The sequence below is a fragment of the Phascolarctos cinereus genome, unplaced genomic scaffold (assembly GCF_003287225.1).
Source record: "Phascolarctos cinereus isolate Bilbo 61053 unplaced genomic scaffold, phaCin_HiC Scaffold_8;HRSCAF=390, whole genome shotgun sequence".
Lineage (NCBI taxonomy): Eukaryota > Metazoa > Chordata > Mammalia > Diprotodontia > Phascolarctidae > Phascolarctos > Phascolarctos cinereus.
The window spans coordinates 7,754,060-7,826,148 of NW_027556291.1; the positions used below are offsets into that span (position 1 = coordinate 7,754,060).

The 72,089-nt window shown below is 44.0% G+C and overlaps 1 long non-coding RNA gene across 1 annotated transcript; it reads left to right on the forward strand.

The window, feature by feature from the left end:
* Positions 1-5,110: 5,110 nt before the first annotated feature.
* On the forward strand, positions 5,111-54,600 carry LOC110192347 (uncharacterized). The gene is made up of 4 exons (XR_013483544.1): positions 5,111-5,802; positions 40,450-40,550; positions 43,061-43,148; positions 53,846-54,600. It is a non-coding gene; the product is annotated as an uncharacterized LOC110192347 (long non-coding RNA).
* The last annotated feature ends 17,489 nt before the right edge of the window (positions 54,601-72,089 follow it).

Consider the following 72,089-nt stretch of genomic DNA (forward strand, 5'->3'; position numbering starts at 1 on the left):
TTCAGTATCATTCAACATCTTTTCATTCAGTTCCTGACCCAGTCACCTCAACCTTTACAGCTACTTCCTAGGAATTAGCATCCTGGCTTGGACTTCTTCACGTTTCTGAGTGTTGAACAAAATGTCTCCTGCCTTCTTCCACGAATCCAAGGAGGAAACTCTTCAAAGTATTAATAGGACAGAGACTGAGACTAGAGGCCAGATGATCCTTTCTCAATAGCGAGAAGGCCTTGAAAGGGTAATGGGGATCGCAATTAGGAGAAAGAACAGAGCCTGGATCCCCTTTGGTTTTTGGCAAAGCAGATATGAAGAGCCTTCTGGGACTGAGTCAGCTGGTATAAGGCAGGGAATAGGTACATCTTAGTGAGATGATAGATAGTGGAATTGATTCCTCTAGAAGCATTCACCCAAGTAGGCATACAGCTAGGACAAGAAGGAGTCTGGTAAATCTTATTTTGAACACCATATTTTGATCATCACTTCGTTGGGTAGCATGCGATAAGGCAGGATTTTGGTTACCTATTCTGAGTTCCAGTTGAACCAGGATGTTTCAGGAGATAGTAAGGTACCTAATGATTTCTTTTGAATTCTATGCTGGTGTTAAGTGGCAAGAAATGGTCCAGGTTTATTTCTCACATTCTGAGTTGGCTATGGTCACTGGGGCAGGGGGTGGGGGAAGAAGGATGGAGGATTTGGGGACAAGAGACCCTAGGACTCAGTGAGAGTAAAACTCTTTTTCAGAGGATTTCCTTGAGAGCTATAATCCTCGAGTTTGAGTTTCCTCTGCCTGCTGGTGAAAGACAGATATTTTGAGGGTAAAGGCCTTTGATCTCCATCTCCAAGTAGCCATTCCTCGTATCGAAAACCCCAGAGGTATATCCCCTTCCTAGTCCATTGTGTAGTATGAGATCCGAGAAGATTGTAGCCTGCCAGACTCTATGGATATATAACAGGGTGAACACGGCATGGGACTCAGAACTGATGGACTGGGACTCTCCAACATCTGTTTGCCAACCTTTACTTACTGTGTTCTTTACTCCTAAGTTTTGTATCCCAAGGCCTTGGAGTCAGGAGAACCTGAGTTCAAATCTGGCCTCAGACACTTGACACTTACTAGCTGTGTGACCCTGGGCAAGTCACTTAACCCAATTGCCTCACCAAAAATCAAAAATAAAAAAGATCTAGACCATCTTTCCTGCTTGAAGTACAGTATCTTGTCTTGGGTTTTGCAGCAGAGCTTAGGAAATGAGCAGCATCCCCTTCACTTGGGGGGGGGGGGGTGCTGTTCTGCTGCCATGTGGGTACAGATTGTGTGGATGGTTTTGGTATATCTCCTTCAGGGGTTAAGAAGAGGCAAACATTAGGCGCAATTCCTCAAGAGGTTTGACAGGGGATCTCAAGCTGGCATTGTACTCAGCACGTCTGAAAAAGTCTTAAGAAGTTGATGTTAGAGGCAAGCATTCACATTACTTTCAGATTGCGGGATATCCAGGGCTGTGGTCACTTTCCATAGATGGATGGAGTAAGTATTTATGAAAGATATAGTATGTGTGCAGCATGGTGTGCTAAGTGGTTGTCAGTGTTATCTCCTTTGATCCTTGCAATAACCCCAGGCAGTCTCAGTTATTATGACCCTTATTTTACATTTGAGGAAATGGAGACAGACAAGGTAATTGAGTGTCAGTGTAAGGGGTTGGTGCACTCATACTGCCTTTCTGACTTCATCTTTTGCCTGCTATTTCCTTGCTAGGTTTTTCAGGACATGGCCGGGGTGGGGGTGGGGGATTGGGAAAAGCTGGAAGGTCCCTTTTGATGGGCTCAGCAGCCAAAGGGAAAGACCTTAATGAAGAGAAAGCTTTCTGGTGTAATTGGAAGAGAAAACTAGGGTTTGAGGGTTGAGAAGTGGGTGTTGGGGCTGAGAAGAGAGACCCTTTCATGCTAGGATGTTAGCTGATCAGGGAGAGGTTCTTAGGGGGAGCTTCATGGAGCGTGTCCCATGTCTCACAGGGAAAGGCTAGAAGAACTGTAATGGGGCCTGTTCCATGAGATTCGAGTCCCATGGATACAGGCATTGGCTTCTCCACTTGTCTCTACCTAATTAAGTTGTCCCTGGGTCTAGGGCATGAAGGAGCCTGGCCTTTACAAAGCCCTTTGGCCACATCTGCTCATACTTATTCCTTTTCCCTCTTTATGGAGGTTCTGTACCTAGAATGGCCCAGTGAAGGGCCTCTTGGGTTGAAGCTAAACGGTGACTCTCACTGATTCTCTGTGTAATCAGGATACTGTCATGGAGCTTGCCATGTAGTATGTCAAGGACTGTGTCTGTGGGAAATTAAAAATAATAAAGACTTGGGTGCTAACAAATAGATTTGCCAAAATTCATCAATTCTAATCTCCGAGTTCCTGATGCTTTTCTGGAAGTCATATTTCCAATTTTGTGGCCGAAGCCTCATGATAGCGGCTCCACCTGAACTGGGATGCATTTGTGTGCACTGGAGTTACAAATAGATTTGCCAAAATACATCAGTTCTGTGCTTTAGGCTTAACCTTTCAGTTCCTGATCCTTCTCTGGAGGTCACAAACCCATTTTGTTGCTGAAGCCTCCTGGTGTTGCCTCTATCTGACCAGAGATGCATTGTGGGAAAAACTAGGCTTGCCAACATCCATCCATTCTGTGCTTTAGTCCTAACCTTCGAGTTCCTAATTCTTCTTTGAAGGTCACATCTCGCATTTTGGGGCCAAAGTCTTGTGATAGTGGCTCCATCTGAACTGGTATTCATTTGTGTGCACTGGAGCTACAGATTGGTTTGCCAACATCCATCCATTCTGTGCTTTAGTCCTAACCTTCGAGTTTTTGATGCTTCTCTGGAGGTCACATTTCCTATTATGGGGGTAAAGCCTCCTAGTAATGACTCCATCTGAACTGGGATGCATTTTTATGCACCATAGTTACAAATACTTTAGCCAACATCCATCCCTTCTGTGCTTTAGTCCTAACCTTCGAGTTTTTGATGCTTCTCTGGAGTACACTCGAGTATTTTGGGTAGAGCTTGTGCTGGTCCCTCCATGTAAACTGCCATGAGATTTTGAGTGCCATGTTGACGGGTTTGCCAGAATCAGCAATTTTGTCACCTTGTCTCTTTTCAGGATTCTGCCTTGCGGTTTTTTATTTAATTATAGGATATGAGGTAATAAAATATTCTTGCCTAGGTGATAAATGGGATATCGTCCCTGGAACCCCAAGTTTTGCCTGTATAGAATAAGGGCAGGAAATAATTCCTCATGCATAGGAAGTTATAGAAATCCTTTTGGTCTGACCTTGAAACCTAAACTTTGTTGCCCTCCTGTTGTAATGGTAGACTGTGATTCCTTTGAATTCAATGCCAACTAGTCTCACCGTTTCTCTGTTTCTAGCCATCCCTTTTGATTCAGGACCTTGTGCTGTTTATCTTTATATTGGTTGGGGTTTGAAATCTCAATGTATTCTGGCTACCCACTCTGTATTCCTGTTGAAATACCAGGATGTGTTTGGGTCTTGACAGAGAGAGTTCACCACAACTACCCTTCTTAACCATTGAATTCCTCCTGACTGTGTGCAGTCACATGCTCTTGGTCACGATACTACTCTCTCATACTTCTTTTTGGTGTCAGGACGCCATTTAAGACAAAGTATTTATGTTAAAGATTCTGGCTTCAAGGTTGAAAGAAACGTGGGCCATGTTCACTGGACACCTTAGTATTGGGGCTTAAGGCAAAGGGTAGGAAGGATGTGGGAGTTGACAGGCCATATGACTACATCCATTCATCTGTCCTTTGAGGTATTCTCTCTTGCCTCCATGACAGGCCTTTGCAGCTCCATTCAGAACTTGAGTTTAGAATATGTGTGTAGAAAATGGAAATCAATCTCTTTTATCCAGGAACTTGTTTGGTAGGTAGAGACAACATGGAATCTCTTGGGTTATGCTAACATTGGGCACCTCTCTATGGGACGTAATGACAAAATAAGTTTCCTGCTCCCTTCTGTGAATCTAGTTAGAACAGCAGGCTTTGGGCGCTTGTCAGGAGAACAAAGGCTATGATTCCTTAGATTATGAGAATAGGGAGGGCCTTCCAGGTAGGGAACTAGTGGTGAAGGCTCCCTTTTGTATCAGGGAGAGGGCTTTCTAGGAAATCTGGAGAGCTTTGTTTAGAGAATGAGCAGAATCTTCTTTGTTTGGGTTTTTCTGCTTGCCAGGCACAGTTCAGGAAGAATGTTCTGGGACAGAATCCATCAGTGACTCATAGGTTACCAGGATGTGACCCTTTAATGGAAAACTGGACTTGGGTGTGTAGTATGTTCTGGATTATGGACTGCAGACCTGTCTTCTCAGGATGAGCCCAAGAGGGAAAGGGAAAGTTTGGCCCTTACACTGTCACTTCTTGGCTAGTATCTGCAGTTTGGGTGCCTTGTATTGTATTGTGTTGCTGGGATCCAGGAGAAACCAATTACAGTGTTTTTTTTCGCTCTGTTTGCAAAGCATGTTTTCAAATTTTTTTCTTCACTTGTCAGACCAGTTGTTATACCATATTGATATACTATTTTAAGACAAAATTAGTACCATGAATATTCATAACTTTGAATTCTGGTGCAAAATTATTTCCATTCCACTAGTATACTTCCAGTTTCCAGTCTGCCTACTACAGAAGGGGACAAGATTATTGAGAATGCTCTCTGTGAGCCATTTTAGGGAAATAAGAAAAACACTGAGCAAGCCAAAGGCCAGTCATTGTAGTGTGTTATGTGAATTTTCTATAGTGTAGCACTGGTACATTCCAGCATCCCTATAGAGACTGGTCACTCAACCTTTTGCTGAGGATAATGAGATACTGCATGGAGTCAACTCATTAAAGAGACAATGACTGATAACCCATTGTCTGTAAAAGGGGTATCTTTGGGATCAGGAGGAAGAGTGGATGCTGACCAGCTTCCCAGTGCAAGACTCTCATTACCCAAAGCTGAACAGCTAACTTCTCAAGGGAGCAACACTTGATACCTTACCTACCGTACATGCCATTATAACACAGAAGTGCTTGTGTCTACCAGAGTGTGACATAAGTGTTTATAAATTTTGTTACTTTGAATGAATCATCTTTGTCTCAGTTGTCTTTGAATGACTGACTGTAGAAGAAATCGAATGATGAAGGATTGTGAGAAATGATGTGAAGTAGGAAGAAATGGAGGGACCCTAAGGTACCCCTACTATTGATGCACCGGCAGAAGATGGAGGTATGCTGGTCTGAGATGGCAGCAGGTGTCTGTAAGAAGTGTGAGATTTCTGCTTAGTGTGCTTCTGACCCATGTTGTACATTTGGAGAGTATAAATACCAGCAAACTGCTGGAGTTCTGCAAGCAATCCGGAGAAATACTTTCAAATATAAAGGAAAGAAAATTTACATAACATGACTATTTAGCATCCACCAAAAATGCAAGAAGAAATGGAATAATGTGTTCAGAAGAGCAGTGGAACTCAGGATGCAGCCCAGGGAGCTCTATCCTGCCAATTTGAACTTAACCATAAATGAAAGAAAATGGACATTCAATAATAAAGAGGTGTTTGCAACATTTTGAGGAAGAAAACCAGAACTGAAGAGCTGATTTGCTTCTTGAACACTCCAGCCAATGAAGATGCAGAAGTGAATTAATTCAGCAGCTGAGGACAACTGCAGCTGAGGGACAGCAGAGAGACCAGCAAGAAACTTCTTTCTAAATGCACACAAGGAGACCAGAGAAGGCAGAAGTCTGGTGGAGGTTGCAGTGGAAAGGTGGGCCTGGAACATTATGAACAAAGCCTAGTAACACCCTGACTACAGGCGAATCAATTTTTTTGTAGGACTAAAATATAATTGGGGAGGATATGTGAAGTGGGGGAGGGGAGCTGGGGGATAAAGAATAGTGTGTGATGTGCTTGGGTCAAAACAAGAGCTAGCAATGAGGGGAAGGTGACTCCTATGCTCTCAGCAGGAGAAGAACTTGCAAGGGAGTGGGTGAGGAGGATGGAGGAAGGACTGGAAAGGAAGAGAAAAGGAGGAGGCCTTGCCTTGGTGGTGGGAGGGAGTTTTACTGATGAATATGCTCTTATGGGTGAAGAGAGATACACTGTGAAGGAAGCTAGGGACCTTGGGCTGGATATAGTCTGGGGGATTTGGTACGGTCCACTTATCCTACATTGGGAAGGAGGGTGGAGTGGGAACTCGCAGGTAACTGGCACTTTGGGAAGTGGAAAGGAAGAGATTTTGAGAGAAATGGTGAAAAATATGTCAACAAGAGAGGGTAGAGATCATTGGTGGGCTGCATAATCAGGGATGTGGTTGAGAGGGTGCTACCATGGAGCAATGTCCTTTCTGACACCTTCAGGAATTGGCATTGTTCTGGGAAATCTATGGGGCAGGCCCCACGAGGCACTGGCAGAATCTGTTCAGAGGGGAGAGCCTAGAATGAAGACTTTCGTAGTTTTGATTGCATGAGGAATATAGAGAATAGAGACTAAATAATTATAGGAATAATGAGCCAGACAATGAGGGTCTAGGGTAGACAGAGAGGATGGATAATGAAAAGATTTCTGTAAAGGGGTACAAAAATTAAATTTAAAAGACTAATAAACAGGACTCGTTGAAGGGGAATAAAGGAAGGGGGAATCTACTTGACTGAGAGGAAAAAAGGGGGTGCAAAGAATTATATAGCCAGACAAAAAGTAGGAGAGAAAAAGGAACAAATATATACAACTCCAAAGGGAAAGAGGTAACAAATGAGCTTAAGGGGTTTGGGGTGAGGGAAAGAGAAGGCAATCTTATGGAACAGATTAAGGTAAAGTAAGTGAAGGAAAATAATACTGTGTTTACAGCAGAAGAGGAAAAAATGATCACTTGAAAAAAACCCTAATATTAGAGACAGATAAAGAAAAATTTAAACTACTCTCAAAAATTTAAATGTGTTGGATTAAACAAACCATCATATGAAAGAGTGACAGATTGGATAAAGAAAACCATCACATTGCAAGTAGCTCAAAGTCTGAGTAACTTACCAATGGCTGCCTTTCATAGAATGTATTACAACCACCTGTTCCCTATTGGGAAGTTGGTGATTCTCCTCGATGAGCAGAAGAAAAGAAGCAGAAGAAAAGAAGAGGGTCAGCCACATGGACTCTGAGAACAAAAACCCCTTCACCAGTTGCAGTGAGACTGTCAGAGTTAAATAGAAGACAATAATTCAGATGAGGAAGAAACTAGTGAGTTAGGTAACTCAGCTGAGGTCATCACAGCCCCAGGGGGCCCTCTTTTCAGTTAGAGTAAGTAGACTGAACCCAAAGACAGCACCCTCATAAGCTAACACTCCTATTGTGTTGGTCTCTTGGGAATAAAGGACACCTATGTTGTTCTAGTCAACCTTGGCCACCTCCAAGTCCAGGACTGGCATGATCAGCTGGCATGTCTGTGCTTGCTGACAGTCATATGGGGCCACCTATAAGCTCAGTAGGAATGCCAAAGCTATTTAGCCATTAATGAATCTTATGATGTTTCAGCAAAAATATACATGGTTAATTATGTAATCAGACAATGCACATTGCTAGAATACACATCACGTATGTTTTATATGTAATTGTAACATTTGTTGTATATGACATGTTTCACTATTTAATGTCCTCCTACTTCTGTATCACACACATATAAATATTTATGCCAGGGTGCAGTTCTATGCATGTTTTTTGCTTTATGGGTATATGCTGGATTTCTTCATGTGACCTATGTCCTTGGTTACTATAGGTAACTCTTGTATGTGCTATATGTCAATATGTTATATACTGCATGAGACTTCTATTCTTGGTTATACATGCTATGATTACATTCACTGTATTGTGTCTCTCCTATCTACTGCGGCTAGCTCCATTAATTTCTAATGTGAATATCAGTATTAGGTATCTGCATGTGCATTTTGCTATGTAGGTATGTTATTGACAACTGTATTATATGCTAATTTCCATATGCTATCTATAGATATTATGTTATAATACATAGAATTTTCAGGAGCTGCAGATTCTTCACTGTGGGGAAAATGTAGAAATGTTCAAATCCAGGAGGTTGGTTTTTGTTTTGTTTTGTTTTGCGGGTCACACTTGCGTGCAAAAAGTCATGATTTGCAGCAAAAGATTTGAGCTTCCCAGCAGCTCCGCCTAGTCTTTTTTTTTTTTTCAAACCTTCCCTTTTCACTTGTATGGCAAGACCCAAAAGGATCTTGGGGAACTGAGGGAAAGCATGGTACCTCATCCCCATGTAACTCTTGCGGGATATCTTTGGCAAATCACCAAGAAATAGGTTTTTGGGGCACAGGATCCCCATAAGGGGTACAGCCTCAAGTCAGACAGAGGGTTAGAACAGAGATCTTAATCCCCTTAATAGGAGGAAGTGTTTAAAGATAGACTTAGTCTTAGCCTGAGGACACCATGTCTGAGTTTATTTGGACCACTTAGAAGGGTGTGATGACCACTGCCTACTTAACAGCTATCAGGCTGCCCTTAGAAGAAGGCTTTCTAATCATTGCCATATAACAAAGAGAAGCCAAGATGGCCAGCAAGCTCTATGGAGAGATGAATCTAAGGAGCAAGTAGCAGAGAGAAAGCCAGCAAGTTTGAAACCAGCAGAGATACATGAGGATATGGTATCCAGCAGGCCCAGTGAGAGCAGAGTGAAGATAATAACAGGATCAGCAGGCCTGCATCATCAAAGAGGCGAGTTGCCTCTCTACCTGTGTGTGTGCCTTGGCCACATGGATTCCTCATATTTGTGCTTTGGCCAGACATAGAACTCTAACCCTAGTCTCTAACTCTAATCACATGCGGTCTTTACGTCTTCTCTTCTCACATAAATGACACAGATTCTCTGTTAATAAAAATAAGGTATATTGGAGTAGTACAATGAGTCCATAGGACTTTTTTTTTCTTGATGTATTCCAATTAGGACCCAAAGAACCTAAAATCATCTTAGGCAGCAAATACTTTTTTTCTTATCTTACAATCCAAAGTACAAAAGATGTGTTGTAATACCTCTTTTGTCTAGAGAAATTATTCCCAATGAAATTGGCGGTTTCACTTAGTCATTTATGCAGTCTCCACCATGTGAAAGGAACTGTACGATGTTCTAGGGTGGGATTTATGTTGGGAGGAGATACATAGATTTCATAACACATGGTCCCATCCCTCAAGGGCCTTAACTAAGTCTCTTTGGGGAGCTAAAGCATGTGGAAATATGCTAACATGAGGCAGCAGCAGATGACTGGTGATCAAAATGTGACACTAACATGAGCTTAGAAGAGAAGGCTCCATGGAGAAGAAGGCATTTTTTGCTAGGACTTGAGGAATGATATGGGTGGAGGGCAGGCACAATATACAATTAGAAGCAGCATATATGAGGGAAGTCATGGCCAAAAAACTACCCTCAAAAATGCCTTAACTCCATAGCATATAGTGTCTTTGAATAGTTGTAGCCAGAAAAGGGCTGGGATGTCCTTAAAAGAAAGCAGTCTATAGCAGAGAGCAGATGGATCTGAGACGCTTGCTATGGAAACACTTTAATGTAAATTTCATTTTTCACTAGACCCAGCTCAACTATTGATGAGGAGTGAGGCTAAACCAAGATGTCTACTAAAATAGAAGAAGGGAAACAAGGTAAAGACTTAGCAAGCTGGATAAACTGATGATTGGGGCAAAAATACTATGGAAGGAGCTTCACTCAGTAGGTATGAGATTATACTGGAGGGTGTTCTTACCACTAGGTAACTGTTTCTTCTTTCTGTTCATCCTGATACAAGAGAGGGCGCAGTGAAATAGAAGGCAAGATGGCAGGGATGTTTGAAGGCTGATCCCTTGGAAGGAGCTCTACCAGCCTGAGCAGAATGAATAGACTGGCTCTGGAGAGAATCAGGTGGGCATTCTATACCTAGGGGGAGAGAGGAGGGGTACAAGTTGTTCACACTATGAGAGGCACAGAAATCTGGGATCCATAGAGGGAACAACAGATTCATGGACACTCATCTCATGTTCACTCTTGGGTGAGAATTGCCTGTACTATTTGCATTGTTATTTCTCTCTTTTTAAAGAAGTTCCCCATAGAGTAAGGATGCTTCAGAAGCTTCCTTTGAATGCCCAACACCATCCCTCTCCTCCCTTAAAACACAAGAAATAGCCTCTTCTCCTGAACCTATAGATGGGCCTCTCTGCCTTTAGGAGTCACAGAGAGAAGTGATCCCATTACACAGTAAGTAGTTAGCAGTCTGTCACTGTTTCCAATGGCTATAGCAATTTCTGACAGTCTCAGGGATCAGATCTCCCTGCCCAGCTATTCGGTGCAGGCCCTTTGCATGGGAAAATAATATCAACACAGCCCTGGGAGATAGGGGGTGCAAGGGTCCATAAAAGAGACCAGGCATTCCTGGCACCCAAGATTTGGAATGTGATTGACCATGACCTGGCCTTCACCCTGGTCTGGGGAAGGAACCAAGAACACAGTGGGCTGCATGGGGCCTGAAGTATGTATGTCTCATGAGTCAGATCAGAGAGGCCGGGACTAGTGACTTGGGGTTTCTGAGTATAGTTTCTCCCCTATAATCAATGCCCAGCCAAGTACTTTCCTTCCAATTGTCCTTCACTGTGAGACATTCAGTAAATTCATTCAGTGGAGAAGCAGCAGTCTGTGTGTTTGGACAAAAGGCTTCCTTCTGGTGTTTTACCAGTTAAGAGGCCCAAGAAATTGCCTCTGTTCTCTCTCATGATTCTTTCTTGCTAGTCCTGCAGTGACCATTGGGGTCAACAGGACAAAGCCGTCTAGCTCCACTGAAGGACAGAGGGCCAAGACACAGTCTCTCCTTTTCAACTGCAAATTCCTGAGGGCTTCCCCCCACACACATTGATAACTTTAAGCATAACCTCTGCCCTGGGGGCAGAGGGGCAGAGGGCTGGGCCTCTCGATATTGTCTGAGGGTAAAGGAATGGCATAACTTATGTGCCTGGATAATAAAAGGTTTACAACAAAAACCATCTGGAATGTCAATCTGTCTTGTGCACTAGACAGCACCTGGGGATTAGGAAGGAGTTGTTTTGTTGTTAAGTCGTTTTTCAGTCCTGACTCTTTGTGACCTCATTTGGGGTTTTTCTTGGTAAAGATACTGGAGTGGTTTGCCATTTCCTTCTCCAGCTCATTTTACAGCCGAGGAAATTGAGGCAAACTGGGAAAAGTGTCTTGCCCAGGGTCACACAGCTAGTGTCTAAGGCCAGATTTGAATTTGGGATGATGAGTCTTCCTGAGTTCAGGCCCAGCGCTCTGTGCACTGTGATGCCACCTGGCTGCCTTGGAAGGAGAGAAGTGCCTTATTCCTCTTTCAGTAGTCCAGGAAGATTCTTTTGGGTCCAGCCTAGTATCTAGGAATGCACTGGCTTATTCAGAGGTTGAAGTATTGGGGCCCCCTGATCGAGGGGAGGTGAAGGTGGGAGGGCAGAGGAAGGGAAGAAAAATGGGGAAGAAGAGAGGCCCTGAATAGGGTAGAGATACTACTTTCCTATATCCCAGCTCCTCTTCTCTGTGATTTTAGACTTAACACCAGTACCTTGGACATCACCAAAGAAACAAGGAGAGCAACTGGGCGTGTGGGGGAGCTCCTGCTGGTGGCCTAGGTTGGTGGTATCTTCTCTGTGATTGAGCTTTAGAGAGTTGCCCAGAGCACTGAAATGAGAAGTGACTTATCCAGGGTCATGAAGCCACTGTGTCAAAGCAGGGACTGGAACCCAGGGCTTCTTTGCTCTGAGGTAATTTATCTCCTATTCCTTACTGCCTCTTGAAGCATGTAAATATTTTCAAAGAGCTTTGCTTAAAACAACCCAAGGAGATAGGTTGATCGGGTATTATCACCCCCATTTTACATAAGAGAAAGTTGAGGTTCTGAGATGTTAGGTGAGATTCCAATAAGGTCAGTGATTAGCTCAGGGTCTCATAGGAGTTAGAATTAGGACTCCAGCTCATGTCAGTCTCTAACAATGGTTCCAGTACTCTCTCCCCTTCTATCACCAGTCCAAGATTACATAGAACCTGGCTTCATAGGTACAGAAATTTAGTGATGGAAGGAATCCTAGAGGCCAATGAGTATAACATGTGAAGAAGTTGAGGCACAGATACAATAATTGTCTAAGGTGGGATTTGAACCCAAGTCTTAGTGACCCCTAAGTCTACTGCCTCCCCATTCCAGATGAGGAACATGTGGTGTGGGATCCCAGGTGCCCATCTCCAGGGATTTCAAGAAGATTTGGCAACAGGAAGCTAGAGGATTGTCAAGTTCAAAGCTGGAAGGCTTGTGAGAAGTCTCCTCGCCCAAATTTTAGATCTTGGGGAGTGGAGAGGAAAGAGTGCTATTTCTCTCGGGGTTTAGGCTAGGAAGAGAACTTTATGATTTCATGAGACAGCATCATTTAAATTAGAGGCTCAGGGTTGCAGAGCCATTGCTTGGGCATTCTAGTGTGATGGCTTACCTTGAGGAAAAAGCCCTCTGAATTTTTCTTTTAACTGAATCTTTAATTGAATAAATTCTTCCCTCCCATTCCCTATCCCCCCCAATCCCTTTACAAATTCTAATTCCCCCCCCGGCCCCCCGGTCACCCAGTAGGAGAAAGAAGGCACAACAGACCTCTAGAGACTGGCCAACTGAGGCCACAGAAGCAGTTGGAGACCCTATATGACTCAGCTCAAGCCCTTGGGAATCTCATTTTTCTTTAAGAGGCTCTGAGGGACTGTCCCTGACGGCTTGCCACAAAAGGCAAGGAGCAGGACAGAGCAGGAGCAGACAACAGTGAGGTTTATCTCTTTAAAGATACTTCTTCCAGGTCCTCGACACAGAAACTTGCTACTGATTCTCTCCAACATTTCTCATGTCCTCAGCTCAGTTGAATTTGAACTAGAATGGGGCACCCAATGCTTGACTCACTTGCTATCTTTTGGTAGCTAGAAACAACTTATCTTAGGAAGAATGATTAGTTAAAATAGGAAGCTATCCACTGGCTGACTTCCTTCCTCTGTCTCTCAGGCCACGTTCCAAGTAAAGTCCCTCTTGAGTGAACCCTGCTGATCTCCACCATCTCAGCTGGCCACATGTCCTGAGCAATTCATCTCATTTGGCTTGAGAACAAAAATGGTTAGCCAACACTCTGCACCTCATTTATTCCTTGTAACTCCTCAGTGGGGGGCAGCCCAGGCAGCCAGACTGCTGGGCCCAGAGGTGGGACAGCCCAAGAAGACCTAAGCGAGCATTTGTTACTTTTCCCTCTAGAGCACCCATCTGGACTTTATGCCTTCATTTCTTGAAATCCCACAGTGTAGGGCAGCTAGGTGGCGCAGTGGATAGAGCACCAGCCCTGGAGTCAGGAGGACCTGAGTTCAAATGTGGCCTCAGAAACATAACACTGACTAGCTGTGTGACCCTGGGCAAGTCACTTAACCCCAACTTCCTAAAAAAAAAAAAAAGAAAAGAAAAGAAATCCCACAGTGCTGTCCTAGAAGAAATGGCCATGGTTGATTTTTCTCTTAGCCAAGTGATCAAGGCTAGTGAGAAGCTAAGGCATGAATATCCTGAAATGTCTTTGGGCCTTCTCTACCCAGGCCCTCTGGCATGGAGGGGAATGAGAGGCCATAAGAAAGCAACTGGTTTGGCCTTTCACCCCCGATAGTTACTTGCCTGCCCCACAGCTAAAAGCTTCACACAGGGCAGAACTCGAGGAATTGGGTCCTATTGGCCTTAATGCATGACTCCATGATACCCTTCTCTCTCCACATAACTTTAGAATTTTATGACAGAACTGCTCAGGGCAAACTCAGCAGCTGTTAGGGCCCACATAGTGCATTCTCTTGCCTCCTGAAAGGGCTGCCTGGTCCATCTGTGTTCAAAGCCTAGGAAGCTGTGGGGTGGGTGGGAGGAGGGGATGAGGAGCTTGCCCTCTGGGCTCTGGGCTTCCCTTTTCCATTTGCTGTGACTGAAATCCAAACGAAGGCAACCACTGGGACCAGCAGAGCTGACCAGTGTCTGCCATGGGAGACCAGCAGGGAGTAAAACAGGGATATCACTGAAGACAGGGGTGGTCTTGCAGCACTGGTGGCACTGGCCACGTGTGTTTCCAAGGAAAGAGAAAGGTGGGATAAAATAAAGGGTCTCTCTTCCTTTCCAGCTCTGCTGGCTGACCTCGGGCAGCATTTGCCCAGCCTCTGTCCAGATGCAGCCAGTGATTCCAGAAGATTCCCTTAAAGATAGCCATTTTCAGGGTCTCTGTTGGGGAGCTACTGGAAACATGAGCTTGTCTCCGTTCAGTACAAATCCTTTTCGCCACCTGATTGTGGTTCTCAGTGTCACTGTTTTCGTTGTCGATGACTGTACATGCTGCCAGTTTCATGACTAGTTTAGTGTTGCAAATTTTATGTTATAACTATTCGAAAAAAAAAACTAAGGCCAACATGTTTAAAAAGAGTTAATGGGTAGAAAAATAGAGGGAGGCCTTGTTCTTAGGGACCAATCTTGATTATGAGTAAGGGCACTATAGGAGTGTTTAAATGTCCTGAAAAAGAGTTGGAGAGATGTCATTGGAGGTGAATTACCAGGTTCAGTTGATCATTTAAAAATTCTTGATAGCATGATAGTAGGGTATAATGCTCAATATTGACCTCTTAGTTACTTCCTGAGGAGTTAATTTTTAAAAATGGAAGAGTTTATGCACCAGGGTGGTAGGCCTGGAGAAGTGGTAAGAGGCATGCTTAAATCAGAGAAAGATGCTTCACATGTTGGGGTGCTGATGGGGATTCTCTATGTCACAAGAAATATTAGAAGCCCACGTTAGGAATCTTCTCAGGGCGGGATTTCTGTTCTGCCAGGGAAGCTTCAGTAGAGGTTTGGTCCTAGGTGTGCTACAGTATTATTAAAAGGCTGGTGGACAAAATGAGCTAGCTGAAATGCAATTTAGTTGTGTCCAAGGCCTCACTTTGGAATTTGTGAGGTCTTTGAGAGCAGGAAGCCTGAAATTGCCTATCCAGCATGCTTGCAAAAGCTTGAGGGGCCCTAGGGGCCTAGCCTCTGTGCTGAGAGAGTTTTTACTCAGCAACACCATTTACCACAAAGCAGAATCACCATTCAGGTTTGTGCTGCAACTAGACAGACAGCCTTCTCTCAAGATTGGTGAAAACTGAGTGATAGAACCTGAGAGATCAAACGTGGTCAGAAGCCTCTAAGGGTGGAGTGAAAGGCCGAGGCGACAAATGCCCTATCAGTCAAGAAGCATTTATTAAGTGCTTGCTGTCTGATTTGTGCTAAGCGCTAGAATCAACATCTGACCTGTGAACAGTTAATAGAAAATAAAACTATTTGATTGAAGGCCTTAAAAGTGTGCTCCAAAGCATTTCTTCATATATGGGCTACAGAAGGACAGTAAGAGTGTTCCTCTTGTAACATAGATCTGAAATCCTAGGCAGAACAAATGCATGTTTACAAAGAAATCAGGATATTCATATTGTATATATAAGGAGACAGCTAGATACTGAAATCATTTATCACTCTGATACTAAAGAACTATTAAAAGATATTCAAAACAAAACTCTACACTGAGATAGCTCAAGAATGTCAAGGCCTTGTTTTTCAGTCAGCTCCTGGAAAAAGGGTTGCCTTGAGTACAGAAGATACTGGATAAAAAAATCCCCCATCGATTTGTCCAGGTCTGAGAAGTCCTTCACTTCAAACAAAGGGGGTAGTAGCTTTCCTGTCTTAACACCTTCTCTGCGGTGACCTCCGGCATAAAGAGACAGCATAGAAAGCTTCAAAATACTGCTAGTGAGCCTATGTAGAAAGATCAATGTCTATCCTCTGACTAGGCTAAATTATTGTATTTGCAGAGAAGTGCTTGGCTTCTCATGCAGCCAAGTAGAAATCGTCGTTGAATGATAGCAAATGTTGCTTTGTAATTGTTTTCTGTGCTCTTAGGCACTTAATAGGAATTTCATGTTACTTTGCACAATGGTTTATTATTGTATTATGCTTTATTAAGATCTATTTCATGTTTATTTAGTGTCACGCATGCTTTATATGCCTTTATTATTTGCTGATGTTGCATTATTTTTCTTTTTTGAATATAATGTTGCAATACACGTGGCTGTTACGTTCTGTCTATATTTATTTACACTTAATCCATCAAACGGTACTTTACATTGAGATCCACGTAATGCAAGATAGAGTATTAGTGTAGGCTGCATGTACCTTAGCTGAACAATTGAGGGCCCAAACAACTTTTGGCTGAGGAGAAGTGTAATTCCAGCCTCAATAAGGACTTGAAATTTGTACTAGTGGCAGTTTAGCTGTGATCTGGAGACTGTTAATTGTCTTGACTAGACACTGTTCACTGTGATGGATGAAGAGAGGCTGAAGGGAAAAAAAGACCAACAGACTGCATTTCCTGAGAGACTGAGCTTAACTCTTATCTTGTGGATACGCTGCAGAGAAGATATTTTGAAGAAAATTTTTTTAACAGCCTTTGATGGCCATTCTGAAAGACCTGAATGGGGGGATTCTGTTTCCAGATTAGAGAAATCAACAGTTGCTGTTTCTTACCATAATGCACTATTGAAATACTTCAGTGTTTTTTATTGTTTGTTATACTGGCAATAAATTGTAGAGAAAGCAGCACTGATGTTTATTTAAGCTTATGAGACTGGGGTTGCGGAAAAAAAAAGGAAGGACAGAGAAAAGTTATGGGAAAATTAGTTTCTTGTGTTTATTTTATAAACCCGGGTTGTTGACTCAGCTAATTGATGAATGAGAGAGGTGAGAACCGATAAGAGTCAAGTAGTGTGCTGTGAGGGGTGGGGGTTCTGGGTGGTTGTCAACTCGTGCAGTGATGCACACTTAGGTTACAAGTGCCAGTGGTTATCCTTAAGCCTCCAGACACGTTAAAAGATTTCAGCCTCACAGCAACCTGTATTATCCTGATTTTACAGATGAGGAAACAGTGGTTAAGAAATAGAAAGTGACATGCTAGTTAGCCAGTGAATATCACAATCGGATCGAATAAAAACCATATCCTCCAATCCCCCAGACAGGGAGATGCTTTTCCAGCCTTCAGAGGTCAAAACCTGGGGATCTGAAGAAGGGTCAGGAGCAATGAAGCTTTTCCTCTTCAATTCTGCCAACTGTCCCTCAATATTCCCAGCCGTCCAGGGGGCTGTGAGGATGGAGCTGGGACTTAGAATGGCTCAAGCACCACAATACATGGAAAGTACTTTGTCATATTCTCAGCTCTTGAATCTGGCTGAAGTACTGTTGGGGTTGGACTTCGGGGGAAGGATAAATAGCACAATGTTGCGCTTTGTGCAGGGTTTTGGTTCCTAAGTGATCCTGTCTGACTCTTTGTGACCCCATCTGGGGTTTTCTTGGCAGAGATACTGGAGTAGTTAGTCATTGCCTTCTCCAGCTCATTTTACAGATGAGGAAACTGAGGCAAGCAGGGTGAAGTGACTTGTCCAGGGTCACATAGCTATTGTCTGAATCCAGATTTTAACTTGAGTCTTCCTGTCTGCAGGCCTCTATCCACTGCACCACTGCCGCAAAAGAGGCTGCTAGGGGACACCATAGCACACAGAGCACTGGACCTGAATTCAAATTCTGCCTCAGACCCTTGTGATGCCTCTTTCCTTATCTGGAAAATGGGGATAATGATAGCACCTCTCTAATAGGGATCAAATAAAGTAACATGTAAAGCATTCTTGCAAACCTAAAAGTGTTACAGAAATGCCAGTTACTATTATTCTCTAAAGCCGGAGCAGAGTCAGGCTCGAGCTGAGAAGGTGGCAGGCTAAGCCAGAGATTGTCCCTAGTAAGCCTACACTGGACTGTAGTGCTGAGATGTTGGCAACCTTTGCTTCTCCTTAGCTTCTCCCCATCTTTCCTACCACCCCTGCCCCAACAAGGTCAGGCTCACTCTGTGACCCCTGCCCCAGAGACACAGGAAGGATATTCCAGGTTGGGAGCCATGCAACTGGACAGTAGACACTGTTCCACCCCGGGCTATTCCATCTTGAGACAGACGCAATGTGGGGGCAGCTTCATGTCCCCACTGTGCAGGGCTCCCTTGCTATCGGAGGCTGAGGGAGCAGACCTACTACTTCCGTGGCCTCCTCCACCAGCTCTTATTTTTCAGGTTGTCTCAGAGGTCGCCGGATATCCTGGGGGAACTCCAGGAGAGAGCGACTTCTGGGGGTTTAGGGCCTCTGAGAGCAGCAATGAGGATGTGCTCCCCCACCCTCACTTCCAGCACCAATTTCACTGTCAGTGCCTGGTGGTGGGCACCACCAGGGCTCTTGGACTCCTTTAGCCCATGCCACTCTCAGCTCATTCCCTAGGTCTCCCACCCCCTTGGCCCACCTGCCTACTCCTGAACACTCACAACATCTGGAGTTTAGAGGCAGGCAAGAGGGGGGTGTTGCTTCTTCAGCAACCTCCCCAGGGCTGAGACCTTCCCAGGAACAACAAGGCACCAGCTGAGAACTTGGTGCTGTGTCTGCTTCCCCACGTTTCCAGCCTCAGCCTCCCAGAGGGAAAGTCGTGCTATCCCACACTTCCTCCTCTCTCACTCTGGCTCATCCCGGAAGGCAGGGAGTTGCTGCTGGCTTCCACAATGGCTCCTTAATCAAGCAACTGGCTGACTGATGACGCTTTATACATCGAGCCTCATTCATTTCAATGCAACTTGAGTTGGCTGTGTATGTGATGTTTAATCTAATAAAAGACAGTGTGGCCTTTGATTAAAATATTTAGGGGAGAGGGATATGAAGACTTTTTCCGTTACATAATAAAAAGGCTTTTTCTGAGCTTGCCGGGTACCCCAACACCATGCACACAGGATCATACTGTGGGAACGTGGGATAACAGTGCTGACAACTGATGGGAAAAAGGATCTTAGGGATAGAATGAACACACAAGTTGTATTCTTGTCTAATGGTCCATTCTACCCCCCCCCCATTAGGACACCTTTAGAATCCCTTCACTTGGCAGGAGGTGCTGGAGGTTATAATGAACAAAGAAGACCCAGACAGAGCACCAGGAAGACCTCGGTGCAAAGGCCACCTTGGATGCTAGCTGGGTGACCCTGGCTCAGTCTCTTAACCTCAGCTTGTTTCCTCATTTGTAAATGGGTATAATGATAAATAGCCCTTGTGCTTAATTAATAAAACATGTCCATGTTGTCTCCTCTGACTGACAGCTCCTTGAGGGCAGGAACTGTTTCATACCTATCAATCCCAGTGCCTGGCACATAGTAGGTGCTTCACAAATGCATGTTGATTGATAATAAAAGTGCTTCACAAAAACCTCACAGGTTTTATGTTATGGGGGTGAAAAGAGTCAGTGTGTGGGAAATGCTAAATAAATGACAGTTAAAGAAAGAAAAGGCTTCCAGGGCCTCCCCCCCCCACCACAAACTGCCAAGATGAACTTCCCAAAGCCACAGCTCTGACCACATTGCTTTCTTGCTCCAGAAGCTTCTTTCATTCCCTATCGCTTTAGAACGCACTGCAAACTCCTCTGGTTGGCATTTACAGATGCTGACAATTGGGCTCCAGACGGATTTCCGATTACTTCCTCTCCTGCCCTCTGTTCGCTCAAACTAGCCCTGACATATATGATGTCCCATTTCCCATCTTGTGTCTTTGTACAGGCTCTTCCCTGGGCCTGGATTTCCACGTCCTACCCCTCTGTACCCTGGCACTCATGCTTCCAGCCAAGGTTCCTTTCAAGTGCTGTCTCCTCAGTAATGTCTTTCTCGCAGTGGTGGAGGGAGTTCAGTTCCCCCCCTTCCAATTCCCCCTCCATTGCCAGAGCTCCCCTCCCAATGACTGCACGTTTTGTGTTTCCTTCTTTCTGTACATGCTATTTCCCACTAATAAACAGGCAGGGCTTTGTTACTATGTGCCAAACACTATGGATATGAATGCAAGCAAGCCAGCCGGTCCCTGCCCTCAAGGAGCTTTTCTTGATGGAGGAAGGTAACACATAAAAGAGTGCTAGAAACAGGAGCAAGGAGGCCTGTGGAGAAGAGACTGCAGGAAATGCTGTGGTGGTCTGGTTCCCAGTGAAATCAAGCTGAGGTGGGGGGGGCAGGAAGAGGGGCCTAATTTCCACTGGGTTGCTGAGACTGCAGGAAGTAATAATAGAATGTCAGGGCAAGGATCTATTTCATTTTGTCTCTCCAGCCTCATTACCTTGTGTAGCCCTCGTGGGGTTAGAGAAGGCACCGAACCTCATCTTTCCTGCTGGCAGAGCAATCAGTCCCCCTAAAATTCACAAACCCTAGAACACTGCTTGGCACATGACAGGCACTTAACAAAGGCTTCTTGAAGTCTTTTTTGCTCTGTTTTATTGAAACCTAGTGATGGAGTGGGTGGCTGAAGACACCTTTTCTGTGTTTGCTTCAGTTGAGCTGAAGGTCCAGGCTACTTATTCTGCCTTCTAGTAAGCAGAGAAACTGAGAACTCTGGCTGACCCCATTCCAAGGCTAGGCCCCAAAGCCCCACTGAGAGCTTGGAGCTCTGTGTATCATCTTAATGTCCAAGGTAAAGTCTCCAAACAAATTGGTTCCCCAAAGAAAGATATCAAACACATGCACAAAAACACTAGCCGTCTGCCATTCCAATCAAACTCCCAGCAAGGCTGCCATAAAAGTGACTGATTTGTATTCCTTGGGATTCTCAGCCCTTCACTCCTCCTCCCCACCCCATGCCATCTGCTGGCTTCCTACAGATGCTCCACTCAACGGGGAAGAAAATCAACGAACAGTTTCTTGTTCTCTCTTTGTTCAAGTCAGGATTGCTTTGCTCCTGGTGGGGGCCCTTCATTCAGCTCTTGCTCAAACTTTCTACAAACTTATCATCTTTCGTAGTCTACTTTCATTTTCTTTTGCTCCTCCTTGTGTTCTGAGGCCCTTTCCATTCTTGGGAAAACCGTCCTGAGGTGAATGTGACCTTCTTTTTCAAACGTTTCATTAACACCTTTACACTGCAATCAGTTTCCAACAAAAATACAATTAAGTGAAATATTCCACAACAGTCATCACAAGTGACAGAAGAGGTAACCTTCCTGACCTCTGGTCTATCACCTCATTGCAAAGAGGAAGCATGTTCCAACATCATTGGTCTAGAATCAGTACTGATCAGGACACTCAATCTGATTTCTGTTTTCTTCTAGGATTGTTTTCATATGTGTTACTGTAGTCATCAGGGAGACTGTTCTAGCTCTGCTTTCCTTGCCTATTTCCTTTCCATCATCTCTCTGTGGGAAGAAGGAAATGTTCCAACATTAGTCACCCAGAAACGCTATTGATCAAGGAATCCCATTGGATTTCTGTTGCCCTCTAGCATTCTTTTAATTTATGTTATAGTTCTTTCTTGGCTCCTTGGACAGCTAGGGGGCGCCATAGTGCACAGAGCACCAGTCTGGAGTAAGAAAGACTTCTTGAGTCCAAATGTGGCTTCAGACACTTAGTAGCCAGCCATGTGACCCTGGGCAAGTCACTTCACCCTGTTTGCCTCAGTCTTACATATGGAAACTAGTTTTTGGCCTCCTTGGAGGTAAATGCTCAGTATTGGCATAGCTGAGTCAGAGTATGAGCAAATTGGTCACTTAAACAATTTATTTTTTTTTTCAGCTCGATCATTTTTCTCACAATTCCAGCTGGAGTAATCCACAGCTTCTCCACCGATGCATTAGTGTGCCTGCCTGTCCTCTTGCAGTCTCTTCAAAACCCACATTTCCATCTTTTATTATCTTTGACAACTGGATGGGTGTGAGTTGATATTTCATAATTGTTTTGTATTTCTTATTATTAGTGATTTAGAGTATTTTTTTCATAATGTTGCTGACATTCACATTTCTTCTTTTGAAAAATTTTCATATCTTTTGAGCACTCATCCTTTAGGGAAAAGCTCTTAATCTCACACATGTGTGTCAATTCTTTGCGCATTTTGGATATGAGACTTTAATTAGAGATTTCTCCTCACCTTCTAATTTTTATTTTTAATGTAATATCAATTTTTTTCATACAAAAGCTTTCTAATTTAATTTTTGTACCAAACCTGCAATATCATTGGCTTAGAGAATTCCTAGCACCTGACCTTCAGCTTATCCTCTTAGAGAGCTGCCTAGGGCACTGAGAAATTAAATGACTTGACCAGGGTCATATAGTCAGCATATATCAGAGACAGAATTTGAACCAAAGTCTTTCTAACTCTGAGGCCAGCTCACTATCCACTATCCAGCACTTCTTAAACTATGGGCCTCGACCCCCTATGGAGTCACAACCCACAGTTTAAGAAGTGCTGAAGGGGTTGCAAGTAGAAAATGTTTAAGAAGTTCTGCACTATATGCCATGCTGTCTCTCTTTTTAATTTATTTAAAAATTTGAATTTTAAATAATCAAAGTTGTCGATTTCATCTTTCACAATTACCTCTAACCCATGTCTGGTCATAAATCCTTCCCTTAATATATGATTTAAAAGAGTTCCTATTTGCCTCTAATTTTATTATTTATCTATAGATCACAATTTAAACATAACACATATGTGTATATACACACAAGTATATATATATATATATATATACACACACACATACACATACATACACATGTTTGGAGGCTGCCCTGGGTACATTTCTTCATAGATTCATAAATCTTAGTGTAAGAAGTAAGGCTGGAGATATGATTATAAACTACTCCATAGATAGCTTCTATATGATAACTCTATGAACACCCTTCAGAATGGCAAAGCTGATCAAAAAGGAAAATGATAAATGTTGGAGGGGCTGGGGAAAAACAGGCACATCTGATGCAGCTATTCAACTGTACCTACCCTTTGACTCAGGATTATGACCACTAATAGGTCAATACCCCAAAGAGTATAAAAGAAAAGAGAAAGGGCCCCTGTGTACAAACATATGTATAGTAGCTCTTTTTGTGGTGGTGAAGAACTGGAAACTTAAGGAGGTACCCATCAATTGAGAAACAGCTGAAAAAATTATGGCACATGAATGTAATAGAATATTGTTGTGCTAAACAAAGGGAAGATGAACTGATGCAGAGTGAGGTGAGTAGAGGGAAGAGAACAATTTCTACAACAATGACAACATTGCAAAGACAATGTTGAAAGACTTAATTCTGACCAATGCAATGACCAGCCAGGATTGAAATGGGTTTATAGGAATAAACACAAGGTGGTTGGAGATGGAAGGCACTAGCCATTGGGAGGATCTGGAAAGGCTTCACATCGAGGGTGCTGCAGAGGTGGAGGGGGCAATGTCACAAAAGTCCAGAGGGAGAATCTCCAGGAGGAGAGGGAAGTCAATAGTAGGAATGCAACAGAGGGGTCAAGGAGAGTGAGGATTGAGAAGAAGCAATTCAATGTGGTGATTAAAAAAGATCATGGGTAACTTTGGAGAGAGTAATTTTGGTTGCCAGACTGCGATAAAAAAAAAAAAACATTTAAATGATCTACACCGACCCCTTCCCTGTTCCAAACACATACTAGCATAAATCAAACCACTCTCAGTTTTCTATTGACAGAATTCACAATAGCGTATCACCTTTGGATTTGGTGACTCAAGTCAGGAACTTCATTGTTTAAGATATTGGAAATGGCTTTCCAAATATTAGCCACCTGAAAGTGCTCCATTAAATGGTAAAGAATCCAACTAGAAGCAGGGAGATGGAAAACCGGAGGACAAGATCCAGGCCAGTGGATAGGCCAGAACACCATGACTCAGCAGAACGCTTAACTTTCTCTTCTTCACTGTGTAAGACTCAGTGGTGCTGGTGCACCAGGCTCCTTGAAAAAGCTAATTGTTGTTGCTACTGTTCAATCGTTTCAGTTGCATCTCACTCTCCATGACCCTCTGAGGGTTTTCTTGGCAAAGATACTGGAACAGTTGGCCATTTCCTTCTCCAGCTCATTTTACAGAGGAGGAAATTGAGACAAACAGGGTTAGTGACTTGCCTAGAGTCACACAGCTAGGAAGTGCCTGAGGCCAGATTTGAACTCAGGTCTTCCTGATTCTAGGTCTGGCCCTCTATCCAATGCACAGCCTAGCTGCCCGAAGCTATAACAGACAAAATTCTTGACTGAGTGGGAGCTTCTTCTGCCAGAAGGGAGGAATCTCTATAGTTTACAAATCGGTGACTGTGATCCACATTTTCATGACAGTTAACCCTCAAAAGCTGAAGTTGGGACTTAGTAGGATGGGCTAGTTAGGGATTAACTCTAGAAATGCTATTAAACTTGAAGTCCCTCTGCCTTCAGAAAGGGGAGTTCTCTCCTTTTTAATGTAATGTAGAACAGTTATTTGTGATAGATGTCTTCAGGTATGTTAAAGGACAAATGGAAGAAGAAGCAGGAATCTTAGCCTTCCTGCTTGGCCTCAGAAGGCAGAACAAGGAGCAATGAGCTGTCCCCAGGTAGAAGGGGCTACCTTAGGAGGAAGTGGGGTCCCCCTTCCTGGAGGGCTTTACAGAACATCTGGATGATCACCCACGGCCCAGCAATTTGAGTTCTGTGTTCATACAAACTACGCTACTCCCTTGATCAAAGCCCTACAATGAGAGGGTTGGAATATACGATGTTTAGATGCCCTTTCGGCTTTAAACCTCTGGTCCTCAGATACACTTGGAAGGAAACAAGGCAGCCCTCAGAGAAGTCCCTTTGATGGAATTTCTTAAAGAAGGCGACAGGGAAGCTAGATGTACACAGGCATCGCTGAGTCTGGCGAATGGGAAAACTCCTGGAGGGGAGATTAGGGACTCTCTCTTGCCTGTACAAGCTAGATGGGAAAATCTAGAGATGTTACCATTGAACCATGCAAAAAGGGATCTCTGAGAGAGTAATAGATACTAGATGGTTCTGGTCTCTTTCATGGGCCAAGAGAAACACAGTCAAGAAGTCCCATGGATTCCACAATCACTTTTATGCAGATGGCTGTCAGATGTGTGCATCTTTCTCCTGAGCTTCAGTCTTGCATCAGCAACTGCCTACTGAACATTGCCACATGGATGTCCTGTAGGCATGTCAAACTCATCATCTTTCCTCCTCGACCTCTTCCCTGCTAATTTCCTTATTTCTCTCAAGGACACCATCATCTTTCCAGGGACTCAGGGTCACCACCTGAGTCATTCTAGAGTCTTCCTTCCCCTTCACCATTCATCTGATCGATCGTCCTGGTCTATCCATTCTACCTCCAAAAACATCTCTCACATCTATCCCTTTCTCGCCACATACACAACCAGTACATCATTTCAAACCTTTATCACTTCTTACCTACAATATGTCAATAGCTTCCCAGCTGGTCTCCCATGTCTCACCTCTCCCCATGCTACGTCGTCTTCCATGCAGCTGGCAAAATGATATCTCTAAAACAAGTCTGGTCAGGCTACTTCCCTTACTCAAAAAGCTCTGATGACTTCCTCTTGCCCCTAAGATAAACTACAAATGTCTCTACCTGGCAATTAAAGCTCTTCACAGTCTTTCCAGGCTGACTGCACACTGCTCCTACTCATGTCGTCTCTGGTTCAGACAGAGTGGTGTACTTGTTCCCTGTGCATAACTCTTCAGCTCCCCCCCCTAGAATGGAAACTTCTTGAGGGAAGGGACTGTTCATTTTGGCTTACTTTGTCTTTAGATTCCTAGTGCCCAGCAAATAGTACAATGGTGTGTGAATTAACTAGGGTAATAATTTTGATGTGGTTTCATTTTGTGACAGTAATGGTGACACGTATATACTTATATTGATGTTAGGCTGCCTCAGAATGGTTCACTTTGATCAGAGGAATCCAGATTGAGCTGGTTTCTCTACCTTTAGTTAATTTTCTGTCAAGTGAGTATTAGCTTTCATTCCAAACGCGTACATTTCATTGCTCCTGTCCTGTGTTTTTAATTCTGTGGTTTTTAAGAATGAATACTACTCCAAGGAAATGTGCAAAAGTTGTAACTCTTAAGGAGCACACTTCAATGAATGTGAGAGCTATTGCAGTGGCTGTTGTTGGGAAGTCAAGCATTTGAAGAATCGTTTGAGGCCACAATGAAATAGAATCAGTCATACTGAAGTGCAAAGGAAAGTATGGTCAAAAACAAATAAAAAATGCCTAGAACTGACAAACTACTGTTGCAAAACAATCTACTTAATCCTCAGAAAACAGGCAAGGCCCTTCAGAGGAGCCTAGTAGCTGAATGGCTTGTTACTGATTCTTCTACAGTACAGCACAGGCATTTTCAAGTTGGATGACGAGCGAGAACAGTTTTAAAAAATAGCTGCTAACCATTGTTATAAAGAAAAAAAAATACCTGTTGTGAGCAAGACAAAGATAGGAATATTAGAGGCTAGAAAAAGGCAATTTTTACTGATAAAACTCACTTTTTCATTCAGGGCTACATAAAATTGATTATAAGGAGAAGTCTAAGTAAGCCTGTAAGATGTGGTCATTTTCATCAGATTGTAAAACATCCACTCCCAAAAGTGTTTTGGGACTTTTTTTTTTACTTCCAGTGGGGAATGATGGACTGTGATAAATATAGTGACAGCATTGGTGAAATTCCCAAATGACAATGGAATATTGCCCCACAGTTTTACACTATGTCATGGGTTACAAAAAGTTAAAAACAATTATCTAAGAGGCCAGAAACAGTGGGAAAAGGAGTCATCTCCAACTGCTTAAAGGGAACCACTGTTTCTACAGCTAAGGCTGCTTCAACATTTCCTTACCTTTACCTTTACTGACCAACCCTTGTCCATCCTGCTATTGTGAGGTTTATTGTCTAAGACAGTAAATCTAATTATTTTACTTCTTCCTAAGGAAAGCAGGTGATGCTCATTTTTTAAACACAGCTTTGAAGCCCAAGACAAGATCTTGAATTATGGGGAGCAATTTGATAGACAGAGTTAGTCAAGATCTGGCTGGAGCCATGAAGAATTTGGAGCCTGGCTAGTCAGAAATTTTGGATAATGTGCTAGCAGACTGGCTAATACTTGAACAAAGTAGCTACTAGGCCAAATCTTATCAAAGGACCCACAGAGCTTTTAGATTCTTGACATCTCGCTCATACCTTGCAGCCCCTGTGGACACTTCTATGATTCTCTGGGGGTTGACGTTTTTATTTCTCATTGCTCTGGGGTTAATCTTCTTTTCCAGCATTGGGGAAATGCAAAGGAGAGTAGATCTTCCTCTTTTATTTCCACTTTCCACAAGGTTACCTAGGTGGAGTCCTTCCTCTGATGAGGAAGAAAAAAAGTAATTGCCTATAGGGACTGATGTAGATGCATAGAGAACTTATCAAACTGAGATGAAAAATAGTGAAAATTGGGGGAGCTAGGTAGCACAGTGAATAGAACATTGCCCTGGACTCAGAAGGACCTGAGTTCAAGTCCAGCCTAAGACACTCTCTGTGTGACCCTGGGCAAGTCATTTAACCCTGATTGCCTCCACCCCCCAAAAAAAAAAAAACCCAACAAAAAACATACTGAAAGCCTTTCAGAAGATGGCAGTAAAGTCACGTAACAGACGACATAAATATGAATAACTTGGTAAGGTAGTATATTGTTAATATCTGGAGTGGTAATGCTCAGAATGGGCTGTCTCTCTAGGAAAGCTAAGGACAAAACAGAGGTGGATAGTTAGGGTGGTATGTTGGAGGCACGGGAAAGATTAAAGAAAGCCCTGGGTTTTGACTCAGGGTGTAAGGGAATACTAACCAATGCTGTAGAGAAGGCAGAGATGCTCAATCCTCCTCTCACTTTGGTTTTTTCAGGCAAGTTGTACCATATTTGGACTAGAAAGGGTAGGGCAAAAATGGGCAGTAGGCAGTGGAAATAGTAAGAGACTTCCTGTACTTGATGAGACCAAATGAACTATGTCATAAGAAACCAAAGTAACTAGCAGATGAACCAGTTGTGCCATCGTCAGAGATCTTTGCAAAATCCAGGAAAAAAGAGGAGATACCACAGAATTGAAGAAGGGTAAATGTTGCCCTGATTTTTTTTTCTTTTTGACAAGGCAATTGGGGGTTAAGTGACTTGCCCAGGGTCACATAGTAAGTGTCAAGTGTCTGAGGTCGGATTTGAACTCAGGTCCTCCTGACTCCAAGGCCTGAGCTCTATCCACTGATCTACCTAGCTGCTCATCCTGACTTTTTTTAAAGGGAGGAGAATGGAGTCTCTATAGGCCAGGGAGCTTGGCTTTGATTACTGACAACATTCTGCAGTGTCTCATTAAAGGACTGTGAATTGTGTCTCATTAAAGGTTAGTGAATATTTAGAAAAGGATACGGTGATCACAGGAAGCCAGTGTGTATTCATGCCAGACTCATCTTATTTCCTTTTTTTTAAACAGGGTTATTACATGGATAGATCTAGGAATGCATAGGCAGACCACAGTTTGACAAACACTAGAGTGAGTTGGTGGACTACAAGTATATGTGCCTGTTCTCAGTTCTGGGCACATTTTAGGAGGACATGGGTATGCTGGAGAGTATCCTGAGAAAGACAGTCAGGATGTAAAAGGGCCTGAAGTCCATGCCATGGGGAAATTAGCTTGGCCTGGGGAAGAGAAGCTTTGGGGGAAACGCGAGAGCTTTCTTCATATAGTTGGAGGGCTGCCGGGTGAAGGAGGGATCAGACACATTCTGATGGACCCCAGAGGGTCCAATCAAGATCAGTGGGTGGAGGATTACGGTTACTTCCTAACAGCTTGAGATGTCCCAGAGTTCAAAGGGATTACTTCCTTTGGGAGACAGTAATTTCCTTCTCCATTAAAGTCTTCAGGCAAAGGCTAAAGGACACCTGTTAGGCAGGCGGCAGAGCCCAACATTGTACCAGGCCATAAACAGCCTTGTGGAGAACACGGTGATTACATGGTAGCAGCAAAAACAAATGGAGAAAATGACAGGCAATAATGGCACTGATAATTCCATTGGAAGACAAACATTTCTTCCAGTTTCCGAGAAGCTTCATAAGGACTATAGTATGTAAAGTTAGAAGCAACATAGCGTCTCTTTTCAATAGAATCTCATAAAACCATAGCCAGGGTGGGCAGAATGGGGCTTTGCTCCGGGGCAGTGAAATTTGGAGATCACAGGACCATGGATCTAGAACTGGAAGGGTCCTCAGGGACCAGCTATTCCAACCCTATCATTTTACATATGGGCAAACTGAGGCCCAGGGAAGTTAAATGACTTGTCCAAGGTCACATAGCTGGTAAGTAGCAGAAGCAAGATTTGGAGCCAGGTTCTCTGGTTCTTTCCACCGTGCTAGACGTTGAGAGCACTGGTGGCCCTTCAGCAGGTAGAAACAGCTGAGCTTCACATCCAGTGAGCTGAAAGAGGCCTGCCTTCATCCTGCTCCCAGCAGCCGCTCCAGGCGTCTGACGTCAAGATCTCTTACTTACCAACAATGTCTCTCTGCCTACAGAGACTCTGCGTCTTGATGTCTCTCCCTGAGTCTTCCCCCTGGTCCCATTCAATTGAATCTGCCTTCATCAGTTTGTTTGAAGGCACACTTTCTGCTGTTTACCTCAGTCAGTCAGTCATCAAGCATTTTAAAGTACCTACTATGTGTCAGACACCATGCTAAGTGCTGTGGATACAAAGAAAAGCATAAGATAGGTCCCTACCCTGAAGGAGCTGTACAAACAAGATACAGATTTATAACACTACACCACATGATCCAGTGGAAAATTGGGTAGCCTAGGCAGCTGCCTGAGGCACAGAATGGTTAAGTGACTTGTCCAGGATCACACAGCAAAATGTGGCAGGGGCAGATTGCCTGCCTCCAGCAGTGGTGCTCTATCCACTAGGCTATACTGTTTCCCTACTGCATAGTAAGGTATCAGAACTATGAGGAGATCAAGGGGAAGTGGCACAATTTAAAGAAGATGGGGTGGGTTAGAGTTGGAGCAGGGACTGATGAAAATGGCTCTGAGGCAGGGCTGGTCATGTCCACTTCTGGGTGGGGGAAGGAGAGGAAATCACTGCCTTGTCATAGCGCCATCGCGAATCCTGCTAGGAACAGTGATTACTGCAAGAGGTTTCCCATAAAGTGCCTTGAACATCTCTGCACCGCTCAAATCACAAAGTAATTAAGAGAAAGCCCAGGATGGAATGAGAACAGCCACTCCTCACTTCTAAGGCAGACGCCCATCTTCTTCACTTACTGGGCACAGCCAAGCAATCCTTTGTTCTGGCCTCTCCTGATAAGAACACCAGCGCTTTGGGCTTGTGGAATGTCTTTCAGCAGTAGCAGTGATGGAGCCTCATGCCCATTCCCAGTGACCATCCCCCAGACCGCAGCCCAAGCGCAGAACCTGAGGCCAGTGCCATGACTTAGCGCTCCAGGAGCCAGCCAGCCAGCTGCCGCAACCAGTCCGGGAGCTCCCTCAGAATGAATTTAAATGAGATGAGAGTCACCTTACCTGTTATGATCAAGGTAGAAATGAGAAAGTGAAGGAGCTTGAGCAAATCAAGTGTCTGGTCTGGGGAAAGGATTGTGATTTCTAGGCTTTGGGGAGTGATTAGCCCAGTTCTCTTCTGCAAAAATGAAGAGGATCCATGGTGTAGTAGAGCACATATTGGACCTGGAATCAAAGGAGTTGGGTTCAAATCCTAGCTCCATTATTTGCTAGCTGTGTGGTCTTGGATAACCCTTTACCTCTCTGGGCCTCAATTTCTTCCCCTATAAAATGAGACGATTGGACTAGTCCTCTGAAGCCCATACCAGCACTGACTCTGTGATCCTGCGAATGCTGAGCTGAATGAACCACTTCAACTCCATGCAACAGCTGGAGAAAGTGTGATGCAACAGAAACATTGCTGGGGGTGAAGTCAGATGGCCTGGTTTCAAATCCCACTGCTATTTTTGACCTTGCACAAGTCACTTCCCTTCCTTTGGACCGGTCTCTTCGTTTTCCAGATGATGACTTCTAGCTCCAAATGTGTCTGAGAGTCAGGAGTCCTTGGCTCCCACTCACTCACTGTGCAATACTGGACAAATCCCTTCACCTCTCAGGACCTCAGTTTCCCCATCTGTAAAGCAAAAGAATTGGACCAGATGACCCCTGAAGTCCGATGAGTCTGCTCTTTGTTTTTCAGTTGACTCCCAAGATTATGAAAAAGCTGGCAGGGAGTACCGAGCTGTTGAAAGTGTGGGGAGATAGAGGCAAAGGGAATGGGCGGACAATGAAGGAATCAGTGAGGTCTCATGTAATTTCTGTGCAGCATCTAGTGCACTGTTGGCCTTTAGTGGCAGGAAAACCCAAAGAGCCTCTGAAGTACCTGTTCTCCAAGACCACTGGCCCTGCTTTCAGCCTAGCCCCCAAAACCATCACAGAACGGAGTAACTCCGGAGGTGAAGGTGCCCACCATCCCCATCCCCATCAACACCAGCTGTGGGTCAACTGCTACACACATGGCAGGCAAGCCAGGCAGTAGGAGTAAGAGTAAGAGACAGGAGGGGGCATGTGCCAGGCAGATCTAATGACTGCCGCCTCCTCGATCATCAGCTCCTCTCTGACTCTGGAAGGGATGGCCTAGGATTTGGAGTCCAAGAGCCCTTGGAATAGCAGTACCCTCCAGCCATCATAGAGGGGAATGTCATAGATGGGACCTGCCAAAGGCCTTTGCTGGTGCTGCAGCCCCCACCTCCTTAGCTACTCCAGCTACTGAAGTCCCAGAAAAGGAAGTTCTCATCCCCCAAGTCCCTGACATTGTCGAATGGAGAAGACGGGTTGCCATCTGCTTTGCTGTTGCACTCCGAGGACCAATGGGCTTTTCCATCTACCCCACAATTGCCACTTCGTACATGGGCTGTCTGTCTCTCCCTATTAGAATGGAAACTCTGGGAGAGTGGGAATGTCTCACTCTTCTCTTGGAATGCCCAGCATTTAGCGCAGTTCTTGGCACACAGGAAGCACTTCCAAAATGCTTTGTTCAGGGGCAGCTAGGTGGTGCAGTGGATAGAGCTCCAGCCTGGCAGTCAGGAGGACCTGAGATCAAATCTGGCCTCAGACACTTGACACTTACTAGCTGTGTGACCCTGGGCAAGTCACTTAACCCAAATGCCTCACCAAAAAAGCAAAGCAAAAACAAACAAACAAACAAACCCCAAATGCTTTGTTCATTCTTTCATTCATAACCTAATAATAAAACATGGGCAATTATGTTAGGACGTTATATGCTAGGAGAAAGGGAGAATTTAATTTCTCAGTTTGAAATTAAAATCTGACTGTGATGTGCTTATCACTAGGCTTTTAGGGGAGCCCCTTTTCACTGGAGGGTGATGTGATTAGTTGCTATGGGCCCCCAACTTCTTCTGGCCTGCTGAGGCTGTTCTCACACACAGATGGTCTGTGCTTAACAAAAGAGTCACATTCTAACAGTTCATTTGTGATTCAGGTATTTGGAAATTGGAACACGTTTTCCCAAAGAAATAATTTTACAGATGATGGCTTTGGTTCCAGGATAGCCCACCAAAGTCTGTTTAACTTGGAGAGTAGCTGAAGTTCTGGAAGGTAGAAATGAGAAATAGAAAGAAATGATATTATCTCAAGGCTAATAATTAAACGAAATGGAAAAGCCAAAGTGAAAACAAAACATGCTAAGACTCTTAGAAGAATGGCAAATTTGACTAGTGGATTCAATTCACTTCAGTTCTGCTAGCATTGATTAAGAGTTTACTGGGGGCCAGGCACAATGTGTTAGATGGTTGAGATGCGAGGGAAAAAAATAGAAATAGTGTCTGACCTCGGCTAGAGTGAGGCACTACTGTTCCCTGATAAGGATAACACATATACAAAGTAAAGATAAAAGTAACTGGGAGAGGGCAGTGCATCAGGAAAGGCCTCTTGTAGCAGATGGCACCTGAGCTGATTTTTGCAGGAAGTTAAGTGTTCTAATAGGTAGAGGTGGGGAAGGAGAACATTCCAGGCAAGCGCAGCTTTTGCAAAGGTACAGAGGTAGGAGATGAAATGTTGGTTGGAATGTAGATTTCAGGAGGCGAGTGGAGACTTTTTGTGGAGATTCTGAGGGTCCAGGACTTCAGAAATTGCTGGTACTAGTTCTTTATTTTGGCTAATTTAATAATAATAAAAATAGCTAACATTTATCTGGTGCTTTAAGGTTTGCAAAGCACTTTACAAATATTATCTCATTTGATCCTCACAGCAACCCTGGGAGGTAGGTGTTATTACTTATCTCCATTTTACAGATGAGGAAATTGAGGCACATAGGGATTAAATAACTTGGCCAAGGTCACACAGGTAGTACATATCTGAGGCTGGATCTGAACTCAGGTCTTCTGAGTTCTAGGTCCAACACTCCACTGCTAGGTGGCAGCCGAGTGACTTCACTTCAAAACCTACAGCCTTCCTTTTCATTTTCCCTTTCATTTTACAGATGAGGAAACTGAGGCTCAGAGAAATTAAATAACTTGCTTAAGGTTCAGTGATCCCAATTCAGAGTGTTCATTAAGCAGCTAATCAATGGAAAAGAGTAGTTTCTATTGGGTTAATCAAAATGAATAAGATCAATCTGGATTTCAGAAGTGATTTCAAAAGTACATTTTTTCTCCCCATGATCAAACTACCAAGGGAGTACTTTGTGCAGCTAGAAAAATAATAAAATTAATCTTCAGGATCAAATGGACTGGCCTCTCAAGGGGAATGATGAATAAAAAATGAAGTAGGAATAGCATCCGGATCTCAAATTATTCTATACAGCAGGAATCGTTAAAACTATTTGGCATTAGTTAAAAAATAGAAAAATAGAACAATCCAATAGACTCAGAATTAAGGTTAACTCTAATTCAATATTGACCAGCCTTATTTGGAGAAGAACTTCCTATATGGGCGAATGGAAAGCACATACCACAATAAGCTCAAAATGTATATGCAGCCTGCATATTGATGTCACATAAAAATGAATTAGAAGAGAATCAGAACAGGTAGTTTTCATAGCTATGACTAGAGAATAGATTCTTAACCAAACACTACAAAAGATAAAACAGATCATTTTGATTACATAAAATTAAAAAGGTTTTATATGAACAAAATTATATAAATGGGATAAGAAAGGAAGTTATTGGCTTAGAGGAATTTTTGCACGAGATATTTTGAAGGGCCTGATATACAAGAAATATAGAGAACTGACACAGACATATAAGACCAAGGACCATTCCCTAAAGGTTAAATGGTCAAAGTATATGAATAGTTTTCAAAAGAAGAACTGTCAACTATAAACAACCACATAAAAAAAATGCTCCAAATCACTGATTAATACCAATAAATACCAATCAAAGATAAATGCCAATCAAAACAACTCTGAAGTTTTACCCCCCAATCAATAAATTGGCAAAAAAAGATGGAAATGGTCAATCTTGGAGGAGTTTCTTGTGGAAAGATGAATACACTAATATACTCTTGGTAGAGCTATGGATTGGTAGGACATTCTGGAAAACAATTTGTAATTATGCTAAGAAAATCACTAAAATGTCCGTATCCTTTGACCTGGCCATCCCATTGCTAGGCACATATCCTGAGGAGTTCTTATATACCCCCAAATATTCACAGAAGTAGAACAAAAATAGTTGGCTATGATTGAGGTACATGGATACAGGGGAATATGAAGAATTTGGAGAAGCACAGGAAGAATTATATAACCTGATAATGACTGCCATAAGCAGAAACAAGTAAACAATGACTACAACAATATAAAGAGAATGACAAGAATAACAATCCTGAAGGCTGTGTAATTATCATAACTACATTTGCCCCCAAACAAGAGATGAGAAACCACACCTCCAGCTCATTGAGTAGCAGAAAAGTGAGGGTTATATTGAGAAATGAAGGCAATAGATAAACAAAATATATCAATACAAATTAAAAATTAAAAATAAATCCTGCATTACCTTAAAGACTATTGGTGTTTTAGAAGCCAGCATGATCTATTAGATGAATTCATATTTTGGCATGCACACTTATTTTCTAAAAGCCTCCAATTTATTTATTAACTAAGCAGTTGCACAGTTTTATTGATTACATGCATACTAAAGCACTTGGTAAAACACACACACACACAAACACACAAATGTTAACTTCATTTCAAGGTTTGTCACACAAAATGAATATTTTTCAATTCGGGTTATTTGTCTGAATAACTTTCAGATTTGTACGGAAGAAAGCCTCAAATTCTTTTCCCCCAAAATGGAAGGTACTTTAGTAGGAAATTTCATTTCTATGTGAAATAACAATTGTTTTTCAATAAATTCTCTCAGCTATTATATTGACTAAAGTGGAAAGATTTCGAAATTAATTGTTGTCTTTGCAGGCAAAGCTATTTTTCAGGCTAGGAGTGGGTGGTGGGGAGGAAGAAGAAGCAAATGAGAGGCGGCACCTTGTAGTACACAGACAGTAGGCCTTGGAGTCAGAATGACTTAGGTTCAAATCTCACGTCTGACCAACACCGGCTGCATGATCGAGTCAAGCCACTTATCCTCTCAGAGTTAAGTTGCAGACAAGTTGCCGATCTGCATCTGTGGAAGATTTTTTATTCAGGGAGCTCTTTACACAGATGAAATCATAAGTGCAGATTGGGGAAAATATACTCTTACTACACACATCACATAGGCTAGGCAGCTAGGTGACATGGTGGATAGAACGCTGCATGTAGGTTCAGGAAGATCTGAGTTCAAATCCTGCCCCAGACAGTTACTAGCTGTGTGACCCTGGGTAAGTTACTTCACCTATATCAGCTTCAATTTCCTCTTCTGTAAAATGCGGGTAATGACAGCATCTACCTCTCCCAGGGTTGTTGTGACGATCAAATGACGTGCTTTGCAAACCTTAAAATACTCTATAAATGTGATGGTGATGGTGATGGTGATGGTGACGGTGACGGTGACGGTGACAGTGATGGTGATGATGCCTATGCCTCAGAACTCAAATACCCAAATGAATCTGTGATCTCACTGATTTAGGAGTTCCCTCAAGGGAGGCAGATTACAACCTATCCATGCTTGCCTGTCCTATTCAATTCTCCTTCTTGTCCCCTTGAAAGTTTGCTATTGGGGGTCCCCCCAATGGCACCAGTGGAACAATCTCTTAACATTGCCATGAGACAAGTCTATCCTCTTTTCCTGTCATAAAATTCTTTGATAACATCAAGTTGACAACATTGATTAAGCGCCTACTATGTGTCAGGTACTGTGCTAAGCTCTGGGGACAGGAAGAAAAGCAACAACTAGTCTCTGTCTTTAAGGAGCACACAGCCTAATGGGGGAGACAGCATACAACTCACTATCCAAACGAGATGTAGCATTTATTTAGTGCCTACTGTGTGCTAAGCGCTTTACAAATCGTATCTCATTTGATCTTCACAATAACCCTAGGAGATAGGTGCTATTATTATCCTCAATCTACAGTTGAGGAAACTGAGGTCAACAGAAGTTAAGTGACTTAGCCAAGGTCACACAGCTAGCCACTGTCAAGGGTCAGATTTAAACTCAGTCTTCTTGACTCCAGGCTCAATGCTCTATTCACTGTGCCACCTAGCTGCCTCAATAGTGTAATAACTCATTACTTTATAGGTTATGAGAAGTTATTGATAACAACAAATTGGAGCTAATCTCAGAGGGAAGGCACCAAGATTTAGGAGGACGAGGAAAGGAGACTTGAATGAAGCCAGGCAAATGAGGAGGTAGAGATGAAGAGGGAGAGAATTCCAGGCATGGCAGGCGCTCTGTGACCATGCCTGTCCTTCCCTTTTGTTTCCCTGGAGCTCTTCATCATTCCTAAGCTGGAGCCTGCTCACACCCATCTTGCACTTCTCTCCACGTCTCACTGCTATATGGCTATACCAGTATATTGTCAATCTTGAAAAGATGGGCCCTTGCTTTCATGGGAAGTTTGGGGTCAGGAAAAGGGCTCTGCAATTTCCCAAAAGCCATCCGGCTCACTCTCCACCTCCTCTTCAACTTTTGGCTCAGCTCATTGACCATCTGTCCTGTCAGTCTCAAATATACATACTGTTGGGCAAATCCTATAGGGTGTCCCTCCAAATGGATGTGGAAATGTGGAAAAAACTCAAAGAAGCCAAGGAAAATCTTTTCTTTTCAACTTTCCAGTTGCCAAGGAAAACATCCTCTCCAAGCTGGTGACTCGATTAGAGTCATGGTATAGCACATTTATGGGTGGGAAATCACTTTTATAGACTGCACTGGACAGTTGCTTCTGATAGCTGATCCCAAGAGGCCCCCTGGGCCATGGGAAAACAACTCCCTTTTCCCATATTACAACTTGGTCCTGGTGCACTCCGGGGCTTCACAACATTGCTATTAATTAGGGATTATCTGCAGGCAGAAATAAATGTGTCTAATTATAATGAATATCTAATCTTATTAGATAAGGATCCTTTGCAAATTGCAATGTCATGGAGCTCAGCTGAGGCAAGGATTTAATCTCTTCTAATTGAGGCAAAGGTTTAAATACAATAATATGAATATAAATCACATTAAGTAGCTATGTGTTATAAAACTGAGTGAAGAAAAGCAATGCCTCGATATTAATCATATTTACTGCTGATTGCAATCATCCACCCAGGAGCTGGCGTCCAAAGCACTTGTCCTGCTGCTGGGGAAGATGCAGGTCCTGATCATTACCAGATGCCCCTGCTCTCGGGCTTCCCCCAAGGTAGCCAGAGGCTTTGGGAAATGTCCACATACTCTCACGGCTCTGTAAGATCTCAAAACTGCTTTGGGGCTGCTCATACCTGATATGGCCTAGAAATGCAAGAAGTTAGGACTAAAAGGGGTCTTAAGGGTTACCTTGTTCCCTTCCTCTTTCAGGGGAAATGGAGACAGGAAACTGATAGGATGCTCCCACTCTCTACTCCCACAGGGCTGCTTTGAAGACACACCTTGAAAACTTCGAAGTGATATGTAAATGTGAGCTTTTATTATCGTTGTTATTAAACTGGGAAAGGTGGTCTAATGGTTAGAGTGCCAGACTTAGAGTCAGGAAGACCCGGTTTTGAATCCAAGTGACTTAATCAACCTGAGTCTCTGGCATCTCCATAGGACTTATTTACTAAATCATGGACAAGTTGCCAGCTGAATGGTTAGATGGAGTTTCCATACTGGGAATTTTGTATGCTGATGAAATCACAGATCCTGGTCAAAGAATATTTATAAAATGGGGATATAGCACTTAGTCTTCAGGGTAGTTGTGAAGATCAAATAATAAATACTTAGAAAATGTTTTGGAAACCTTAACAAACTATGTAAATATTAGTTATCATCAAGGCTGTTGGGAGGCTCCGGTGAGATCGCGGATGGAAGGTACCTCGCAATACGGCAAACACGAAAGAAGGGCCAGGTCTTAGCATTGTTGTTAGCTCCCAGTGGCCAGGCCGCCAGGCTGGTGATGACTTCACTCCTGGAGCCTTTTGCCCAACAATCCAGGGAGTGCTGGGAAATGTTTAACAAACTGACTTTCGGGAAATGTGGGCACACGTATTTCTAAGTTTCATCTGCATCATTAACACTTTCTTAAGTATAGATAGTCAATAACAACAACCAAAAAAAATCAAGTCCTGATTTGGACCAATTGCCAGTTTCTGAGCTATAAATGAATTACTCACCAAGAAAACGGAACAACCAGCTTTGAAGAGCTTGTCAGAGCTGGCTCCAGCAAGGCCCTGGTTCTTCTTCTTAGGTCACTGAGAGTTTAAGCGATTTGCCCAGTATATGTCAGAGGCAAGACTAGAACGCAGGCCTTTCCAGCTTCAGGGGCAGCTCTATAGCCGCTATGCAGGGATGCATCTCCCACTGCACACAGCATCCAGGAGAGAAATAATGAACGAGATCGTAGCTGTCATAGATGCTTATAGGTCACTTGGCACTGCAATGTGCCAAATACCTGCTGGTGAAACATCAAAGAAACGTTGAACGAAACATCAGATAATGTCAAGTACGCACTGTTTTGTTTGAAAACTAAGTCCATGGAATGTTTTACATCTAAAGTAGCTCACGATCATTTCAGCATCAGGTTGACGTGGAAATAAAAAGAAGGTGAAAGGAAAAAAAAATTAAGGTAGAAAAAGCCAAATGGGGTCAGGCCAGAGGGCCTCCACTCAGCTGCCTCTCCATCGTGTTCCAGTTCCTGTGGATCTGACCCTAACTCAGGCACTTGTTGCCTCCTACATGGGCTGCTGCAAAAACTTTCTGAGTGCTCTCCCCACCGCAACTATCGGGTCCAAAGCATAGGCACCGCCTCCCCCTCAAACTTCTACCTCCAGGATCACATACAAACCCCTTTCATAACCTGATCCCTTCAGATTTTTTCCATATTGGTCTACACATGATGCTTTATCTCCCACCTCTGTGCATTTGTACCGGCTGGTCCTCACACCTGGGGTGTTCTTCTTCCTCGCCTCTGCCTCTTAGTTTTCTTGGCTTCAAGACTCAGTTCAACTATCACCTCCTGCAAGTTGGACTTACCCAGTCCCGTGAGATGCTCGTGACATCTCCTCTCAGGCTACCTTGTGTCTACTCAGTATAGATCTTGTCTTCCTGATTAGAATGTAAGCCCCTGGAGGGAAGGGACTATATTTACTTACCCTTTGTACCCTCAGTGCTTAGCATAGTGAGTATGTAATAAAACACTTGTTGGTTGATTGAACTATTTAAGGCTCAGAGGCCCTATCCTATAAAATGGTCCTTGCACCATCACACGATTCACAGTGCTATTGTGAGAAAAGTGCCGCACAATAACCCAGAAAGTACGCGCCCAGAGACTGGGGAATGGCCCAACAAACTGTGGTATATGAACAAAGCAGACTATTTCGTTGCCACAAGAAATAATGAACATGAGGAATTTCAAGAAACATTAGAAGACTTGAATGAACTGATGCAGCGATGTAAGCAAACATAGGAGAACAAAACACACGACTACAATAATGTAAATGAAAACAACACAGACAGAGAGACGAACTCAGATGAAAGCTAATTCCAGAAGACAGAGTTCCCGACTCCCTCTTCTTAGTAGAGAGGTGGGGCCTATGAGTACAGAATGTTGCATACCTGTCAGGCAGTCATTTCTTTGTGAGGAGGGACAGTCCTGGGTGGAGATATCTCCAAACGCCTGTGGTAGAAAAGGCAAGAGGCATCAGTAAACCAACACGAACAACCCAGAGAAAGTGCTTAATAACCCTGTGTTCTTTACTTCATATTCACCTTTTTGTTCCCAGACTAATTTTCTGGTGGGGTCATTCATAGGTTGTGACTGGTCACATGGTTTCCTTCCTTAAACTAACTTCTCTTTATTTAATTACTGTTAGGTACTCTAAAATGCCTACAAACTGCACGGTTCTCTTATTGGCAGAAACATATCAGAATGAAGGCTGTAGCTCCATACTTAGAAGAGATCCACGACACCATGGTAAGTGAGAGACAATACTTTGTCAAAACAACAGTCCCTTTAAGCCTCAAAAGCGCCTTTGGGAACTACTGGAGTTTCTTAGCATGGACTGAAGGGGAGGACAGTCCTGGGCAGCAATAAGCAGGCCCATCTACACCAGAAATTCCTTCCTCCTGAGATGTAATGGGGAGTGTAGATGTGTCGATGTCATGTTCTGAAGGCTGGTGGTGAAAGAAAGCCATTCCCTCCTCCTTAGTGGGCAGATTTTTCATCCATAAGCCATCACAGAGGAATCATTTCCCTCCGATCTTTGGCAATGATGCAGGAAGGGCTCTGCGCACGCTGGTACTAACTCACACGAATGGGACTTTAAGTAGGGCAAAGACACATCAACCCTGGAAAATATGCATATTCCAATTATCCATCTGCACTATCCCCTCACACTTGAGGCAGTTCTTTGTACTTTTTTATTACCTGGGAACACTCTAATGAGGTTCTCTGACTACCTGACCTCATTTGCTTCTCCCCAAAGACCCTTTCTGATGTGATTTGAAACAGAAAATAAGAGAGGAATGAACATGGGTATACAGACCTCTGGGAGGATGCCCCCTCTGAACAGACCAACTTCATGGGCTGCTTGCTGTCCTATAATCAGCCAGGCTGCAAGCTAAGAAATCAACATGTCAAGAAGAGGAAGCACTTTGGGAAGCAAGGAATAAAAATGGATGCAGAAATCATGGCGAGAAACCAAGTGCTGTCGATTAGCTCCCAGAGGTGGTAACAGCTCAGCTCCTGAGCCTCTGCACTGCTAAGCGTCCCTTGAAACTACCTTCTCTTTGCCTTCCATAGGTTTGTATTGACTAGTACGTGCATATATTATTTCCCATGGTAAACTATAAGTTCATCGAGGGCAGGAATTGCTTCATTTCTTTGCCTACCCAGTGCTTGGAAGGCATCTGGAACAGAGTGGACATTTGATAAAAGCTTGCTGATTGAAAAGTATAGTTAAATAGCATTGTTTGCAATCATGTCACTGTATTTGTGTTTTCATATTGGATTTAAAACCACACTTAGGCATCATCAGAGAATCTAGGAAACTCCCCACAAAACTCCATTTTAGAGCTATGACATTTTTAGATCAGCGCCAAGAATTTAACTTTTATCCCTTGTCTGAGCAAAGCCATTTCATAATGACATCACTTTGAGGGTCATTTAGAGGATATGGGGATGTTTTGCCTAAAGAAGAAAAGACTTAGTTAGGGAAGTAATGACCCATCCTGTGAGAGGTCCTTTTCTGTCCATCCCAGAGGGCAGCACTACAGAGATGGGTGGAAATTGCAAAGAGGTAAATTTAGCCTAGATAATTGACTTATCTCAGTAGAATAGGATGCCTTGGGTGAGAGTAAGTAGGTCATCCTTAATTGAAGGCCTTCAGTCAAAGGGTAGATGACCATCTGTCAGGAGACAGGAATTCTTGGTCATGTAGGGATTGGTCTGGCCTGCTTCTGAGGTTCCTTCTAACTTCAAGAGTCTGTGGAATACAAATAGAGGAGGAGGGACATAGCCAGATGACAATGTGGGTGAAAAAGATCTGGGGGTTTTAGTGGACTGCAACCTCAAAATGAGTCAAGAATGTGACCTGACAGCTCCAAAATCTAGCAATTGTATGACAGACATGATTCCTTAGGACGAGGGAGGTGATAGGCTTTGGTCAGATCACATTTGAGATACTGTGCTCAGTTCCTGGTAGTGCATTTCCAGAAGGGGAGCTACCAGGTGGAACATACCCAGAGGAAGACAAAGAATGGTTGAGAGAACCCGGGATGTTATCATTCTGGAGAAAAGAAGCCTTGGGAGAGACAGGAGGCAGAATGAGGAGCAGCCATAGAGGAAAATTAGAGGGAGGCAGGTTTATTCTCAGTGTGTGGAGGGACCTTTCTTAAAACTGCACTATCCTCAAGTGGCCTGGGCTGCCTGAGTAGGTAGTGGGTTCTACTTCACTGGAGGTATTCAAGCAGAGGCTAGATCAGGGGTAGGGAACCTGTGGCCTTCTAGATCCTTAAGTGCAGACTTTTGACTGAATCCTTTTAAAGGATCTGTTCTGTAAAATTTGGATTCAGTCAAAAGGCTGCACTTAAAGACCTAGAAGGCCACATGTGGCTTCAAGGCCTCAGGTTCCCCACCCCTGGGCTAGATGATCATTTGTCGGCTACACGGTCAAGGGAATTTTGATCCAGGTATGGGTCAAACCAGCTGGCCGCTGAGGACCCTTCCAATTCGAGGAATCTGGGTTTCTAGGAGAGGATATTATGCCAGGAAGCTGAGAACTTGAATATTTTACAAATGAACTCTCAGATCATATTTGCAGGTGCATTTGGTAGGATAAGAAATTCCGTAAAACATCAGGAAGATCACAAAGGAACAAATAAAAGCATAGGGTATTCCCAAGGTAATGACATAGGTTACTGCATTCCCATGTATTTTCATCTTTATGAGCCAGTGTACTGATTCATGCCCTGATGTTTTGTTAGATGAATTTCAGGCTCTTATGCATGCATTCTCTACATAAGAAATGCATCAATGAAGAAATTGAGGAATCCCCTCACAGAATGATCTTGGGTAAGTCTCTTTCCTTCTCTGGGCCTCTCTTTCTGTATAGTGAGATAAATGCACCAGACTAGCTGATCTTGACTGGCTTGAAAATGCTATGATTCTATAAAGCCATGCTTTCTCTCCTTCCACTCCCCTTCCCTAAAAACCAAAGCCAAGACAAAACCAGCCCAAGATTTTTGTTTGCAATAACTTTCAGATATACACAGGGCTCTTTCTATCATCAAACCCCACTTGTGATCCAGGTATGATGGTGTGAACATTCAGTAAAAGGGGCCATAAAGCACTTTGTGGCTTGCTTCAATATTGACTCAGCAAACGGGATGGAAAAGCAAAGATCTGGCTTCTTATTTTTTTTTTTTTGCCTGAAAACCTTATTTGAAGCAGATGAGGCCAGTCTGTGGCCACTTCCATAGGTATCTCACCTGTTTCCTAAGCTCATTTTGAGTAGTTCATTTTAAATAGATACCATTCCCGAGTACTGTTTTAGATCTCTCTGTTATGTTTTCTATGTAAGGAAACTTGCCTGCTGAGACAGCACCATATGGAAATTTGGAATGAGAGGAACTGGATTCCAATCCTTTCCCTGCTTTTTACTACCCATGTGCCCCCTCTGGGCTTTCATTTCCTCTTCCATAATAATAGAATCTCTGAGTTGGAAGGGACAGATCTGCAAAGGTGTCTAGTTCCACCCATACCTGAATGATATCTCCAACAAAGTCACCTAGCCTTGGTTTCTTGGCCTTGAAGTTCATCAATGTCCTTGATTCCCGATACTTAAATCATCTCCACTTTACCCACAAGGATGGATAGTAAGACCAGGGTCTTTCATCATTAATCATAACTACGCCATCTCCATGATACAGAGCTCTCAAAGTCCCCTTTCTGGTCATGGCCTCCTATCTCTCCATCTCTGCCTCTGCCTCAGTGCTGCAGTTAGTTCTGCCTTCTTTCATCCTTGCTGTGATCTTCAATCACTCTATTTCCTGGCCCCAAGTTCACTCCCTTTTCCCCCTCCACATGACTCTACACTGTCCTGTAAATGAGGGTGCTTGACAAGTTCGTGATGGGGGTAATAAGGTCCCTCCCAGCTCTAACATGTTTCTCATTACTCAGCAAGTGGCCACTTGGGCCCTCCCCAAAGAAGGAACACCATTTAAAGCTAGCAGGACTCTGCAGGTAAATAAAAATCACCAAATCTCTAGGACTGGAGACAAATTTCTCTACAGGGCCCTTGGAAGAGTATTCAGTAGGAGTCCTCCTTTTACACAACGGGAAATGGAAAGCCCAGAAAAGAGAAGGATCTTTCCCCTGGAAACTCTGGGTCACCAGTAAGTTAGTGGCAGGGCTAGGACTCACCTTTTTCTTTTGGCTCTCCAAAGCCAGAAAAGCCAGCTTCTCAAAGCTGGAATCCAAAAACCTTCCAATGAATTCATTGTCTTATTTTGTGAAGTATTGTTTGTATTGTGAAGTTCAAATACATGCTGACATTCACATTGGCCTCTTTCGATTTAGTTTTCGGATGAACTTGACTTTGGTCTCAAATGGTTCTTCACTTTCGGGCAACAGTTATCTGACTATTTTTACATGTGTCTCTCCATTTTGTAAATGGACCCATTTCTGCATATGGGCCACAACACATAACACACACACACACACACACACACACACACACACACACACTCACAAAGGTGAGTATGTTTCCAAAAGCAAGGAAGTGGGCCCCAAATTATGGAGGTATACTTTGGAGAGAAAATAGTATCACACCATTTGTTCCCAGGCACGTCTACATTTTGCTTAGAATTTTCTAACTGCAGAACTGAGCAATACAGATCGTTTTGCCTTAAAGCTGTAAAAGGAGTTCTGACCTTATTGCAAGCAATATTTTACATTTTTATAGTAGCGTTCCTCCCAAGGCACCTTTCCAAAGTACACACATATAGCAGCATTGTCAGGCAGCTGCCCCGGGGGACAGAGGACAGAAACCAGGCTTATGAGTGCTGTCCACCATGGAGAGGAAGAAGAAGAGGAGGAGCAATCATGGCCAGGACAAGAGGAAAAAGCAAACCAAACTCACTTTGCCCTGGGAGTCTTTACAGACACAGAAGGTCAGAACTTTATGTTTCCAGCTTTGATGCCAAACATCTCTTGAAAAGATTGTTCCCCTGGAGGTGAGAGACTGCCTTTGATGACACCACGTGAGAGAGGTTCTTTATGAAACCCAAGTCTCAGCTTGGTACTTTTAGGCTGTTTCAGGGTGTGAGCCATAGCCCTAAACCCCAGTTCTGAGCCTATACAGCCTAGATTTGATTTGGAGGGACTGTTCCTCCCTACCCCAGTCATATTTCTTTGACTCCTTTTACCCCTACCTGGATATCCCTGGGAACCTGATGATTTAAATCATGCTTAAATAGCCACAGAAATGAGCAACGAGGCCCCAGCTCATGTGTGAACACTCAAGCTAGCAATATTGGATAAGGATAACTTTGATTTCCATCCTAAAAAAAATGCAGACAAACACAAAGGAGTCCCAGGACCCCATAAGGCCCAAGATATTCTCTAGCCCTCCAATGAGTCCTACTTTTTGTGACAAGGACCCATACAGGTCTCCAACCTAACAGTCCTACCTGGAGAGTTCAGATTCCGCTAGAAGGGATATGGACTTGGAGATGCTAGAGAGACCACTGTCTGCATCCAGGAAAACACATTTTCTATCCCAGGGACCTATGTAGAATGTGGGCCTTATGATACTAGCCTAAGGGCTGGGATTCTCCTTGAAGGAGAGAAACTTGGGGTTGCCAGCAGGCACCCACCTTCCCATCATGCTCATGGGTTGGATCGCAGAGCAGTAGTAGGCTTGCTCTTCCATCTGGCTTAGCCCCTGGCTGGTCCTCTACTGCAGGGCCACATGCTGATCCCTTTTCTCTGTCGTAGGCTGTGGCCTGGCTCTCTTACCACTCTACCACTGCCTCTTGCCACAGCTATCCCTCGGGTCATGTACTTGAAAGCTTCTATCACTGCTGCTCCATAGCTGCCATGAGCAGTTTCCTGGAGAAGGGCTGTGCGGATATAGGAAGGAAGGAGATCTGCATTGAGCTCTGCTCCAGGTTTTTCTCTCTCGCTGTCCAACTCACTGCCTAACTCTAGTGGATCTGTTCATCCTCTTACAGGCTCGTGAAAAGAAGGATGGTTGTGATTCATGATACCCTCAGCCTCATTCACACCATCCCTGATGTGGAGACACAATTACCACTCCATGGGCGTGTTCAGTCCTATGCAGGAGGCACAATCAGAGTCTTGCCCACAAACTCAAAAATGGCCCTAACTCTTTAACCTTAGTAAGTTGGTCAGGCCCTCCTGATCAGTCTCTACATTTCTGTTGTTTTTCAGTCAGTGTCTGACTCTTGGTGACCCCATATGGGAGTTTTCTTGGCAGAGACACTAAAGGGTTTGCCATTTCCTTCTCCAGCTCATTTGACAGATGAGGGAACTGAGGCAAACAAGATTAAGTGACTTGCCCAGGGTCACACAGCTAGTAAGTGCATGAGGCCACATTTGAACTCAGGTCTTCCTGACTCCAAGTGCGGTGCGCTATCCACTGTGGCACCCAGCTGCGCCCATCCTTCACATAAAGTATGTTTTTTTTTTCTTTTTCTTTAGGCTCCTTCATCTCTAAAATGAGGTGGTTGGACTAAATGATCTCTGAGATCTCTCCCAGGAATTCCATGATCTGTTAACACTACACCATCTGCCCCCAAAGTGGACCTTTGTCTTCCTCACTTGTCTTTTTTCCTTAAACCTGGCTAAAAAGGAATTGCCATGGATTAGCTTTGAATTGGAAGCCTGTGATGCTAGGGCTGATTAAAGGATTTCAAATGAAGGCCCAAAGAAACAGCTACCAGGTTCAGACGAAATGTGACATACCTGGTGAAGGTGTAAGGTGTGCTTATGGGGGGGTGGAAGGAGGAGGAGACTTTTAGCTGAGGCTCAAGCTGTGACCCAGGCCAATACTGGGTTTTCTGATTCTGACCTTTGTATTGAGAGTGCACATTGCATCTTCTGGAAATGGAGGTGCCTGCCACTGACCCCAAAGATCCATCCGAATGTCTCAGCAGGAAGCTCTGAGGCCAGCTAATTTAACCCATGCCTGAACAAAATAGCTGACAAGTGGTTGCCCGGAGCTCTGCTGTGGGGGAAACTCCTATTTCCTGAGCCAGCCCATTCTCCTTTTGCATGTTTTTCCTTATCTCAAGCCACCTCTCTGTGATTTCATTCCGTTGCTTCCACTTTTACTCCCAGGGCCAAGCAGGAGGCTTGGCAGATATCTAATCCTTCTTCCCCCTGAAATACTTGAAGGCAACTAACATGCCCCTTGCCTTGAGTCTTGTCTTCTTCAGGCTCAACATTCGTAGTTTCTTCAAGTGAGCATCACGTGGTGTGAGATGTAGGCCCTTGGCCATCTGGGCCACCCTGCTCTGGATGCTCTCTCTGGATGTTCATTCTCTGGAACCTTGCATCAATCATCACATAAGCCTAAAGCAGGCCAGGTAGCACTGGCATTGTCACCTAAAGCTTCTCCTGTGCTCTGTGTGCAATGAAAGGGACTTTATTTGGAAAGGAATCTCATTTGTTTTACTGAATTACAAGCAAATTAAGCTTAATGCAATGTGTGAGAGCTTCTGCATGCTGGGTTTCTTTTTATGGGAAGAAAAGCTGAAATTCATCATTACCGGCAAGTCATTTTCGCTGTCAATAAACTCACCTTTGCAGAACCATAAACCATGTTTATTGCTGGAGAAGCTTCATTTTCCTTTAGGCAAGGGGCTGAATAGCTAGTGATTTCACAAGTTCAAGCTTTCCTCTCTTTTTTTTCTTTCATTGTTTTGCCCCTTAGATAACAGGCCCTCCCAACAGATGACAATCTGCAGTTCTACAATTAAAAAATACTCTCATCTTCAGCGATATTACCGCTGATTGCATTAAATGACTCTTCAAAAATTCTCTCATGGAACGTGAATTTCCTCCCATAACATAAATCAGCCTGAGAGTCTTCGTGTGCCCAACAAGCAGATTACTAGCGATTGCATTTTAATTTCTTGAATGAGCAGGAGAAAGAGTATTTACCAGAGCTGGGAGGGACGAGCAACGTCCTGGGTGACAGAGGCAGGATCAAGGAATGCAATTAGGTCAAATTCCTGAGAGAGAAGCGGAATATCGGGCATGGGGGTTCAAACAAGCCATTTGCCAAGTACCAGAAGGGGGAGGTGCTGCCAGGCAGCAGTTTGTCTGAACAGGATCTGAGGCCTTTGGCCAGCTCTGGCCTCTTTAACCTTAGGGCCTTCCCTCTGACACTGTGTCCCCTATTTCTTCTCTCTATATCTTGTTTATGCAGAGTTCTTTGCATGTGGTCTCCCCCATTAGACTGGGAGCTCGCTAAGGACAGGGCCTGTTTCTGTTTACCTTTCTTTGTATCCTCAGCCTTAGCACAGCAGACCGCCACATAAATGCTTGGTGACTGACTGACTGCTAACTCAATATGGCACTCCCTCCTTTGAGAGCCTGCCTACCTCTCTCACATATGAGTTTCTGCCTCCTCCCACCCCCAATTACTTATCCTTTTTCCTACATACTCCTCTTCACATACCAGCCCTACGCACAATGCTTGGTAAACAGTAATCACTTAATAAGTGCTTGTTGACTTACTGTTTTCCTCCAGTAGAATGCAAATTCCTTGAGGGCAGACACTCTTTTCACTTCTGTCTTGGTATATCACCAACGAGCCCAATGCCTGGCACACTGTAGGCACTTGGTAAAAGGTTGTTGAATTAAAATGAATTAGCCAATGGTATGACATGGTGGCAGTCAGCAAAGCTTTGGCACTGATGGGCTGCATTAAGCACTAGCAGGTGCCCAGGACCATGAAGATGATGGCCTCAATGTCTGAGGCCCTGGGCACACACATGTGGAAGGAGGGCTCTGTTCAGTTCTCAGCACTCCAGTTTGACAAGCTAAAGAAGGCCAGAGAATGAGGATAGGGAAGGGCCAGAGTCCATGATGTGCCACCTCTATTTGGGGAAAAACACTGGGAAATGCTTTATGGAAAGCATTTCTTTACACCTTATATAACTGCCTGGGAGAACAAATTTCATAAACTCTTGTCAACGATTAAAGGCCAAGTTCCTCCCACTGATGTACGTAGGATGGCAAATACACAGTAGCAAAAGCCAAACAAATAACAAATAAAATCTGTTCTCACAAGGTAGAAGTGAAACTGGCTTAGTGCTTCACTCGCGGAAGTATTAAGGGCAGATACTCAAACACGATCTGCCTGGCCCTTGGTTGGCTGGTGCCTTCAGCCTTGGGCTGCAGACCTCTTCCTCCTCCACCCTCCATCCCATCCATATCCTCTATATGACACTGTGGATAAACTGCTGTAATCCCTGGGGCCCAGCACTCCTGGGCTCACCAGGGCACAGCCAGGGCATTTTCCAGGTCTAGCTGAGGGACCTCCATCGGAAGGTGGGACTTCAGCCCAGAGAATGCTGGGAAAGGCCCCTGACTTTGAGGCCCTCCCTAGCCTTGGACTTTTGGTTCCCAGGCCCTTCCCCCAATACCAGAGGTCTCAAAGATAGGAGAGAGTAAGATCAAAGTTTCTCCATGTTGTTGCCCTGACTAGAACAACTCCTTTTCCCAGCCTCTCCAAGGCCAGCTAGTCCAAACCATTCATTTTATAGATGAGGAGAGTGAGGCCCAGAGAAGTAAAGGGACTTGCCCAAGGTGCTGAAGGGAGTAAGTTGTGGGGATGGGGGGGGCAGGGATTCATACCTAGGTTTTCTGACTCCAAATTCACTGCTCTTCCCCCTGTGTCACATTGTTTGCCCAGGGCCAGTTAGGGAAGGGGTAAAAGGACAGGTTTCTAGAAAGGTAGATATTAAAATATTTTAAAGATGATGATAAGGAATTATTTTTGGGGTACCTTTATGTGAACACTGAAAGAATCATGGCAATTTCTTTACTTTAAAAAAACACACACTATAAATTTGATAGCTTTCTGAGATACTCGACAGGAAAACAGAATGCATTTAGAATAGATCCTTGCATTTTTTTAACATAAACAATTTTTCTTCCAAACCATTTGCAAGGTTCTCTTTCAACCCATCTGTTCTGAATGAGTTTTATATGTGTGTGTGTGTGAATCTGTGTGTATGCACTTATGCGTGTGTGTATGTGTGTGTATTAAGAAATACATGCATACTTGCTGAAACCTACCCAATGGGAAAAGGTGACTCTGGTCAAAATAGCAAAACAGAAATTGAGAGACTCTGGCCTCGTCTCCTTTGCTACGAGGATACCCAGGCAGGCCAACCTTGCTTCTGTCACTTGCTATGCACCCTGGCCCTTTCGGGGCTGGAGAGTTGAAGGAGGCACTGAAGCTTGGAGCACCAGTTACCAGGTACGTGGGTGGAAGTGGGCATCTAGACAGAGTGACAACACTCATCACTTCTTCTGGGACAATGTGTCCTTTCAGCTCAGATCATCTTGATCAATCAACCATCTTTTCCTTGCAGCTACAGTTTCCTAAGGGATGAAGGTAGAGAATGAGAGGTAAACATGAAACTTTCATTGCTGCCAGGAGCTCAGAAGTACTCCCCAGGCATGCCAATTGCTATCTCTTTCTCACCTATGTTAGTAAACAAAGGGGATGGGAAGATTACTTGAGTCTCTGTTGCTCAGAAAAAGATGAGCAGGCTAGATCAATAGTAGAAATGGCACATAAATAATCCCAGCAGGCTTAGGGAGCTCCTTCCCTTGTCATGTTGACTGACTTTCTCTAAGGAGAAGGTGTTGTATATGCTGGGATATATGTATATCCCAGAATCCTCTGATCTCAGAGGCCAACAAAGCAATCCCTATTCCCCGAATAGTCCCATTTTGACATCCCCTGTAACTGGTAGCCCAGCCTCTGTTTGAAGCCCTCCATGGAGCAGAAGCCCATTACTTTATTCTGCTTTTGGAAAGCTCCGATTGACAGAAAGCTTTTCCTGATGTGCACAGTCTAATTGTGATTCTTTGCACCTTCCAGCCATCCACTGTTCCTCTATCTGCCTGTTGGGGCCAAAGAGAAAAAGCTTCTTATCCCTCTTTCCCAATAACAGCCCTTCAGATATTTACAGACAATCACGGGGCATGTGCCCCAGAAGTCTTTTCTTCCCAGTCCCAGATAGGACTCAGATAGCATGGACTGAAGGCCCCAGCTTCCCCATCCTGGTTTCCCTCTTTGTGTAATCTCCATTTCCTCAGCATTATTTCTGGACTGGGACAGACAGAGCAGAGTGCAGAGGGACTCCCTATCACCTCCTTATCACTGGAAGTTAGGCCTTCTTCAAATGTAGCCCAAGAGCACAACACCAAAACAGAGATGTTATGATGTTTCTTAAATAAAAAGTATGACACTTGATGCCAAGATGTGGGCCACCCGAATGTCCTGGGCCTGATAGGTTATTTTCTTAATAAGAAAGTGCATTTCCTGGGTTGCCATGACCATTCTCCTGGTGACCAGCCTCTCTGTACCTAGTTAGAATGGTTCTCAAAAAACAGACATCATATGGGCAGGTGTGGAGAGGTTGTAATCTGCATTGTTGGAGGGAATACCCACATTGAGGAGGTCATGTAGCTGTTCCCTTAAGAAATGGAATAAGATTGTATTCATTTAAGACACTAAATAGCAAAGTTCTTTTAGGTGATGCTATGTACTTAGGTGGTAACTGCCACAAATCCAGAAAGGACCTGGGATGTTGACAACATGAGAAATACTTAGGTAGGAACTCATTTCCACCAATGTAGATAACAATATGTTATTCTCAGCTAGACACAGCTAGGTGGTACAGTAGATACAGCACTGGGCCTGGAGTCAAGAAGACTTGAATTCAACCTGTGTGATTATGGGCAAGTTACTTGACTTGTTTACCTCAGTTTTCTCTTCTGTAAAGTGGGGAGAATAATAGCATTTACCTCCCAGAGTTGCTGTGAGTATCAGATGAGATAATAATTGTAAAGCACTCAGCACAGTGCTTGGCACACAGGAAGTGCTATAGAAATGTTAGCTGTCATTATTACTTTCCCAAGGTAAGTCTCAAGGAGTAACCTAAGGTGTACAGAGAGTAGATGACTCACTCAGAGTCTCACAGCTAGTATCTCCCTGAAAGGAGATTCGAATCCAGGTCCTCTTGACATGAGCTATTACTCTGTGCTGCCTCCACACAGCAGCTCAGAACGTTCTAATATTTAAGAGAAAATGTTGGTTTTATGATCAGCAATCTATCTCCAGAGATGCCTCATCCCATGGGGATGAGTCATTGATGCAAGGGAATTTCAGGGTGGTTTTAGAATCAATCATTCCAGAAACGAGCATTTTGGAATGTAGCGAGCACAGGACTTTGTGTTCATTCCATTGATTGCTTTGAAAAAATGATCAACCTGAAGCTTCCACCTCTTGGATGTCAACTAGTGGGGTTCTGTCAACATGGCACAGACATTGGCCACCTCTCTGACATGGAAATCCCCTCAGAAGCCTGCCCTGGACCTTTGTCTTTTTTGAAATGCCCCACAGCCACCCCAAACATAAACTAGTCTATGAGGCAGCTAGGGGGTGCCACAGTGTACAGAGTGCAGGGCCCAGAATCAGGAGGACCTGAGTTCAAATGTGGCCTCAGACACTTCCTAGCTGTGTGACCATGGGCAGGTCACTTCTCTCTGTTTGCCTCAGTTTCCTCATCTGTCAAATGAGCTGGAGAAGGAAATGGCCAACCACTCTAGTGTCTCTGCTAAGAAAACCCCAAATGGGGTCACGGAGATTCAGATGTGACCAAAACGACTGCACAGCATCAGCACCAACGATGTCACACCTGAGGGAGCTAGTGGTCAAGGAAAAGGGAGTCAAAGTCTAGTGAGAGGAGAAAGGATCCAGCCTGCTGGATCCTGCACGGTCACCCCATCAATGCCTTCTCATCCTATGTGATTCTTACCTATTCCTGACCTCTCAGAAATGCCCCATGGGGGTTCGACCCAACATGCTGAAGGCCTTTACTGGGTCTTCGAACATTCCAAGTACCACCATGTGGACCTTTTACCTTTCCTCATTTCTACATTTCTAGGCTGATCTGCTGTGGCCTATATGCCCTACCATGCCCTTTGGGGCACCTGCCATCTTATTTCTTCTGGGATTGTGTTCCTCCAGGGGGAGCTGGGTGGCACAGTGGATAGAGCACCAGCCCTCAATTCAGGAGGACCTGAGTTCAAATCTGGCCTCAGACACATAACACTTACTAGTTGTGTGACCCTGGGCAAGTCACTAAATCCCACTGCCTAGCCAAAAAAAAAAAGAAAGAAAGAAAGAAAAAGATGGACTTTTGTTACACTGAGCAAGGAAAACCCAAAGGGTGTTTAAGCACCAGTGTGCCAGGTTATTAGATCACCAATCTGAATAACTGGTTTCAATTTTTATACTGAAGGAATCTCACATGAAACATATTTTTGAAAAGCCAGAACAAGATAGTTTCAGGTACAATTTGAGGCAGAAAATATAATTCGTATGGAGAAGAGGAAGAGGGATAATTAGGAAATCATTTACAATGTTCACAGTGCTTTAACAAAAGCCTTAAGTTCAGTTACATTTTGATGTAATGGAATTCCTTCTTCTCCCACAGATCCAAATCCCCACGACAAACATGTCCAACTCAAGGTATCCCTGTGACAGAATAGAATCTGCTCTCCTCTTTGGCATGAGCCATCAAAAAGTACGGATGCGATTATCCCAAAGCATCAAGAAGATGTTCAGTTGGGCCATTTGCATTGGAATTTCATGCCCTTCACTCCTTTTTGACTTCTGAACGAGCATTTTGGTTTTCCTGGATGGCAACTTCAATGTTTATATTCATGGTCAGCGGCTAGAGGAAAGAAGCCCCAGAAACCCCTCAACAAAAATCCAGCCCAAAGCCTGTCTCTTGGTGACCTTTTCCTTCCCATTCTTTGCACTTCCTGAAGCTCTCTAGGGGCCAAAGCATCTCCTCATTTCAGCTATCTTCCTCTTGCCATTCTTGACCCCATCTTGACCCTCATAAAGTGGACTGAGCCATGCCTTGCCATTTGAGATTATCTTTAGAGTTGAGAACAGAATACATTTTAGAATTAAAGACTTTAGAACTGGAAGACACTTTAGCCATTATCTTCATTTCCATTTTAAAAGGCATCTTAATACGAAACTACCCAGCCTCCCAAGAAACTCATTTGAGTGCCTGGCAGACTGTAGAAGCTTAATAAATGCTTGGTGAATGGATGAATTTGATCACTAGTAGAATGGGTCACTCAAAGACTGCGTACCTCTGTCAGAGCCATAATTAGGAACTTTTGCACCTGGGGCCAAGGTCAGGGAGACTCACCTGGGGGGTGAAGCCCTGGGACTCCCAACAGATTTCTAAGTTGCTGAAGAAAGAGGAAGAGCCCCTAGGACAAGGCCCTGGGAGTGGGACTGGGCACAGCAGGATGTGGGCCCCCGATAGCATGGGTAGCAGCCTTGAAATTGCCCTCACTGGGGCACAGTTCCAATTGGCCCTACTTAAGACTCTGATCTGCAGCAGCTCTGCTTAGTGAAGTCCCAGCAGGATGGAATCGACCAATAGACCAGTCTTGGATTGGAAGCCAACGTTCGGACAACACACTGCAACAGAAGACTCTATTGCATGGAGGTAAACACCTGGTCCTCTACGTGGCTTTTTTTTCTTAAAGCTTATTTTGACTTGAACTTTAACAGAGCTAGAACTTAGTTCTCAAAATATGCTGTGAGCTCTACTAACTGCAAAATCAAATGGTTTCATTTTCCATTTCAAAGTCACTCATTACAAGGCATGGACCTGGCATCAAGCCAGTATTCACTGAAAATGGTACTGAAAGCCACCCCCTCCAATCTGGCTCCCACATATCTCTCCAGGCTCATTCCCCACGAGTCCCCACTTCGGGCACAGCACTCTGGCCTGCGAGCTGTACCTTCTCCACAGCATTCTTTCTGCCACCTTTGAACAGGTGCTTCTCTTGTCTGGGCCCGGGAATCAGGGGCACCTGGGACACCAGGAAGAAGGAATGTTGTCTGGGCCTCTGTGCGGGCTTGGAATTGCCTGGCATTTACTGCCTTCTCCTCCTAGAAGCCTCAGTTTCCAGCAAAGCCCAGCTCAGGTGCCACCTTCCTTTCTGGCCCCCTTGGGAATCTGTTAGCATTCTCTCCTTGGAATCACTTTGTATACATTCTCTATTTACTTCCCTGTGTATGTTCACATGGCCATCCCCTGGTAGAAGGTAAACTCAGAGAAAGCCTCTCCCAGTGCCTTGTTATACAGAAGGTACTAAATGTTTATCAGATGGAATGAAATTGGGTTGTGATTACTTACAGGTAAGCATTCAGTTGGTTGGTTTTCTTTTCAGTTTCTCATCTGTGTACTCTTGGGGCTGCCCAGGTGGCTCTGGGGTTACCTACCCCTCCCTGACTTCCTCCAGAAGAGATCTTAAGGCATCAGTGCTTCACATTGCTATGGAGGTGACCCTGGGTTCTTGAAGGCTCTGCTAGTGGACCCCAAGCTTGGCCAAGGTTCTGACAAGGCTTGAAGAAGGGTCTCAGCAATTGACACTGCCTGTTTCCTCTTCCTCTCCACTGTCATCAATTCAAATGGCAGTCAGTTATTAGTGAGTATAAATGAGTGAGAGGTAGTGTGGGGTGATGGGTAGAGTCAGCAAGACTTGGACTCACATCCTGCCTCTCTGACTAATCCTGGCTGTGGGACCCTGGGCAGGTCGTGTGAACCCCCAAAGACCCCCAGGAATAATTTCAGATTTTAAAGTGCAGAGAAGGCCCCTATCTATACATGCTGGCACCGGGAAGTTCTTATCAGAGCTCCTCACCCAGATGAAATCATTGAACCAGTCCAAGACAGCCAACAGCAACAAACAACAAAGGCATGATGAAGGTTGAGTAATAGTATCTGAGGTTTTTAACCTTCTCTCTAGACTTCTAAAAAAGGGCCTGGGCTCATTCATCAAACCAATTGGATTTGTCTTCCCAGCAATCTCACGGCTGTCCAAGGCTCCAAAAGAAGGTCATGAAAAAGGGCGATGGGAGACAACTGGCTGAGCTCATCTTCCTCTCGCCATCCTTGGCCTTTCCCCTTCCTTCTGCACTCTTCAGGCTGTTTCACGACAGAGAAAATGTCCTCCAGGCCATTTCCCAATATTTCTCTAAACCTTTCTACAGCTCCCTCTCCCCTTAGCAAAGCTCATTGAAAGGTGATCACAGGCACAAAGGCCTCTTGGCTAATAGAGGCCTCTTTCTAGAGCTGCAATCCTCAGAGGGATTTGTTATCTTTTCAGGGGGACCCTCCCTCTGACAGAGCAGATTAGCAATCTATCAATGCTTGCCCCTCCTGCTTGTCGGTCCATGACCTCCTATGAATTAGCCCCAGGAGGTCCAGCCAAAGTGGTAGTGGTGGTTGGCTGGGGGGGGGGGGCGCCCTTCCTCCAGAAGAGACCTGAAGGCATCAGTTATTCACAGTTATTCACAGAGGTGACTCTGGGTTCTTCAAAGTTCTGATAGTGAGGCCCAAGCTAGGGCAAGTTTCCAGCAAGGTTTGAAGTAGGGGCCCAGCAATAGCCTCTGTCTGCTTTCTCCCAGCCAGTGGAGCTAAGTACTGAGAGGCTCACCTCAAGTAGGCTTAGTTCAGAATTCTCGGCCTTTTTTCCTATGAAATAAAATAACATAAAATAAAATAAAACTAGCTCTTGGCACCCTCCCTAGGCAGGATCTGGGGGAGGGGTGGGAATGGTGGGGAACAAGCCTGGGAGTGGGGACAGGATTTAATTCTAAGTTTCTTAAGCCTGATTTATACAATGCTACTGAGGCCTGCTCTGGGAATGTGCTGGCAGGCTTGCCTCTCCTTACCTGAAGATGGCGCTGGGCCCACAAGCTGGGTTCTCAGGCCTGGGGAAGGCTGGCTGAGCCATGCTGCCAAGAGATACACTATTGAAAAGGTCAGACTACTCTGGCAAAGCAGCCTACCTTGCAGAATATATTAAACAAGAAAAGGCGGCTGCTTTCTTCTCATCTCAAAGCCGACAAGAAGAAGAGAAAATGAGGGAGAGACAGACCTTTCACAAGGAGCCAGAGAACAGCCAAACAAGGACACTTGGGTCTGAGCAATTAGCTGGCACACCCTGGCACTGGGAGTGTCTCTTGCCCTGCTAACAGAGGCTGCTTTTACTGCCCCAGAGAACGGCCAGATGGAAGTTAGAGGGGCCCCTCATCTGCTCTCGCTCCTTCCCCCCTCCCATCCTCCTCCACCCCTGCAGGCTTTGGGTTTACCCAGCCTGCATATGGAGCAATAGATCTGGACAAACTGCCACTTCTGGGCCTTCGGGAATGTTCCAGAAGAGCCAAAAGAACTCATTTGTTCCTGGCCCTGTCTGACATGTACACTTGGATGTGAGCAAGGGGGGAAAAGAGCCCAACCAAACCTTCAGAGGCCAATGTGGAGGCCAAGGGCCTGGGGTCACCTTCAGCTTACTTACTTTCTTCCTCCCTGTGTGACCTTCACCAAATCCCTTTACCTCTCAGGCCCCCAGTATCCTCATCTGTAAAGTGGAAGGGGAAGGGGAGTGATGGCGTGTCATACTCCCCCCCCGCCCCCGACCAAGCTGTCTCCAGCTTCAACTCTCTAAGCTTATGATTCATCAACTCTGGGGAATGACTATATGTGTATGTGTGTACACGTGTGTATGGGTGTGCATGTGTGCGTATATACACGTATATGCAACATAAATAGATGTGTGTGTGTCTCCCGTCTACACTATATTCGCTTCCTCTCTCCTCTGAACTACTTTCCTTGAGAGAATCAAATGATACAATAGATACAAAACATTCTGCTAGATAAACATGAGCTATTGTTATTGTTTCTTACTCTTTTATAAATACCTAGAGCTCAAAACGGCACTAGGAGTTTTGGGACATTCTCTATAGCATTGGCCACGAGTCAGGAAGCCCTGAGTTCAAAGCCTGCTTCTGCCACATACTAACTGTGTGGCCCTGGGCAGAGCAGAAAGCTGGTACGATGGAAAGGGGGTGGAGTAGGGGTGGATCACACAACCTGGATTCAGATTTTGCCTCTGCTATGTATTCCCTCAGTGACCTTGGGCAGGTCACAGCCACTTTGAGCTTTGGTTTCCTCATCTATCAAATGGGGGAGGGGGCCCTGGAATTGTTGATCTCTGAGTCCTCTTCCAAATCTGCTTCTATGATACCTATAAACCTAAGCAATTCATCCCCCAATGCCCCAAGCAACCCTCTAAGACTTGAAATCCCAGATGAACTGCCAGGCATAGAAACTACAGGAGTTTTCTATAACAGTGAAACCTTGGCACAAACAGTGGTGGAACCAGAGGACCTGGGTTCAAATCCTGCCTTTGCTGCTTAATTCTTGTAGGGCCTTAGGCAAGTCATTTAACCTCTCTGGGCCTCAGTTTCCTCATCTATAAAGTTGGACTTGATGCTTTCTGAGGTTTCTTCCAAATCCAAATCTATGATCATCAGTAAATCGTTCTCTTAGACTAAAGGATCCAGGTGGCTCCCCAGCCTGGGCCGTCGCAAGGACTTTCCCACCTTGGTAGGTTTCAATATCAATCAGATCATAGTGTAGTATAGTGGAAAGAACAAAGACTGTGGAATCCAAGGCCTTGCCTTCAAATCTGGCCTCAGATACTTTACTAGCTGTATGACCTTGGTCACTTAACCTTCCTGGGCCTCAGTTTCTTCACCTGTAAAATGAAGTTGAACTAGATGGCCTCTAAAGTCCCTTTTAGTTCTAAGACTAAGATATGCCTTAATATAGCATATACTCAAAATTACATAGAGTATACATGGTTTAGCCATTCAACTTTCCCTGGCTGCTTTAGCTCAGTTAGAGCTGGCTCTCCAGCTACATTATAAACAACTTGAGAACAGAAGTCATATTTCACAATTCTGCTCTGTCCCCCACAGTGCTGGGCATGCGGGAGCTGCTCAGTAGCCACTGACTGAGAAACTCCAAACAACTCATTGCATGCCCCACACGGGGAAGGAAACTAATTCAGGGTTTGTGGCTGATTACCTGCCCTTTGTCTGAGAAACAATCAAAGCATACAACATGGCGGTCAAGTGCTTTGCAAACCTTGAAGGGTTATGGAAAGGCAGTCACCATCATGGTCGTCATTCTCATCATCATCACATACCTGCCTACTGTCCTGCCTGTGGTCAGCCTGACTGCCTTTCTGCCGATGGCCACGTTCACCACCCAGGCCATGTGCTCGGGCCCTCTCCCAACCTGCTGCTTCAAGGCCCTGGCCAGTCAGGCCTAGGGCTCCATCCTCAGCTTTCTGATTAACTGCTTGCACGTACCAGGAGACAAGGCCTCACTGTCGCCAGCAGGGTGCCCTTGGCTGGACTGCAGTGGTGACCTGGGAGAGAACTGCCCTGGAGAGTCTCGTTCATAAATTGTGTCTAAATGGGTTAAAACTCTAGCCTGTCAAACGGAGCCTTGGAAATTTCAAAACAAATTTTTGGTCTTTTTCCTAGATGTAGCTCCTGGGACAACTTTAATTATCGAAAATAAATAAAAGCATAATTATAAACATACAGTGTGAAATACTCATATATTTGTTAGGATAAACAGACTCTCCTCTTTAGTGTTTGTCAGGATGGCACATGGAGGCAGAATTCTGGTAGCATCTTACTCTGCCTTCCTTGTCTCCCTTTCAGTCTCCCCCTTTTCTCTTCACTCTGCTTCTATTGAGGCCACCTTAAATTGTTCACAAGATCATAGGTTTAGACCTGGAAGGGGCCAGGAAATCATCTAGTCCAACCTCATCAATTATACAGAAGAGGAAACTGAGACCAAGAGAGGTTAAGTGACTTGTCCAAGGTCATACAGGTAGTCAGTGGAAGAGAGGAATTTGAACCCAAGTTCTCTGCCTGCCTCTAAATCTGCTTCCCTTTCTATCATAAGTGAATTTATTCAAAGATATGGTGATATTCTAAGAGGGATGACTGGGAAGCAGTAAATCTGATACCTTTCCCCAATATATTTGCATTTGAATGGGGGCTAATTCCTCAACTCAAAAGAATGAATGGATAAGATTTCAGGTATCTCAGTCAAAATCAAGGGGGAATAATTGTGTGGAAAGAGGTAAGGAGTTATTATCATACAAAATCAGCCCTTCAGGCCCCATGAAGGTACCACTTTTATTGTCTTTTACTGTGCACGGGCACATCCTGGGCATGGATGCCCATGTTTGATTGTAAGCTCCTAGAGAGCAGGAATTGGATCTATGTGATTTGTGTGTGTGTGTGTGTGTGTGTGTGTGTGTATGCAGTGCCATGCCCTATCAATCAAGCAAGCATTTATTAAGTACCTACTATGTACCATGTGGTGGAGATACAAAGACACAGATGAAACAATCCCTGCCCTCAAGGAGCTTACATTTGGGCCTGGGGGGGTGAGCTTGGACAAAAAGTATGCATACATACATACATACATACACACACACACACACACACACACACACACACACACAAAGAAACAGGACATCATTTTAGGGGAGAAAATGCTGGCACCTGGGGAATAAGAACTCATGAAGGAGCTGGAGCTGAGCTTGGAAGTAAAGTAGGGATTACAAGCAACAGAGGTAAAGAAGAAATGTATTCCAAACATGGGGAACAGCCTGGGCAAAGGCGATGAGGCTGGAGATGGAATGTCATCTCTGAATTTGCCTGGACCATAGATTACCATAGTAAAGGGGGGCATAATACGTAAAAGGCTGGAATTGGGGCAAGGTTGTAAAGGGTTTTAAGTAACAAGCAAAGGGTTTGATATTTGATCCTGGACGTAATAAGGGGCCACTGGAGTTTTCTGAGCAGAGAAGTGACATGGTCAGATTTTGGCAGCCGACTTTAGCAGCTGAGTGGAGGACGGACTGGAGGAGGGGGGAGACATGAGGCAGGGAGCTCAATGAGTGCCTATAGCAAAAGCTCAGGGAAGAAGAAATGATGGAGAAAAGGGCACGTGTACAAGAGATACTACAGAGGCAGAATGGAGAAGCCTTGGCAACAGATCATATGGATAGGTGGGTGAAAGAGAGTGAAGGGTCAAGGGTGACAATGAGGTTGTGAGCCTGGGTGACTGGGGGAGGGGGGAGGTGGTGCCCTTCACAGTAATAGGGAAGTTTAATAGAGGACATGGTTCAGGGGTAAGAGATCACAAGTGTGTTCTGGACTGGTTGACTTTGACATGCCTCTAGAATATCCTATTTGAGATACCCAATAAACATTTGGTGATGTGGGATTAGAGATCTGGAGAAAGACCAGGGCTGGCTACATAGAGTGCAGAGTTATCTGATTAGAAATAAGAACTGAATCCATGGGACTGGATGAGCTCACCAAGAGAGAATGGCGAGTACATTAATGTGGTACTTAAAGGTTTTTTGATGGTTCTGAATAAAGCCTCCTTCAAAAGCTGAGGTAACAGAGGCTCTCAGTATAGACCAAGCCTGTGCTCAGTGTGGCTATGAAAGGGACAGGAGAAGTCCAAAGGAACACTGGGGTCATGGAAAGTATTTTCCCCTAAAATAGAGGAGATCTGAGTAAGATCCAGGTGAGAGAGGAAGAAGCTGGGGAGGAGAGAGAATGAAGACATAGGAATAGGATGGCAGAATGGGAGAGCCCTCTCCCCTGTGTCCCCCTAGATGGAGGAGAGCACACCAAAGATAAGCAGGGCAGCTCACTAGTCCTCCCTGGTCCCACGGGGGGAGAACAAAGTCAAATGATCCAATTAGTTTCCCTATGTCTAATATTGATGCACACGCGTGAGACTTCATGGGCGTTATTCTGTAACAGATGCAAAATGAAGAGCATCAAAACAAGTAGAAATGAACAGAATGGATTGAGTGGGGGGGGACCCTTATAAATATTGTATGTGATGAAGGGAACACATTATTATGGCTTCAGATTGTCTGTTTCCATTGGCAAGCTTGTCCCTGAGAACTCTGTATTGTATTGATCTTTATTAGAGAAAGGATGAAGAAGATAAGACCCTTGTTATTTCTGCCTAGGACCAAGAAAGAGACCAGAGCTTTCAGATGCAGGGCCTGCTCATCCACTCTCATCCCCATTAATGCTTCCTTCAGAACCTGGACTGACTCTGTCCTGACTATAACAGATGACGTTCTGAAGAATCAGTGCATCGTGAACTGTTCAAAGGAGAGGACTTTTTTTTGGTTTGTTTGTTTGTTTTTTAAGTTAGCCATGCACTTTATTTATTTTTTTAAATTTTTTTTCCCATATGCTTTTGAGTTGAAAATTTTTTCTCCCTTTTTCTCCCCCCCCCCCAAGACGGCGCACAATCTGACATAGGCTTTACGTTTACATACCCATTAAACATATTTTCACATTAGTGAAGTTGTAAGTAAAAATTAAAACCAATAGGAGGAACTATCAGAAAGATGAAACAAAACTCAACTGAAGGTAAAAATAAGTGAGAGCGATTCAACTTCCATAGTTCTTTCTTTGGATGTGGACAGCATTTTCCATCCCGAGGCCTCTGGAGATGTCTTAGATCCTTGTAATGCTGAGAAGGGTTCAGTTTAACAATCTTAGTCATTGCATAACGTGGCTGTTATTGTGTACAAAGTCTTCTTGGTTCTGCTCACTTCACTCAGCATCAGTCCATACAAGTCTTCCCAGGTTTTTCTGAAGTCAGCCTGTTCATCATTTCTTATAGAACAATAGTATTCCATTACATTCATATACCACAACTTGCTCAGCCATTCCCCAATGGATGGGCATCCTCTCAATTTCCAATTCTTTGCCACCACAAAAAGAGCTGCTATGTACATTTTTGTACATGTGGGTCCTTTTCCCATTTGTTTGATCTCTTTCGGATATAGCCCTAGAAGTGCTATTGCTGGATCAAAGGGTATGCACATTTTTGTAGCCCTTTGGGCATAGTTCCAAATTGTTCTCCAAAATGTTTGGATCATTTCAGAACTCCACCAACAATGTATTAGTCTTCCAATTTTTCCATATCCTCTCCAACATTTATCATTTTCCTGTTTTGTCATCTGATAGGTGTGATGTGGTACCTCAGAGTTGTTTTGATTTGCATTTCTCTAATCAATAATGATTTAGAGCATTTTTTCATATGACTATAGATGGCTTGCATTTCTTCATCTGAGAACTGCCTGTTCATATCCTTTGACCATTTATAAATTGGGGAATGGCTTGTGTTCTTATAAATTTGTCTTAATTCTCTATATATTTTAGAAATGAGGCCCTTATCAGAGACACTGGTTGTAAAGATTCTTTCCCAGTTTTCTGCTTCCCTCCTAATGTTGGTTGCATTGGCTTTGTTTGTGGAAAAACTTTTCAATTTAATGTGATCAAAATTATCCATTTTGCTTTTCATAATGTTCTCTATCTCCTGTTTGGTCATGAATTCTTCCGTTCTCCATAGATCTGAGAGGTAAACTATTCCTTGTTCTCCCAGTTTACTTATGGTATCAGCCTTTATATCTAAGTCCTGAACCCAATTTGACTTTATTTTGGTATATGGTGTGAGATTTGGGTCTATGGAGAGGACATTTTGAAAAATGATTTTTGTTTCTTTAGCGTTGAGCCCTCACTCTGCTGGGCTCACTCGGCCACCCTGTTTTAAAATTCGAGGGAATTTGGGAATAAAAAAGCCCCCAAACAGGGAGAAAAAGACCACAGATAAAAGGATAAGTCTGTGGATAGCTAGGGCTAGGGAGGAAAAGAGGGAGGAAGGGATTTCAGCGCTGATTCTATCAGCTGATCTTTTTTTTTTTTCCTTACAGGCTATTAAAAAAAACCCTCGCTATGGCGGAGCAGATTCAGAAATTGATTTTGCCTGTTACTGGAAATACGTTTCAATGGTGAACGCTCTCATTCCTGGAGCCCGTGGCAGAGCTGGTGACAGCAGTGAGAAGGACTACGTTATTCCTGTCTCCAAATTATTGCAGAGATCTTTGAAGCCCTTGAAAGGGAACACCTACACAGACTATAGAAACTTCATGGGATTTCTTTTTTATGAACTTTAGATTAATAAATGAGTTTTATAAAACAGATTTCTCTGGCCCTTAGAAGTCACTGTGCTGTTTAACTCTGCTTCCTCATTAAGGCCATTTGGAGCGAACCGTCCTTTTCAGAAAGCCCTGGCAATGAAGTCTGGGCCAGAATGCCACCTGGGAGCAGGTGGCACACATTTTCTGTGCACAGGCAAGACCCCACTTCATTCTTCCCATTCCCCTTGGTGCTCTTGGGCCTTGGACACTGAGATAGCTTTGGGTCAAATAAGTATCCTTTCTCTTTAGTACTGACTCCCTCTTTTATCTCTCTCTCACCTTGCTCATGTTTCTTTTTCTCAGGCTTTCTTTCCTGAAAACACACCCCATTCTATATGTGGTAGGTGATAAGGGCCCATGGGATTCATCTGCCCAGGAACATCCAAATGAAAGCTGGCCTTTGGGTGGGATTGGAAAAACATCAGAGGAATGGTCATCAGTGCAGAGTGGACAGAGTACTGGAACTGAAGTCAGGAAGCCATAGGTTTGAATCTTGCCTCAGAAGCTTACCATTTCTATGGCCTTGAGTACCTCTCTGTATGCCTCAGTTTCCTCACCTTCTTCTGTAATATGTCAGTGTGAATAATGGCAAGTCTTAAGACAAGCCTTTGGGTTGGGAGGTGTTTTACTTTTGCAAGAGGAGCCCAGAGCTCTACCAGAACATGGCATAGTAGAGGAGGGGATGATGGCTTAAAGCTCTACTAAGGCTTTTAGGACACCCTGTAATTGATTATGTTATACCAAAAGGCAAAAGACAGTCTTAGAACCAAGAATTACTTATCCTGCCAAACTGAGGCTATACATTGGAAATGATACAAACAAAGTGATGAAAGTGTCCATACTTGTTTACCTAGAGATTTTACTGCTAGGCATATACCCCTAGGAGGTCAGTGATAAAGGGAAAGGTCCCACGGGCAAAAATGAGAAACCAAGTGCCTGTACACAGTACTCTCCTCCCCCCCCCCACTGTCTTGATCTGAGGAGGGGGCAATAAACTATGACTTGAAACCTCATCATCACCAATTTAACACTCAACAACGCCTAGCCGCCCCCCCCCCCCCACTCAAGGAACAGAGGGTGGAGCACTTTCTAGGACAGACTTCACAGCTCACTCTCCATTTTCCATCTACCCCTTGGGGTTCCCCCACTTGTCACCCCCAGTAGATTGGAAGCTCCTTGAGGGCAAAGACAGTCTTTCTTTTTCTTATTTGTATCCCCAGTGCTTAGCACAGTGCCTGACATGTGATGAGTGCTTGATAAATGTTTTGCATTGAATTGAAATGAATTACATGAACTGACAGGAAGTGAATTAAACAGAACCAGGGAAACACCATTCACTAAGACTGCAGCAATGTCTACCTTGGAAAGAACAACAGCAAAACCAACAATTACGCAATCAAAACTGAATCCAGGGGGCAGCTCGGTGGCGCAGTGGATAGAGTGCCGGCCCTGGAGTCAGGAGGACCTGAGTTCAAATCCGGCTTCAGACACATAACACTTCCTAGCTGTGTGACTCTGGGCAAGTCACTTAACCCCAACTGCCTCACAAAAGAAAAAAAAGAGGGAAAAAGCTGAATCCAGTGAAATCATAATGATCAAGCAGGGCTCCCAAGAAAAGCAATGAGAAGGCACCTCCTCACCCTCTTTGCAGATGTGGAGAGCTATGAACATGGAATAACATACGTGATGGCAGCCTTCTGGGTGACTTCTGCTGCAGCGCTTTTTTTTTCTTTATAAAAGATGGCTGTCCGGGAGGTGGAGGGAAAATACATTGAGAACGTAATGTCAAAACAAAAGATGTCAATATACATTCCCCTTAAAAAAAGTCACTGGAAGAAGGTAAGGACATCTGCTCTTGACCTGCTTCCTTGGGGGCAGGCCTCTTGCTACACAACCACAGCCATGCCAGGAAAGCAGGCAAATGCACTCATGCACCAAGGGCCGAGCAGAGGGTAGGCCGGGAGCTCGTCCCTGTGGCGCGTGTTCACAGCCCTTTGGGCACTCTGTGAGATGAAGCCTGTGGACCCCTTCTCAAAGTGATGTTTATAATAATTGAAGAAAATGCTAATTTTCAGTTAGAAGTTTAGCGAAAGTAAAGCCACGTTATTTTTCCCCATCCATGTTCCCAGACACCTTGAAATCTAACCATGGGCCCCTGTGTAGGAATGGGGGGTTGCCTATGGACCTCAGACGAAGAGCTTTAGTTTTATCTCCAATCTTCAGTCTCCAAAGAGTAAACTGGGCAAACCCTCAGCAGCTGCTAAAGTATCTTGGCCTTGACCTTGGGACCCCTAGGATGGCAAGAGGAGCTTTGGGTCCTGAACAGAGAGATGGAAGGCCATGTAAGATGCTAGATGAGTTCTTTGGGGGAAATGTAAAAGCATTAGAGCTAGCAGATGTCTCAGCATATCTAGAACCAAAAGGCTGATCACAGAAAATCTCAGTCTACCTCTGCAACTTGCTAGCTGTGTGACTTTGGGTATGGTCCTCACTGTTCTCTAGGCCTCGGTTTCCTCCCTCGTAAAATTAGGGACTTGGATGAAATGCTTCCAAAGTCTCTTTCAGTCTTAGATATAAGATCTGGAAATCTGTAAGGGCCCCTTCCTTCTTGGAGTGACTTGTTATGATTCTCTGACTTAGCTCTAAAGGAGCCCAGCTTGACTAGGAATGGGGGCACCTGGCCCATTAGACAGTCGAGGTATCCACGAAAACAATTGATATAGAAACCAAAAGGTGACCGACGCAATGACAACAGAAAGGCTGTCTAAAAAAGTGGGACAGGAATCCGATATCCGAGTTATCTAGGGAAAGGACAAATGGAAGGAAATGGATGATTGATCAAGGGACCTGAATGGGCAGTTTTCAGAAGAAGAAATGCTCCAAATCACTAATAATCAAGGAAATATACGTTAAAACAGTTCTGGGCTTTTGCTCAACAGCTATCAGGTTGACAGAAATGGAAAAATTCCCTGTTGAAGGGGTGTAGACAAGCAGACATTCTAATTTACTGCTGGCAGAGCTGGGAATTGGTCTGACCACTTTTTATTTTTCTTTGCTTTTGTTTTTTCTCTTCAGTCCAAATGCCAATGGACCCACTGCGGTGGAAGAGAAATGATGGTGCCAGCCAGGGCTTGCCTAACATGTATTTTTGGTCTCAAACTCCTGATTATACTTTCATCTGGAAAAACTGATATAACACCTATGAGATCTACCAATCATCACAAAATCACAGAATGTCCCAGCTGCAAAGGTCTTTAGAGATTATCTAGTCCATGTAGTCTAATCCCCTCCTTTTACAGAGGAAGAAACTGAGTGCCCTGGGAGAGGAAAGCCCTTGTCCAAGCAAGTGGGCAGCATAGCCAGGGTCTGGACTCAGGTTCTCTGACCCTAAGTTAAATTTTCTTTCCACTGCTGCAAGGGACTGATCACACATCCACCAGTGCCAGGAAGATCGGCTGTATCGGACTGCCTGGGATCAGAGAACTCTTGGGAAAGGCACCTGCTAAAATGGACTCCTTTTTGCCTGAGAGAGGGCGGACAGGCTGGGGAATGAAAAACAAGATCTCGTCCTGCCACACTTATGACCCAGGGGCTAATTTCCATATTTGTTTTGAGATGAAAGGGGGGAAGTTGTCCCATTGGAGGAAGGGAGCTGATACTGTGATGAAAGGCCTATGAGATTTGGAATTTGAAAGCCTGAGTTTGAATCACAGCTTTGCTGCTTAGGGCTTGTGTGAATTTGGGCACATCATTACCACCTCTCTGGGCCTCAGTTTCCTTATCTGTATTTTTTAAACCCATGTATTTGAAATACATTTATTAAATGCCTATGATGCCCTCAGTGCTGTGCTAAGTGCTAGGGACACAGACAAAAACAAAGCAATCCCTGCCCTTGAGGCTCTTATATTCTACTGGAGTGGAAGATTCCATATCTATCTAATTTGCATAAGTAAATGAGAGATATCTACAGAATAATGGAAAGTAATTTCTCCCTTTAAAGTTCACTGCAGCCTTCTTTGCCATAGTCATCCAGCAGTCTCCAAATTTTTTCCCCTTCTTTCTGAAAGAATTCAATACCTGGCTCATAGACTTTTCCTCTACTCCCCAACTCTGTCCTCTGTAAAATGAGGAGGCCTGATCTGGCCTGCCCCTTCTTGCTCTAAATCTACGATATATGACCCTAGGGAAGAAGAGTCATCTCTTACCAGATGAAATGATAGAATTGGAGCTCCTGAAATCCAGGCTTAAGCCAGCAATAACAACTGAATTCTACTAGTGCCCTCATATTTGGGGTACAGGGTCATCTGTAAAATTCCAGTGAGGAGGGAAAATTGGATTTGTCTAGGTCAGAGCCTATTTCAGATACACAGGAACTCACTAGTCAACTCCAATTTAACAAAGAAATATTCTTATGAGAAAATTGGGATACTAAGGCACTGTTGGTAGAGCTGCGAACTGATTGAACCATTCTGGAGAGCAATTTGGAACTATGCCCAAAGTGCTATAACTGTGTATATCCTTTGACCCAGCAACACCACTACTAGGTTTGTATCCCAAAGAGATGAAAAAAAAAATGGAAAAGGACCTATATGTACACAATTATTTATAGCAGCTCTTTTTGTGGTGTCAAAGAATAGGAAATTGAGGGGATGCCCATCCATTGAGCAATGGTTGAACAAGCTGTGGTATAAGAAATGATTATCAGGATACTTTCTGAAAAACCTGGAAAGATTTACATGAACTGACACAAAGTGGAGTGAGCAGAACCAGGAGAACATTGGACACAGTAACAGCAATACTGTTTGATGATTAACTGTGAATGACTTAGCTCTTCTCAGTAATAAAAGATCCAAGACAATTCCAAAGGACTCATGATGAAAAATGCTATCTACTGTCAGAGGAAAAACTGATGGAATGTGAATGCAGATCTAAGCATACTATTTTTTACTTTGTTTTTGTGTGTGTGTGTGGTTTTTTTTTTTTTTTGGTCTCTGTTTTCTTTCCCAACAGGACCAATATGGAAATATGTTTTGCATATATAGAATATCTATGCTCATGTATACCCTGTATCAAATTGCTTGCTATCTTAGGGAGGAGAGTAGGCTAGCAGGGAGGGAGAAAATTTGGAACTCAAAAATGTAAAAAAACCCAAATGCTAAAAATTCTTTTGATAAGTGATTGGAAAAAAATATTTTAAGAAGAACTATTGTGAAGATAAAACAAGGCCAGGCAACTGAGGACGAATATAAGAACATGGCATAAGTCTGTAATTGAGAAATGTTCAGCCTCACAATATGCTGCAGGTGACAAGGCAATCTCAGGCTAATAGAACAAGCATTTCAAAAAACTTTTTAAAGCTATATTGGGAGAAAAAGGAAGCTCAAAGAAGGTATAGCACCTTTGCTTGGGGTACATGGGAAGAAGGTAACTGAGAACAGACAGAAGGCAGAGATGGCTGCTCAACTCTTATTGTGTTTCTCTTTTCTTGGCCAAGGAGAATGACTCTCACATTGGAAAGGACAGAACAAAAATGACTGACAGAAAGCTGATGCTCAAGAGAAGCAAGGAACCAATAAGAGAACAGCTAGGGGCCCCTGATGAATTCTATTCACTAGGCCCAGATGAACTACATTCTTGGGTCCTGAAAGAACTGAACGATATCTGTGATGTTTGAAAGATCTTGGAAAATGGGAGAGGTACCACAAGATGGGAGATGGGAAAAACACTATCTCCATTTTCAAAAAAGGAAAGAGAACAGAGTCTGAAAATTATAGGCCAGTAAGCTGGAATTCAATTCCTAGACAAATTACAGAATGGACTATTAAAGGGACGGTTGGTCAACATTTAGAAAGGGAAGTGATTACCGAGTGCCAGCACAGCTTTCTCAAGAATAGCTCGTGATGAACCTCATTCCTGTTCTTTACGGGAGTACTAAAGTAGGAGATGAGGAAAATGTGGGGCATATTGTTTAATCTAGATTTTAGCAAACCTTATAAAGTATCTCATCCTATTCTCATGGAAAAGTCAGAGAGATATGGATGAGGCTGTAATATAATCAGATAGATTTATAATTGGTTGGGTAGCCAGATTCCCAGAATGAGTGTTAATGGCTCAATGTCTCCACTGGAACGTCACAGGGGTCTGTGCTTGGTCCGTGTTCTGTCATATTTTTTATCAGACAGACACAAAGCTGAGAGGGATAGCTAACACATGAGACAACAAAGTCAGGATCCATTAAGAATAAATGTAAAGTCTTGTGCTCAAGTACAAAAAATAAACCCCCCAAAGATAAGGGATAGCACATGTCAACAACAGTTATCCGGAAAAAAAGATCTGGGAGCTTGATTGAATGTTCTAGAGGTGCAGGGCAAAGGGAAGGAGGAGGGAGATGGAATGTCATGACTGAGAATAGCTATCAGGCCAGTGAGTGTGCATGAAAAAGAGTAATATGAAATGAGGTTGGAAAGGGACACGCGAGCCAGATGGGGAAGGGCTTTAAATGCTGGAACAACAGTTTTGTGTTTTATCTTGAGGACCTATCGAAGATGTTTGAGCGGATGATAGAGGAGGGAGCGGTGCCATCCTCAGATCTGTTTTTTTGGCATGCCATTTTGGTGGCACTACAGCAGACAGAGTGTCAGGCCTGGAATCAGGAGGACTCATTTCTCTGAGTTTAAATCTGGCTTCATACACTTACTTAGCTGTGTGACCCTGGGCAAGGTACTTCACCCCGTTTGCCTCAGTTTCCTCATCTGTGAAATGGCAAACTACTGCAGTGTCTTTGCAAAAAAAAAATCCCACATGGGGTCACAAAGAGTCAGACACGACCGAAATGACTGAACAGTGGAGGTTGGATGGGGGAGGGGAGGAACTAGAAGCAGGGAGACCAGTTTTAAGAACAAAATTCTGGTACTATGGAAGAACTATCAAAGACCCCTCTAAAGGTGTGTCATTGTAATGGCATTTTGCCTTACAGTACAGACCAGCTCTAGTGGGAGTAGGTGTGAAATGGGTTTTAGTTTTTGTCTACACACAGCTATACCGTTTTGTGGGGAGAAGCAAGGTGGCATAGTGGATAGCCAAACAGATTTGAAGTCAGGAAGACCTGGGCTTGAACCTTGTCCCTGCCACTGAATCATGGTATGACCATGGGGAAATACCATCTACTCTCTGAGCCTCAGGTTTCCAATTTGTACAATGGGGTGATGTTGCTTAGATTACATCCCTCACTGGGATGCTGTGAAGCTCAAATGAGATGATGTCAAGTGCTTTGTATTCACTAAAGTGCTACAGAAATGCCATTCATTTGACGTGGCCTGCTATTTGCCAGACACAGCACTGGGCACTGGAGATATAAAGTCTGCTTGAGGAACATAAACCCACAAAAGTAATTTGGGAGAAGGCATGGGGGGAATCAGGAAAGTCCTCATTGGGAGGCACTGGAGATAGCCAGGGAAGGAAATGGACCCAGGAGACGCCATAGAGACAGGAGGGGACAGTGGAAAGAGCCTTAGCTCTGGAGGCAGCAAACCTGGTTTTGAGTCCTGCCTCTGACACCCACCACCTGTATGATCCTGAGCAAGTCATTTAACCTCACTGAGCCTCATCTGTAAAATGGAAGCATTGGACTCGATGAGCTCTCAGGTTCTTTCTAGATCTGTGGGGATGTGTCTAGTGCTTTTCACCATGAAGGGTCCTCAGGACATCACCAGCACCTGCACACTTGAGAAATGTCAAATGCCAGGT